The sequence below is a fragment of the Papio anubis genome, unplaced genomic scaffold, assembly GCF_008728515.1.
Source record: "Papio anubis isolate 15944 unplaced genomic scaffold, Panubis1.0 scaffold460, whole genome shotgun sequence".
NCBI classification, from domain to species: domain Eukaryota; kingdom Metazoa; phylum Chordata; class Mammalia; order Primates; family Cercopithecidae; genus Papio; species Papio anubis.
In genome coordinates this window covers 1-67,218 of record NW_022164784.1, presented here as the reverse complement: position 1 = coordinate 67,218, position 67,218 = coordinate 1, and the positions used below count along the sequence as shown (strand labels likewise).

Below are 67,218 nucleotides of genomic sequence, written 5' to 3'. Positions count from 1 at the left end.
AGAAAAGAAATAAGACAGAACAGAGGAGTAGGAAGAGTGCCTTTTTATGTGTCTGCCCACCAGCCAAATGGAAACTACTTGCAGAGAATGCTTATACTTTGTTGGTGGGAATGCAGATTAGTACCTCTATGGAAAACAGCATGGAGATTTCTCAAAGAACTAAAAATAGAGCTGCCATTTGATCTAACAATCCTACTACTCAGTATCTACCCAAAGGAAAATACATCATTGTATCAAAAAGAGAGCTATACTTGTGTGTTTACTGCAGCACTATTCACAATAGCAAAGACACAGAGTCAGCCTAAGTGTCTATCAATGGATTAATGGAGAAAGAAAATGTGAGATGTAGGTATATATATATATGAATACTACTCAGCTGTGAAAAAGAATGAAAACATGGATGGGACTGGAGGCCTTATTTTAAGTGAAATAATCAGAAACAGAAAGCCAAATAACCACATGTTCTCATTTTAAGTGGGAGCTAAATAGTGAGGGCACATGGACAAAGAGTGTGGAATAATAGACATTGGAGACTCTGAAAGGTGGGAGGGTGGGAGAGGGGAGATGGATGAGTAATTACTTAATGGGTACAATGTACATTATTTTGGGTGATGGTTATCGTGAAAGCCCAGACTTCATCACTATGTAATATATCCATGTAACAAAACTGCACTTGTACCACTTAAATTTATACAAAACAGAGGCCTGGCACAGTGGCTCATACCTGTAATCCCAGCACTTTGGGAGGCTGAGACAGGCAGATCACCTGAGATTGCGAGTGCGAGAACCAGCAGGACCAACATGGAGAAACCCCATCTCTACTAAAAATACAAAATTAGCCGAGTATGGTGGCCCATGTCTGTAATCCCAGCTACTCAGGAGGCTGAGGCAGGAGAATCGCTTCAACCAGGGAGGCGGAGGTTGAGGGGAGCTGAGATTGCACCATTGCACTCCAGCCCAGGCAACAAGAGTGAAACACCGTCTCAAAAAAGAAAAAAGATATATACACAAAAGAATAATAGGTTTACTAGAATGTCTCAAAGCCTTGTACTATTTTATGTATTGTCCCTTTTAAATCTTTCCATCTCTTCTATAAAGTCATGAGGATGACTTTACAGTCATGAGGAAAAGTTCCTAGCTTTTCAGATGAAAAGACTTGTTTAGGGTAAGCTAAAGAACTCAGTGACAGCCTGGGCCAGAGTGGGTACTCTGCCATGTCTGCTGGGGGAATGAGAGATCCCTGCGTACAAGCCACAGGGCAAGAGTCCCAAAGGACAGGCTACTTAAACAGGAGCCAGCTGCCTCATATTTCATCCTGAGGACTCCTTGAGTTTACTGGTCACAGCAGTGTACACAGAGATCATAAAACACTGACAGCCCTTGGACGTAGGTCATGCAATGAAATGAAATCGGCACTGGCCTGAACTGAAAAAGAAGTCTGACTGGAAGCTAGTAATTCGAGATTTTAGATCTTCTCCCCCAAACCAACTGTTTTTTTTCTTCCTTGATCCATCCCAATCCTCCAAAATCAGCCTTAACATTCATCATTCTTATTACCCTGTGTTTTCCCTGCCTCATTTTTCACCGTAGTCTGCTTAGCTGTGACATGTTCAGTACGCTGATATATGGTAGCCCCTCATTTTCCCCCAAAGATGTAGAAACTGACACAACTCTAAGTATTATAAAATGTTTCAGTGCTTGAGTTATGGGCTACTCTTTTTATGCAAATGCTACAAATTGCCCCTAAGAAGATACATCATTTCCTCCTATGGCTGGCATGTTTTCTCTTGGTTTTTCTCTTCTGCTTTAGGATTTTTCTTTTAGGTGTACTCAATTCCCAATTTATAAATGGACTGGGGTCTAAAATTCAGCCTCTGAGTCTGTTGTTTAAAATTCAAATGTCCTGGCCGGGCGCAGTGGCTCATGCCTGTAATCCCAGCACTTTGGGAGGCCGAGCCAGGTGGATCATGAGGTCAGGAGTTCAAGACCATCCTGGCTAACACGGTGAAACCCCATCTCTACTAAAAAAAAAAAAATATTAGCTGGGCGTGGTGGCAGGTGCCTGTAGTCCCAGCTACTCGGGAGGCTAAGGTAGGAGAATGGCGTGAATCCGGGAGGCAGAGCTTGAAGTGAGCCAAGATTGCACCACTGCACTCCAGCCTGGTGACAGAGTGAGACTCCATCTCAAAAAATAAATAAATAAATAAATAAAATAAAAATAAAAAATAAAATAAAATAAAATAAATAAATAAATAAATAAATTCAAATGTCCTTTCAAGGATACAGTGTTATTAAGGGTCTCTGTTCTGGAGTTAACCCTCGAAAATCTACTTAATCCAAACAGAGTTCACGTAGAATAGCCCTACACAAGAGGACTGCATATAGTTCCCACACAATACTTCTATGTCGTCATGTTATATATCATGTTTTAATCGGAAAACATTTTCTTTTCTTTTTTTTTTTGAGACAGAGTCTTGCTCTGTCACCCAGGCTGGAGTGCAGTAGCGTGATCTCGGCTCACTGCAAGCTCCGCCTCCCGGATTCATGCCATTCTCCTGCCTCAGCCTCCAAAGTAGCTGGGACTACAGGCGCCCGCCACCACACCCAGAAAATTTTTTGTATTTTTAGTAGAGATGGGGTTTCACCGTGTTAACCAGGATGGTCTCGATCTCCTGACCTTGTGATCCGCCTGCCTCAGCCTCCTAAAGTGCTGGGATTACAGGCGTGAGCCACCGCGCCTGGCCGGAAAGTATTTTCAGATAGAAACTCACTGCTGTATCAGACGAAAATGCTGCGGACTTTTGAATCAGACAGATGTGAGTTGGAACTTCAGCTCTGTCATATTTAGCTGCGTGACTGGGCAAGAAAAGTGACTTCAACTGTGTGATCCTTCATTTTCTGACTTACAAAACAAAACAAGATTTACCTTGTGACACTTGGGAAGATTAAGTGAGGCCATGCCTGGAACACTATTCCCACCCAATCATCCTGGAAAACTCCTTTTCATCTTTTGAGGCCCACAATGAAGCTGTGACAGCTTACTTCTGTAGGGTAAACACACCTGAGAACAGCAACTTAAGCATACCCTTAGAATGACCCTGTATGGCAGACTCATCTTAACGTGTGCTCTGAGCTAGATAATCTAGGAGTGGCCAACCCAGAGATTCCTTCCTTGTCTCTAAGGAGCATCTGAGCCCATATATGGGATCAAAGTCCGGAGTTTTGGGTTAAATGAAGGTTGCCAGTTAGAGTTCTGTGTTAGTCCATTCTCACATTGCTATAAAGAAATCACATCTGTAATCCCTGCACTTTGGGAGGCTGAGGCGGGCAGATCCCTTGAGGTCAGGAGTTTGACACCAGCCTGGCCAACACAGTGGAACTCCGACTCTATTAAAAATACAAAAATTAGCCAGGCGTGGTGACGTGTGCCTGTAGTCCCAGCTACTTGGGAGGCTGAGGGAGGAGAACTGCTTGAACTTGGGAGGTGGAGGTTGCAGTGAGCCAAGACCATGCCACTGCATTCCAGCCTAGGCAACAGAGTGAGGGTGTGTCTCCAAAAACAAAAACAAAAAACCCTCAGAGCTGGTAATTTAGAAAGAAAAGAGGTCTGATTGGCTCATGGTTCTGCAGGCTGTACGGGAAGCATGGTGGCATCTGCTTCTGAACATGCCTCTACTGGAATTTTCCATTACTCACCAGTTAGGTCTCACTAGAGACTTTCCTGAGAGCAGGAACCATGGCTTACTCAGTTCTGGCACTCTAGAAACCCCTAGAGAGACCCATTGGTAGACCCTCTGCCTGCCGTTTCCTGATCATTAACAACTGATTCTGACAAGAGCTTCATTCCCTAATGGACCATCAAAGGTGCAAGAACTAGAGCAAAGTTTCACAGAATCTCTCTCGTGCTCCTTTCTCTAAACCAGCACACTACACAGTCTGGTCTCCTAAGAGTTTGTGCTACTGGTAAGTGATAAAAAGATGCTCCCTTGGGCCTTTCCCTTCTCTTCTTAATTTAAGACTCAGCCAGGGAAGGCTGAGTCATCAAGCGTAAGGACTAAAGAGATAAAAATGAAGGTCTCTGAAACACAAAAGAATGAGGTAAAGTCAAGTGTATTTCTATGGACCACTCAAGGGGCATGGCCGAGAATGGGGCAAAGAATAATGGCTTCAATTTTCTCAATAATGTAACTGAACCTGGGAGAGGTTAAGTGATTTACTCAAATCCCTCAGTTGGTAAGAAGCAGAACTGTCATCAGAATTTACAAGATTGCTTGGCTCCCAAAGGATATACACTTTTGCCTCTTCAGTGAAAACACCTCTCCCCTCAGAAGTTCTCTTAACCAACCTCTACTTAGCACAAAGTTCTCCATGGACACCTAGGGCAGACTAGATGCCCCAGGCTGGTAAGTCTCTCGTGAACAGGATGTCAGAGGAAGTCTGTTCCTACAAATGGGCTCTGTGCTCAGCAAGAGTGAGCTGTGATTGTTACCGAAGGTGTTTTTATATCTTGTAGTTCTAACGCAATTTGAAATCTAATTAGATATTATTTGAGTTCATGGCATGTAACTGTAAAGAATTGCTGTTTCCCTGAAAGGCAAACTAAACGCTTTGCAACAGCTCAATGAAAAGAAGTCCCTAAACAAATTTGCCTTTGCGTTAGGTGTGGGTGAGACTAAAGAGGGGGGAAAAATAGAACTAACCCAGGACTGTCCTCCAATTGTTTTGGAAGAGTCCTTGAGTTCTTGTTTCACTTTGAATGAAAGGACACTGATAACCATAGAAGATTCATTAGGGTGGTTTATGCAGGTTAATACAGCACTCAATTAGCAGACCAAAAAACCTGGCCTGTGGATGAAAAGAAAGCAAATCAAGGTTAAAATATTTTTATGATTCTTGCTTTAATTGACATTTTCAATCATCTGACCCAGCATTTCCCACAGGTGGGCTGTGCAGGTTGACTTTCCTTTGAAGTAGCAGAGTGTGAGCTGAGGGAGACCAGGAGAGGAGGGGTCTCCCTGACTACAGTAGTATCTGCACACATTCCAAGACCCAGAACGGGTGCCTGAAACTATGCAATAGTGCTGTATAATTCCGTTTTCACACTGCTGATAAAGACATACCCAAGACTGGGTAATTTATAAAGAAAAAGAGGTTTAAGGGAGAACTCACAGTTCCATGTGGCTGGGGAGGCCTCACAATCATGGTGGAAGGTGATGGCTTAGATTGGCAACAAGCAAGAGAAAGAACGAGACCCAAGTGAAACAGGAAACCCCTTATAAAACCATCAGATCTCGTGAGACTTATTCACTACCATGAGAACTGTATGGGGAAAATCGCCCCCATGATTCAATTACCTCCCACTGGGTTCCTCCCACAACACCTGGGGCTTATGGGAGCTACAAGTCAAGATGAGATTTGGGTGGTGAGACAGCCAAACCATATCAAGTCCCTAACCCCATACCACGTTTTTTCCTGTACATGCATACTTATGATTAGTTTAATTCATAATTAGGCACAGCAAAAGATGAATAACAATAACATAATAAAACTGAATAATCATAATATGTCAGCGCCACTGCTTTTGTACTTTGGGGCCATGACGAAGTAAAATTAGGGCAACTTGAACACAAACACTGTGATGCCCAGAGAGTCAATCTGATAACTAAGATGGCTACTAAGTGATTCGCAGGCCAGTAGTGTAGACAGCATGGAGATGCTGGATGAAGCAATGATTCACCTCCTAAGTGGGACTGAGCGGGATGGGGAGACCCTCTAGGTCCTCTCAGTGCCTAGACATTTCCGTGGAGCCCTCAGGGATGACCTAAGAACTCCGTGTGTCCCACCAGGCCCATCTGGGTCTCAGAGTCCTGGTCATAGTGCATCTTTGCTATTTTCATTCTTTTCCCTGCTTTCTCCCATCTTTTGTTTTTTTTTTTGAATCCGGTTCCACATTTATGAAGGACCGCCTGTTTGCTGTTTTTTATGTTCCTCCCTTGGGAGTACAACAGCCCCTCCTTACTTGCGGTTTTGCTTTTCTCCACTTCAGTTACCAGCGGTCAACCGCTGCCTGAAAATATTAAATGGAAGATTCCAGAAATAATTCATATTTTAAATTGCATGCCATTTTAAGTAGCATGTTTCATGCCACTTTACATAACTCATTTAAGTGAAATAATACAGTATTCATCCTTTTGTGTTTGGCTTAGGTCACTTAGCATAACGTCCTCAAAGTTCATCCAAGTTATAGCATATGTCAGTTTTTTGTTTCGTTTTGTTTGTTTTTGAGACAGGGTCTCACTCTGTTGCCCAGGCTGGAGTGCAGTGGCACAACCACAACTCACTGCATCCTCTGCCTCCTGGGTTCACAGGAACATCCCACTGCAGCCACCCAAGTAGCTGGGACTACAGGCACACGCCACCACGCCTAGCTAATTTTTGTGTTTTTTGTAGAGATGGGGGTCTCACTATGTTGCCCAGGCTGCTCTCAAACTCCTGGGCTCAAGCAATCCACCTGCCTCAGCCTCCCAAATCTCCCAAAAGAGATTACTGGCATGAACCACCACGCCTGGCCTTCAGAATTTTATTCCTTTTCAAGGCCTGCCAAAGTTTTTAGTTGTACTTATTTTTATGGAATTTTTACGTTTTTATTTTTGATATAAAAAGACTTGAGAGTTTAGAAGTCTCCTGTGCCCTGCCTGGTCAAGAAATGTCATTTATCAGGAAGACACAGGCCTTCCAAAGCACTACTTCTATCTGTTGTAATTTGCTCACTGATAGCTGAATCTGACTTTCTTTAGAAAGTCATCCACTTCTCCATTTGTGACCAATTACATCCAAGACCCAGATTGTAAGGTATATTCCACTTCAATTTTTCAATATAGTGCCAAAGTGTTTTCCAATTTGGTGTATCCATACACACTCCTATGGGTAACATAAGAGACCACCACTGATCAACTAAGACTTGATAGTATCACTCTTCCAATTTGGTGGCTATAACATTATTTATGATTTTAATAATGTGGTCTTCCTTTTCATTTCCCTGATTAACAGTGAGGCTGTATATCTTTTCATGTGTTTATTGGCCATTTGCCTGGCAACTAAGTAAAAGGACTGTTTACATCTTTTACAGATTTATCACTCATTAAGAATTGTTTATATATTTTGTTTACTGCTCTTCTGTCAGTAACATGTGTTGAAATATCTATCTTTTGCTTTTCTCTCTCTCTTTTTTTTTTTTTTTTTTTTGAGACGGAGTCTTGCTCTGTTGCCTAGGTGGGAGTGCAGTGGCATGATCTCGGCTCACTGCAACCTCTCCACCTCCTGGACTCAAGCAATTCTCCTGCCTTAGCCTCCCAAGTAGCTGGGACTACAGGCCTGTGCCACCACGCCTGGCTAAGTTTTGTATTTTTAGTAGAGATGGGGTTTCACATGTTGGCCAGGCTGGTCTCGAACTCCTGAGCTCAAGTGAGCCACCTGCTGTGGCCTCCCAAAGTGCTGGGATTACAGGCGTGAGCCACTGTGCCTGGCCTGCTTTTCTCTTTTTAACGCCCCTTTGATGGAGTTATTAATATCAATGTGATTGAATTTACGGATTCATTCATTTATGATATGTATTTTTGATGTCTTGTTGAATACATACTTTTCCATTCTGGAGTCTTAAAGCTAGTTTCCCTTTTCATTTAAAAAATAGTTTATTTTAGCCCTTCACTTTCTAAGTTTCTAATCCATCTGGAATTAATTTTGTGCATGGTATGAGACAGAGATCCACTTAAATTTTTTCCATGTGGATAATCAGGTGTCTCAGCACCGTTTATGGGAAACTTAATCATTTATTCAGTGATCAGGTATGTCGCCTCTTCATATACCAAAATACTTTCATAAATGTGTGTGTGCTCTTGCACGTTCTCCTCTTTCCAACTGATTAATTGGCACGACCCAGAGCAAATGCTCGCAATAGTTTACTGTAGGTTTTCACTAGTTACTATTTATGAGTTTTATCATGAATGAGCATGTAATTTTGTCAAATAACTTTGCTTCATCTGTTTAGATTATTTGGTATTTCTCCTTTAATCTATTAACATGCTGAACAACACTTGTGGATTTTTCAATGCTAAATCACTCTTGTCTTTCCTGGAATAAACTCAACTTGGCCATGATATATTATCTATTTTATACATGGCTAGATTTGGTTTGCTAAATATTTTGCTTAAGATTTTTCCATCTACATTCATGTGTGAGACTGGCTTGCAATCTTCCTATCTTGTGAGGTGACTTTGCTCCTCTTTTGCCTTCCGCCATGATTGTGAGGCCTCCCCGGCCCTGTGGAACTGTGAGTCCAACATGATTGTGAGGCCTCTCCCGGCCCTGTGGAACTATGAGTCCGCCATGATTGTGAGGCCTTACCCGGCCCTGTGGAGCTGTGAGTCAATTACACCTCTTTACTTTATAAATTACCCAGTCTTGGGTGTGTCTTTATTAGTAGCATGATAACAGACTAATACACTTTTTTTTTTGTCTGATTTTGGTGTTGATAATATCCTGCTTGTGGAATGGGTTAAAAAGTGTTCCTCTTTTCATATTCTCTAGAAAAGTTTATTTAAAATTGGAAATGTCCTTGGATTAAAAAAATGAGTAGAACTTATTTCTACTTACTGTCTAGGGGTACTGTTTTCAAAGGTTCAATGGCCAGAAGATAATCTAAACTTTATATTTTTTTCTTGAATCGGTTTTGGTAAATAACATATTTCTAGGAATTTGTCCATTTAACAAAAATTCTCAAATTTGTTGACATAATGTTCACAATATTCTATTTTTTTTCACTTCTGCTAATTGATTGAACGCTCCACCAACTGAGACTGATTGCTTTAATCTTTGCTATATATCTAAAACTCAGAAGTCACTTGCTCAAAAACATTGAGAGAATGAGTAAATGGACCTGGAATTATGCACCCCTATTCATTTCTTGGTGAATTCACTTTCTTTTTTCTTGACGACTCTCTCACCATAGTTTTGTCTATTTTACTGGTCCCTTTCAAATTTTTGACTTTATTGAACCATTTGCTGACCAACTTCAATTTTATTTTATTTGAATTTAATGTTCTGTTTTATTGTGCTTTGTTTTTAGAGACAGAGTCTCATTCTGTTACCCAGGCTATAGTACTGTGGTGCAATCATAGTTTACTGCAGTCTGGAACTCTTGGGCTCAAGTAATCCTGCCTCAGTCTCCCTAGGAGCTGGGACTCAAGTAGCTACCACCACTGCCCCACCCCCAATCCCGCATTTATTTATTTTTTTGTAGATATGGGGGTCTTGCTATATTGCTGAGGCTGGTCTCAAACTCCTGAACTCAAGGGATCCTCCCATCTCAGCCTCCTGAGTTGCTGGGATTACAGGCATGAGCCACCATGCCTGGCCGACTCTAACGTTGTTTATATTAATATATCATCTTGATTTGTAAACTTGGCTTATTAATTTTCAACTTTTCTTCTTTTCAATATAAATATTTAAGGATATACCTTTCCCTACATGTTATTTTATCCCATTAATTTTGACATATTATTTTTATTTTCATTTAGGCTCTAAGTAGTTTTCAGTTTAAATTATGATTTCTGTTTAGAACCATGAGTAATGTAAAAATATGTTTTCAATTGTAATCAAATATATTTTTTAAAATTTTGGCCGGACACGGTAGCTCACGCCTGTAATCCCAGCACTTTGGGAGGCTGAGTCGGGAGGATCATGAGGTCAGGAGATCGAGACCATCCTGGCTAACACGGTGAAACCCTGTCTCTACTAAAAATACAAAAAATTAGCCGGGTGTGGTTGTGGGTGCCTAGAGTCCCAGCTACTCGGGAGGCTGAGGCAGGACAATGGCGTGAATCCGGGGAGCAGAGCTTGCAGTGAGCCGAGATTGGGCCACTGCACTCCAGGCTGGGCAACACAGTGACACTCCATCTCAAAAAGAAAAGAGAAAAAAAAAAAAATTATTGTTACTGCCTTCTTATTTAATTTTGCTTTCTTCAGAGAACTATGGTATAATATCATTCTTTGAAATGTACTGATGTCTACTACTTGGTTTCTTTTATTTAATGCTCCATATGAGCCTAAGAAGGATGTATACTCTCAGGTCATTAGGTACAAGGTTCCTTATTTGCCCAATAAGTCAAGCGTATTAACTGTGTAGTTTAAATCTTCTATAGTCTTAGTAATTTTTGTCTTTTGATATTTCAACATTTGAAAAAAAATATGGGCTGGGTGCGGTGGCTCATACCTGTAATCCCAGCACTTTTGGAGGCCGAGGTGGGTGGATCACCTGAGGTCAAGAGTTTGAGATCAGCCTGGCCAACATGGTGAAACCCTGTCTCTACCAAAAATGCAAAAATTAGCCGGGCATGGTGGAGGCCACCTATAGTCCTAGCTACTTGGCAGGCTGAGGCAGGAGAATCGTTTGAACATGGGAGATGAAGGTTGCAGTGGGCTGAGATCATGCCACTGCACCACAGCCTGGGCAACAGAGTAAGACTCTTTCTCAAAAAAAAAAAAAAAAAAAGAAAAAAATAAAAAAACATGTTAAATATTTCACGATGAAAATGGACTTATGAATTTCTCCCTGGAGTTCTAATGAGCTCTCTCTGAGTGTGTGTGTGTGTGTGTGTATGTGTGTGTGTGTATTTGGACAGATATATACATATACAGGCATAACTTGGACATATTGTGGGTTTGGTTTCAGACTACTGCAATAAAGTGAATACCTCATGAGGCAAGTCACATTTTTTGGTTTTCCAATGCATATAAAAATTGTGTTTAAACTACACTGTAGTCTGTGAAGTGTACAACAGCATTATGTCTAAAAAAATATGTACTTTAATTAAGAAATACTGTATTTCTAAGAAATGTTAATGATCACCTGGCCTTCAGTGAGTCACAATCCTTTTGTGGGTGGAGGGTCCTATCTTGGTGCTGATGGCTGCTGACTGATCAGGGTGGTGGTTGTTGAAGGTTGGGGTGGTTGTGGTAATTTCGTAAAATAAGGTAACAATGAAGTTTCCCACAAGGATCGACTCTTCCTTTCATGAAAAGTTTCTCTGTGGCAAGTGATGCAGTTTGATAATTTTTACCTACAAGAGAACTTCTTTCAAAATTGGAGTCAATCTTCTCAAATCCTGCCGCTGCTTTGTCAACTAAGTTTATGTAGTATTTTAAATCAGATATAATAATAATGAACATTACCAAAATGTCACAGGAAGAGACACAAGTCCAAAATCCTGACATTCTCTGATAGGATTTATGGAATTTTCTTTGCTCTCAAGAGATTGATAAGAAATAGAATGGGATTCTCCAACATGAAGATGTGCCAGGTTTTCAGATTCCAGCCAATTACAAGGCTTTCCTCATGCATGTTTTTGGATCAGCAGTCACAACACGGATCATCTGAACTCCCCAAGCTTCTTTTTTCTTGTTTTTTTTTTTTTTTTTTTTCCAAATTAAGAGTTTGTGATTATATGGATAACACATAGAGCCTTCTTAGTTCTCTATCTCTACTTTTTTTACTGCCTACTTTAAATCTGTTGACTTTTTTTCCTTTTCTTTTTTTTTTTTTTTTTGAGACAGAGTTTTGATCTGTCGCCCAGACTGGAGTGCGGTGGCACAATCTGGGCTTACTGCAACCTCTGCCTCCAGGGTTCAAGCAATTTGCCTGCCTCAGCCTCCTGAGTAGCTGGGATTACAGGTGCACACCATCACACCTGGCTAATTTTTATATTTTTAGTAGAGACCAGATTTCCCCATGTTGCCCGAGCTGGTCTTGAATTCCTGACCTCAAGTGATCCACCTGTCTCGGCCTCCCAAAGTGCTGGGATTGCAGGCGTGAGCCACTGCACCTGGCCTAAATCAGTTGACTTTTCTGCTGGTGTTGAGATAAAATTCAGTGCTTATGGCATTCTAGCCAAGATTAAAAACAAAAAAGTGTTAAAGGGCTTTCAAATAAATGGCTTTACATATTAAACAGCTCCACAGTAACCAACAACCTATACATCTTTTGCAAATGTAAATTTGGGTTTGCCTGGCTACCAATTGCTTAGGGTGCTAGAGCACTTAATTAAGGGGATTGACAGCCTAAAAGAATAAAAATTAGATAAGTGATTATGAAGGTTAGGCTCTCAGGTCAAAATCTTGAGGTCAGAGCAGTAATACAAGGTATCTCTTTCCAGCATAAAAACTGTTGTGTCTGCCATACAGAGGCCGTTAAAAAAAAATAGCTGGAAAACAAAACTCTTGTTAAGATGCCTCCCCATAACCATTGACTAGCAAAGGGGATCAGCGAACAAAAGATAAATGTGTTACTAATTCAAGGCCACTGGAGATTTTGTTTTTCTTATACAATTCAGTCAGTCCCAGCTAAAATGTAAACTCATTTGAAGCTGAAGAAAGCAAACAAAAACAGGTAAAAGAGGTTTTTTAAAAAACCAAACTGCTTTACCCAAAACTTCGATCCATTCAATTGCTTTGATAGCATTCAATTGTTAGCCTTCATTAGATTAGCAATTGAAGCAAATAAAGTTTAGCCATGTAAAAAGGTGCCAGTTTTGTCGGAAACATAATTTGAATCCAACCGTTGTTTTGTAAACAGGTAAATTTGTATTACTATCTCATGGCTAAAATTCTAAAATAAAAGCAGTAAGATCTTTGTGTATGATCTTTGTGTATGTGTGTCTATGTGTTTAGGTGTGGTTACCAACATGTACAGGTATTATGTTATATAATATGATGTATTTACAAAGTAAAATCTGGAATAGTTGTTATAATAATACATGTTATTATATAACATTATCATATTATATTATATTATATATGAATAATACACATAACAATGAATATTATGTTAATATAACAATGAATAATATTCATAAAACATAACATGAATACATGTTATTATGTAACATTTATGTTTTATAATGTTATGTTATATCTACATAGTAAAATCTTAGAAATGTATAATAAAATGTATAATGAAATATATTCATAGTATATTATTCATATAACATAATGTGAATACATGTTATATAACATGTTATATGAATAATACATACTATATAACACATTATGTTATATAATATATGTTATGCTATAATCTACATAGTAAAATGTGGAACAGTTGGTCAAAAAAAAATCTAAGAAATTTTATTTTGATTGGCTTAGATGAATTATCACACATATAAAATACATAGTAATTAACCCAAATGCCTTTTAGTTCCTGTGACTTAAATAAAACTTTGATAAACAAGTTGGTTTTTAAATCACTGGTAAAGTAAAAATACAAATATCTTCAAAACTGGTAGCATACATTTTTGGCTGGGTTTTGTATTTGTTTCTGCTACATGTTTTAAAGTCATGAAACTATGAACTCAACTTGAAAACAGAATAATCTTTGTGTAACTCTTTGATAAGTAGGGCTAATTTAATATTATTGGTTTAATAAAAACAGTTGTAGCTTCTGAGTTATACGCAAAATACTCATGTATTTTACTTTCAGGTTCTTAAGCAAACACCTGGTATTCACAAAGTACAAAAATGGTTAACAGTAATATAACTTGAAATGATGATTTGCTTTGTGTAATATTTCAGTTTTCATAAGCAATGTAGGTGAATTGTTAAAAATAAGTAAATCAGGTAAATGTAAATGGAGTAAATGTTTATAAAATAAACATTCAGAATAAATGGAATGTGGAATAAATGTTTATAAAATAACTTTTCATATACTTTAAAATCATAAGGTTATGCTATGTTATAATAAATAATAAACACTCATCAAATGTCTGGGTCATTTCCATAAAAATAAGAACAAATTGCTGAATATAAATAAATAAAAGTTGTTTTTGGCTTCTTAAATATATTTGAGTCTATTAAAACATGTTTCTAAAAATTATGAAACGATTCTTATTATAAAATGCTGACATGTGACAAAGAATTCAAAATTTTGGCTTCCTAGATTTTCACTAGAAATTCAGGTTACTAAGAATAAAATCCTAATTAATGTATATATAATTCTGTATACAAAGTGTATTAATCCATTTTCATGCTACTGTTAAAAACATATCTGAGACTGGGTAATTGATAAAGAAAAAGAGGTTTAAGGGACTCACAGTTCCACGTGGCTGAGGAGGCCTCCCAATCAAGGTGGAAGGCAAAAGGCAAGTCTTACATGGCAGCAGGAAAGACAGAGTGACAGCCAAGCAATAAGGGAAATCTCTTATGAAACCATCAGATCTCGTGAGACTTATTCACTACCATGAGAAGTTTATGAGGGAAACTGCTCCCATGATTCAATTATCTCCCACCAGGTCCCTCCCACAACATGTGGGAATTACGGGAGGTACAATTCAAGACGAGATTTGGGTGGGGACACAGCCAAACCATATCACAAAGTATACCAAAATAAGATGTGTTTTTGATGAGCAAAATTACAATGCATAAAAAATATATTCCTTATTGAGAAAATAGAATAATTTTGTCCAGTTCAGAGGTTACTTAAAGGTTGCCTTGAAAAGTAAATTTAAAAAAGAAATAGAAACAAGATAGGAATCAGTAAGCAGGAGAGTAATGTGAAGAAAGTTATGGATATAAGGATGTATTTTTGGTAAGGACGGTTAAAAAGAAAGGAGAATTTTCTATGAGAAAGAATCTTATGTGGTAAATTTTTGTCTTAAAGTAAAATGACTGGTTATTTAATAAAGAGAAAGTAAACACAGCAGAAAGCTTAAGCATGTTGTGAAAGGTCTGAGTAAGTCATGATAAAGTTTGTAAAGGATGAATTTATAAAAGAAATTGTGTGTGTGATCAAGTTGCCTGTAATTAGAAGGGAATTGTTTCTAAGTCTTCCTAAAGATTGAGCTTTGCTATCAACAAAATACATTAAAACAAAACTAAAAATTTCATCCCCTATGTTAGAACAAAGTTTTCTTGAGGTACTGATCTGCTCTTAGTAAAACCCCAAGAGATTATAATTTTTAATTCTGAAATCTGTTTAACTGCCATCTTCTGAAGTGCAGTTTCTATTTCCGCAAAATTTCTTCCTGAGATATATTTAATTTCCCCAGTTTCAGGTCAGAAATGCTGTCTTCTTCACACGTATAATCCAGCACTTTGGGAGGTCAAAGCAGGTGGATCACCTGAGGTCAGGAGTTTGAGACCAGCTTCAATATGGCAAAACCCCATCTCTACTAAAAATACAAATTTTAGCCAGGCGTGGTAGCACATGCCTGTAATCCCAGCTACTCAGGAGGCTGAGACAGGAAAATTGCTTGAACCTGGGAGATGGAGGTTGCAGTGAGCTGCAATCGTGCCACTGTACTCCAGTGTGGGCAACAGAGCAAGACTCCATCTCAAAAAAAAAAAAAGAAAAAAAGAAAAAAAGAAAAAGAAATGCTGTCTTCTTCATTTAGAATGGTAATTTCACTTCTTGAGGTAGAGTTTTCCTCTGGAAGCTTTTCAGATTCATCTCTCAGAAGTTCAACTTTTGCTGTATCTTGCTGCATGTGATTTTCAGGTCTTACATCATTGCCTTCTGCTCGTCCTCTTTCTACCGTTGAAAAGGCCTGGGATAACTCTCTCCTTTAAGTTTTCCATTCCTTCCTGTAACTTCCCACCCCCACCCCCACCCCCCACCACCTGTTCTAACTCTGCTGTTATAGCTTGTCCATTAAATGTTTATCTTGGGCCAGGTGTGGTGGCTCACACCTGTAATCCCAGCACTTTGGGAGGCAGAGGTGGGCTGATCATGAGGTCAGGAGATCAAGATCATCCTGGCTAACATGGTGAAACCTCATCTCTACTAAAAATACAAAATATTAGCCAGTGTGGTGGCATGCACCTGTAGTCCCAGCTACTTGGGAGGCTGAGGCAGGAGAATCGCTTGAACCCGGGAGGCGGAGGTTGCAGTGAGCTGAGACTGCGCCACTGCACTCCAGCCTGGGGACAGAGCGAGACTCCATCTCAAAAACAAACAAACAACAAAAAAGTTTATCTTGAAGGTCTAAAAAGGCAATGTTTTCGCCAGTATACCTTGATTTTGTACCCTTGCCTTTTCTTGACATGTCTGAATTATCCCATGTAACCAAGAAACTTCCCATGCTATTACTAAGGGCCATGTATTCCCCTGCTCAAGGTGCTAGTTTTCTTGTTTACATTCCTGTATAATATGGTCTGCACTCATAACCTTGGACCCATTCCTTCTGTGTCAGATTAAACTCAAGTACCCTTTTCATCAGGTCGACTACCTGGTTATCTACTATACATTGGCTTCTCAGAAGGAGAAGCAATCAACCTGCAGAAGTTGTTTTTCACCGTTTTAGTAACTGGCCTGAGAAACAAACATTTTATATGTTATCAATATAATTTGCTGTGTTATCTTTCTTCAGTATTTGATTACTTAGGAAAATGGAGTTTTGAAAGCACTAAGCTTCCACGTAAGTTTCCGTATTGTCTTTTGATAATCGCTCTGGGTACATGAATGACTATGACTTCACAGTAACGTCTCATCAAGTGCTTTCAACCTTTTAAAATCTTTGGCAGGGTTCCCTGAATCAAAATTCTAACTTAAGTTTTATTGACCTGAAATTAACTTTTGGATTTTCCAGAAGGACCTCTGGAGAGGCTCAAAGAATGTATCTCTTATCTTGTAGAAATATTAAATGATTAGTCTTATTTTGTGAACTGCATGCTAAATGCTATCAAATAATAAGTGATGCTAGATATTTGCATTACATTTATGGGTATGTACCCAAATTATATAAAATTCTTAAAAATCTAATATGACATTAGTTAAAATTCTAGACATGATGTCGTGTGGCACAAAAATAACTAAATTTCCATGTTAATTGCTTATTATAATGAACTCCCATCAGATTTTTAGCCATGGGTATTCTAAGTTTTTATTCACAGCTATTGTTTTGAATTCTTCTTTAAAGGCATTTGCAAACAAATTTATGGAAGCGACTCCAACAAATACTCTTAGATATAGGTTAATAACTTTAAGATCAATGGACTAAATGCAAATGTTTGAGAACTCTAATGAAGAAACATGAATTTATGAAACTACTAATCAAGCTCAAGCAGAACAAAAATAAACTGCATGAGATTAAGTAACTGATAATGTTTTTGACTTTTATTTAAAACACGGTTAGTTCTTCACTTAAATGTTTTGTTTTCCAGATTGAAGGAAATTTTCTTCCCTAAGCTATCTATAGCACACAACAATTTGGTACACTATACATTTGTGAACAAGGTAGAAGCATTTCCTTTTTCTTCCAATTTTATCTCTCCAAAGTTTGGAGAGTTTTTGTGAGTATTCTTATTTTTATGGCAATATGGTTATTTGTACAAGTTCAATAACATTTGCTCTCTCCACTTGCCACAGTGGCTCATGTCTGTAAGCCAGGTGGGCAGATCACTTGAGGCCAGGAGTTTGAGACCAGCCTGGCATACATGGTGAAACCCTGTCTCTGCTAAAGATACAAAAAAAAAAAAAAAAAAAAATTAGCTGGGTGAGGTGGCACATGCCTGTAAAGCCCAGCTACTCAGGAGGCTGAGGCATGAGAATCACGTGAACCCGGGAGGTGAAGATTGCAATGAGCCAAGATTGCACCACTGCACTCTGGCCTGGGTGACAGAGTGAGACTCCATTAAAAAAAAAAAAAAAAATTACCCTCTCTTTATAGCAGGATACAATGGAAACAATTTGTTATATTATCAAGGCTTTGACTGAAATGTCATATCTGAGAATATGTATAAACTGCCTGACTTCTAGGGTTCTCAGCCTTATAGTAAATGAATAAAAATTATCAATTCCTGGCAGGTCCAGGAATCTTAGGACTGTAAGTATAACCTAAAGTCTGTCTTGGGTTATCTTATTAACCTCAAGAAGTTTTTATTTATGTTTATTATTTATTTTTTTTGAGACATGGTTTCTCTTTGTCACCCATGCTGGAGTACAGTGGCACAATCACAGCTCACTGTAACGTCAAACTTCTGGGGTGAAGCAATTCTCCCACCTCAACCTCCCCAGTAGCTAGAACTACAGGCACTTGCCACCAGCTTAACTTCAAAAGGTTTTTAGATCTGAGATTACTCTGTGGTCAAATCACTATTCTTGCAGGCAATATTTGATAAAAACTAAATTTATTTTAGAAACAAATTTGTCTTACTCTATTTTTGGAAAAGTCAATATCACCGTAGGAAGAAAAAGTTATGTTTCTTTTCTTTTTTTTCTTCCAGAAATATTTTAATAAAAATTGATCATTTCCAAGAAACATTCACTGCATGCCCATCAATAAAAGAGAACCACAACAAAATAGAAAATTTACCATATGGCTATGATTTAAAGAAAAAAATGCAGACATGAGTTATGTTGCTAAAGAAAAGCTAGAATACAACTGTTATTAGATGATAGCTGTGTGCACTGTTTTCAAGTTATTTGCCTATACAGCAATTTGCTATTTGTTATTTGCCTATAGAACTCTTCTAAATTTCTACAATCCTACTTTCTTCCATGCAGTTACCAAAAATGGCAATTTCTGTGTTTTGGAAGCCCTATAAGCTGAAACTAGATGAATTTTAAGAAATAAGTCTCATGCCTGATGTCTGGGCCACACAAAGTTCACTAAACTGCCCGATGCCATTACCAGAGACATTCAAACTGCAAACCAGGATGAGAGTTGATTGTTTCCATGCTGTAGATAGCTTTTTGCAAGATGTCAGAACAAGACTCTATGTCATAATGATATAATAATACCCACCTTTTTCACTTGGTAGGTTAATGGTCATTTTGTTTATTTAATTGGTTGTCTTTAAAGCCTAGGTTTATTGCTCAAAGTCCCTATGCAAATTGTTCTTGTCACATCACTATTAATTTTACTTTGCATTTTCTTCTTTAATTTTGTATCTGTTACTTGTTCAAGTTTTTTATAGAAGTACAAATCCTAACAGTATAATGCTAACCCAGCACTTTGAGATGGTAACATAGGCCTATGGAACAGACAAAATTGAACTTAATTACAGACTCCAAGTAGACAGCCAGGGAGCACCACGCTTAAACTTCCTCAAGCTTAAACTTAAGCTCAAATGTGGTTAAAAAGGTTTGGACATTGACTCCTAGCTGCCATTCATTCTCTCCAATATGAAACAAGACCAGAAACCTGGGAGAGGTCCATCCTGGCATTGAAAGACATGAAAACCTAACTAAAGGATGATTGATCAGTGACACTTTTGGAGAAACATCTTGATCAAAAGGGTGAAATGTGAATGTTGCCAAAATAAAAATGGAGTCATTTGTGTTAACAAAACCCTGACAAACAGAACCGGGAAGGCCATGGAGATAGGCTTTTCATCCATAAGTGTCTGGTAACGAGAATGATCACAAAAGACTCCGTGAAAACCACAATCTTGCACAAATGCCATCGTAACTTTACACACACAAAATAAAAACTTTGGCAGGCATGTCTGCCCAGCAACTGCCTGTCCAGTCTTGGACTGGTGTCAACTTTGTTACTGATCCTTTGGCCAAAGATAATTATCTCCAATTATAAAAGCCTCTTCATTTTTCCTTTAAAAACCTTTCTCTTCCTTTACCTCCCTGGGTATGCACATAGTTTGCTATGGCATGTATATTCCCATTGCAATGCACTATTCCAGAATAAATATAATTTTCTTTTAGAGAGAATCTCTTCGTTATTAAGGCTGACAATACTTTAGAAGTTTCTTTGCATGTTTGCAGAAAATTCTCTTTGTTATCTTATGCTTGAAAGATTATTCTTATAGGTATACAACCTGTTATTGTTTCTTGGCATACTTAAGATATGCCTCACTTCCAATTTTCTCTATTATCTCCTTCTGATAGTCCAATGAGACATATCCCAATTTCTTTGCTTCTTTCTCAGTTTTTCTATCTCTTTTTCATTCTGTGTTGAATTTTGGGTAATTTCTTATACCTCTTCCAGTTCACTAATTCTCTCTTCAACTGTGTTTAAGCTATTGCTTAACATATCCATTTAATTTCAATAATTATATCTTTCACTTCTAAAAATACTATTTAATCCAAAAGGGCTATTCATTTTTTTGAGAATCTACTATTCCTTCATCCTACTTTCAGTATTCATTTTTTATTCCTACATGTAAGTAAAAATACTTATGTTTTATATCTGATAAGTCCAATATTTGCAGTCTTTCAGATTTAACTCCAGTCTTCAGTTTTTGCACTTTCTCAGGGTAGCCTACTTCCTTATGCGTTTTGTGATTCCTAACTGAGAACCTTGCTTTCCTTGTAACTTCCCCTAAAAAATTTTGAAGACTTGTTTTTAAGAATATTCTTCTAGATCAGATTTATGTTAGTTTCTGCCAGGTACCTGGCAAATTTTTTACTTTTTTCTTTCCATTTTTGCTCCCACACATGTAATTTCAGCCCCCGAAATAATATAGGCATAGGCTTAAAATAAAATCTCAAAGGAAACATTTCCCCCTTATTCTACCTAAAACCAAGGATGAAACAGACAACAACCTCTACTGTCTTCTTCTACACTCTGAGTTTTATTAACTGTTTATCCACCGAGGATAATACTCTTTGTGGATCCTGATTTTATGTGAGGCCTTTATGTGAGGTCTTTCTTCCTGTGGGCTTAAGGTCCTATGTATAGTATGTCAACAGAATAATTCTATGTTTTGCCTGTTGGCCTATTGTCCCTCTGTAACCCATGATAGCATTCCCTTGTTTGCACTATAAATTATACAGCTACCTATTGAGAAAAACCAGTTTTTCTATACTCTCACATAGAAGACTTCTGATGCCAGATATTGTGGGGTTATTTTCCTACAATGACCAGTTCTCCAACACTAGCTGGGTCCCTATACTTTAATACAACAGTGACACTACCTCCTTGACAAAAGCATCAGATGCTATGGGTTAGTGGCTTAGTCCCATGAGGTGGCCCACTTGAGATGCCAGCTGCAAGTCCCGGCCTTCTGTCCTCTGACAGATTTGCTGTAAATCAAGGATTCCTATGATCCCCTCCTTGGGTTCCATAATTTACTAGAATGGCTCCTGAAACTCTGGAAAACACTTACATTTACCAGTTTATTATCAATGATGGAACCTGGGAACAGTCACAGAGAAAAGGTACATAGGGCAAAATATAGGGGTGTGGGCTGAGGGGAGTATGGAGCTTCCATGCCCTCTCTGGGCACATCACCCTCCAGCAACAATAGTGTTCACCAACCCAGTAGTTCATCAAATCTTGTTATTAAAGAGAATTTAAAGAGCTTGATTTCTATCACAGCCTCCTGCCTCTCGCCTGGAAAGGTGAGCTACAACAATATTGGAGGGAAGAGCTTCATGGACAAACCTGTTAATTAAGATATAAGTTATATTTATGAAAATTTGAAAACAACTAAGGTCAAGGGAGTGGGTAGGTAATAGTCTATTAACTATTGGATATAATGTTCATTAACACCATGTGGTTGACCCAGAAAACGCTTATGATATGAAACAAATGAAAAGCAGAAAACCACATTTAACATGCATTATGACTATAAATAAGACATAATACCCACATGGGGACATGGATCAGAAGCCAAGTAGAAAAGACTAATTTATTAGAGAAGCCAGCTTTGCAATCCTTTTTCCTTTTTAGAACTTGCAATGGATATAAACTTCATATGAAACAAACTCTTTAAGGATGCATGTATCTAAATCCTCCGTGATACAACCTGAGAGGCAAATGCCCTTGCTGTCAGACAGGCCTGTGTTGAAATCTTTGTTCTGTGTGAATAGTTCTGTGAATAGATGTGGTCAATTCTTTACTCTTTCCACTGTAGGGAGGGAATTCTGACACACTCCTTAACTCACACTCCTTACTCAAAGTAATCATACGGGATCAGCCATATGGTTACTTTGGCCAATGAGGGATGTTAGCAACCATGACTCAGAGTTGCCTCCTGTGTCTTAAGGCTTCCTCTGCCACCTCTGCTTCACCATGAGAAGACACCACACTGGCCTGCTGAAGGGACAGAGGACACACTAGAGGACAGCCAAGTTGCCCCAGTCACCAGCTGTCCCATCTGAAGCAGACCACAGATACTCTGTTAAAGTAGTAAAAAAATGAACCATCCAACCAGCCTATAAACTCATCAACTATATAAATGGTTACTGATTTAGCCCACTATCAGAAAGCTTGTTATGCAGCATTATCTATAGCAGTAGATGACTAATACACCCTGTCTTCTTCCTCTTTCTATAGCCAGGTCCATCCACAGTGTTTGGTACCTACAGAGTGGTGATGAAGGCTTTTTCTGTCATTGTCCCCCCTCTGTGAGGAAGAATGAGACATTTATGCTTGCATCTCCCCCACTCACACACCCACACCTGTCACAGCACTTGTCCTTTTTTAAATACCTACTTCTTTGCACATTTCTGTCCTCCTCCAAGCCATACATGAGTTGGAAGCAGGTTAGTTATTCACATCCACATCTACAGCACCTGGCAGAGCAGGCCCTCAATAAATGTTTTTGCTTGAGTTGAATGAATAGATGTGGGGAGCTGACATGAACCAAAAGAGCCAGCAGCAGATGGTAAGAATAATAACCACACAAGCTGGTTCTTATGCCAGGAGGCTTTAGGCTTTCCAGAAAGCCCAAATAAGGGTGGAAAAAACCCAACACCCCACAAAGATGAAAAGCATACTCGTTCTGGTCTCCTGTGCCCTTATCTCTCTCACCACATCGCACATAAATCTCCTAGCCATCCATGCCCCTGAGAGGTCCCCTCAGCCCACCTCACCCTACCTCCGGGGATGTGCCTGTGTTGACCCTACCTTTAGATCAGACACGTCTCTGTAACACTGCTCGGAGCGGGTGTGGTCCGACAGCTGCACATTCCAGAAGCAGGGGAGCTGGTACACAAGGAAGGGGTTTTGTTTGATGACGGCATTGAAAATATCCTGGGGGATGAAAGCCAAAGACACAGTCAAGACAATCGGATGGTCCAGCTGCCCATTCTGGCTGTCAAGGCACTGCATCCCCTGTGATAGGGCTTCTCTTGAACCGCCTGCTCTGAACACAGGCTGGCTCGCACTGTGGGGCATCTCTCTTGCCTGTTATCTCTAGGAACCAAGCAATAATGTTTGGATAGAGACTGGGGAATGCCCCAGGCTGACTGGAAGCTCCAGAGTCCTGCTGGTCTCATAAAGCCCTATCCAGTGAGCTCACACGTGCAGACATGTGGTGTCTTCCCTACCCTTGCTGGCATATGAAAAATGAAGTCTCCTTCCCCTCTGGCCTCCTAGGCAAGAGCCCTGTGTTATCCATCCTGAGCCTCCTGGAGAGGAAACTGCATGATGACAAGTAGCCCCACTCATTCAGGGACTGAGACAAATTACAGATCCTCCCTCTCAGCAGTGCTTCCTGGGGCCTGCGGTGGACTCAGTGATGGATGCTCCTTGGATTTCTGCAGGCCATGGTGCCCAGGATATGCATTCTCCGTTTCAAAATCCAACTCTGACTTGTCTAGGGAGGTTTTACCTTTTCTGGGCTCTTTTCCAAGCTCTTGCACCGGCCATACTTATTAACTAGCTGCTGACAGGTGGCGCCGGGAGGTGAATTATGGGCCTTCGTGGCAGAAGATGGCTGAATAAACTATCCTCACTGGACACGGGCACACAATTGCTAGCTTTGGGGGACATGCTCAAGTCACGGTGACCCGACTTGAAATATGACGCTGGTGGACGATTTCCCCCTCAGGTTTAAAACAGCTACCTGGGTATTATTTTTTTCTTAAACTCATTCATTATACTCTATCTCATGTTCGAAAAAGGAAATCAGTTTCTAGCTGCTTGGAAAATACTGAATAATAATGCTTTAAAAAATAGTAAAGTAATCATGCAGGGTTTCTTGTTTCCTCCGTATTATGAAACTTTGCAGGCAAATTCGACGAACCAGGAAATTGCACTTGGAACAAAAACATGCAGAGTGAGCTGGCTCTTTGGATGAAAAAGAAAGGGTGAAATGCAGAAAACTCAGAGAAATCATCTTCGTGCTTGAAGACAGCTATCAGTGCCACAGGAAGATGAAAATTTAAAAAAGTGATTCTGGTAGACTCAAAGTCAAAGACTGGAGCCCTCTGACTTTCCTAAGACGTCAACATGAGGAATGGGTTTTTACAAAATGAGTATTTGTTGGCTGGGTGCAGAGACTCATGCCTGTAATCCCAGCACTTTGGGAGGCTGAGGCGGGCGGATCATCTGAGGTCAGGAGTTCGAAACCAGCCTGGTCAACGTGGAGAAACCCTGTCTCTACTAAAAGTATAAAAATTAGCCTGGTGTGGTGCCGCATGCCTGTAATCCCAGCTACTTGGGAGGCTGAGGCAGGAGAATTGCTTGAACCCACGAGGTGGAGGTTGCTGTGAGCCGAGATTGCACCACTGCATCCCAGCCTGGGTGACAGAGCGAGACTCCATCTCAAAAATAAAATAAAATAATAAAAATAAATAAAAATGAATATTTGCTAACAGTTTGGTGGAGTTTCTGAGGCTGCCTACATAGCAAGGTGGTTTCCTGGCAGTTTATCCTTTCTATTTAAGTGCATTTCCCTTGAGTAAAGGGACACTAGTGCAGCATCTAAGTCAAAGGCTTAGATTAAAGGTTAGACTTGGGGCTGGGCACGGTGGCTCACGCCTGTAATCCCAGCACTTTGGGAGGCCGAGGCGGGCAGATCACGAGGTCAGGAGATCGAGACCATCCTAGCTAACACGGTGAAACCCCGTCTCTACTAAAAATACAAAAAAAAAAAAAAAAAAGAAAAAAAAAAAATAGCCGGGCGTGGTGGCAGTCGCCTGTAGTCCCAGCTACTCAGGAGGCTGAGGCAGGAGAACGGCGTGAACCTGGGATGCGGAACTTGCTGTGAGCTGAGATTGTGCCACTGCTCTCCAGCCTGGGTGACAGAGCAAGACTTCATCTCAAAAAAACAAACAAACAAACAAACAAAAAACAGTTAGATTCTGTTTGCCAGCAAGGCAAGTGAAATCTTGCTTGGGAAATACGCTGTGGCATTCTGGGGTCCCAGAGAGCAGGTCCTATGCACTCCACCTGGTGATGAAGAGGGCATCAACATCTCCTTATAAGTCTGCATCAGTAAGCTCTATGAGGGCAAGTGTTGCATCCTTCGTCTATCTCTGTCATCCTTTTTCTGAACTCGGCTCCTGGTATACACAGTACTCAGTGCGAGTCTGCTGAACCAACAAATGAATGAACAAGGGAAGGCACTAAAGAGTTGAGCTGCTGTCTTAGACTGGAAAGAATAAGGCAGCTGTATCAGAGCATACAGGGTCACACAACACATAGAAAACCATTCAGACCGATTGACTTTTAAGTTTCCTTGAGAAACAGCACCAGCGCACTCAGGAATACCTGCACCTTCGGACCTGGCCACCCACCTGGTCAGCTAAGGATGTAGACAGCATGCCCATGAGCTCCCTCTCTGCGGTCAGCCTCCACATCTGCTCCCATTTCATCTTCCGCAGCTTATCCAGAAGTAACAGGATCACCCCTGGGCAACAGCACAGGATAAAAGAGAAAATTAAAAAATAAGAAAGTAAGATGGAGACCTAGGCATGCCTACTCACAGCACAGCCACAGTCTCTCGGGGATGACTGTCTTATGCAGAGGCCTATGCCCTGCTGCAGATGAATCTTCCCTCCAAAAGTTCTTCCAGTGAGGCTCCACAGTATGGGGCACCTGTTTTGGAGATGAATATGCCTGGGTTCAAGCCCAGGACCTACCAGTTACTTGATAGAGATGTGAAGCCATCTCTCTGGGACCTCCTCGTTGTATGGAGACTGGTCATGCAGGCCTCAAAGGACTGTTGTAAGGAGTAAGTGAGGAGGGCAGGGAGAGCCTAGCATTGTCTGGAGACGGGCAGTGGTGGTGGCCGCGCAACAGTGTGAATGGACTTCATGCCACTCAACTATATGTGTAAACATGGTTAACACGGTAAACTTTTGTTATGTATATTTCACCACAATAATGAAAAAAAGATTCTAGCTCTGCACTGGATACAGAGCACATTCTTTATAGATATTAGGTTCTCCTGTGTTTTTCCCCAGAGATATGACCACCTACTAGGTTGAGCTGATAGGTGGAATTTGTACGACGTATACCATTTATCCCTACACACAAAAAGCAGCTCCTCTGTGACTTTATTCTGGGTATGGCTTTGCCAATTTGCTTGATGATTACTGACAAGCCACATGGGCCTGTCTCAGTCTTCCTGATTTCAAGGGGGTCTTTTTGGTCCACCCACGCCGGGTCTTTAAGGTGAGCTCCAGAAGCCTGTAAGCTCATAAGAAATGAATAATAAGAGGCGGTTCCTCTTTCTTGATATCTTTTCTTGGTTACTTTCTGTGGGAGGGACCTGGGTGAATGGAGGGTTGTTTAGGGAGGGAAATTCCCATTGTCGATACCCTTTTGTATTTTTTAAAACGCTAAAACAACAGCGGGGTGCAGTGGTGGCTCTCGCCTGTAAACCCAGCACTTTGGGAGGGGAGGAGGGTGGATCACCTGACATCAGATTAGCCCGGCCAACTTGGTGAAACCCTGTCTCTACTAAAAATACAAAATTAGCTGGGTGTGGTGGTGCATGCCTGTGATCCCAGCTACTTGGGAGGCTGAGGCAGGAGAATCACTTGAACCTGGGAGGCGGAGATTGCAGTGAGCTGAGATCGTGCCACTGAATTCCACCAGCCTGGGTGACAGAGCAGGACTTCATCTCAAAAAAAAAAAAAAAAAAAAAAAAAAAAGAAAAAAAAAGCTAAAACAGCTAAATGTATTATTCAGGCAAAAAATAAATACATCAGTTAAAATCTAAAAAAGAAAAATACATTTAGGCTTAGCTGAATGGCTGAGAAGCAACTATCTACCATCAGGTCAGTTAGAGCAAGCAGAAAAAGCCCAGAGCATAGAACACAAAGAGCCAAGAGAATTTCCCTGCAGGCCACTGCAGTCAATTTGGTGGGGGGAACTGTAGCACGCACAGGCCCCCAAATCAGTCCTCTTCAGGATGCTTAGCTCAGCAGAATGGTCAGTCGGGAAGACTCAAGGCAGTTGAAATATGATCTTAGTTGAAACCTAGTACCTGCATTTCCAAGACTCAAGGAAAGAAACTGATTTCCCCAAATCACATACACATGTCAACTCTAAGCCTTTTTACTTATTCCAGTGGCACATATTTGGAGAAAAGACATATTCACCATTTAGTGAAAGGTGGTTGGCCAGGTAGAGTTGAAAAAAAAGAACAGTGTCTATATGGTTATGGGAAGAATGGGCTAATACACAGAGATCTGAACTTGTAAGTCTGATGGACAAATTATATCTGCTGCATAGGTCCTTTGTGCTTTGTTAGGTTTACATGACATATCATTTCCCCTAATGCTCCCCCAGATCTCTATAAGATAGACTTTGATGTCCTTATTTTATAGGTGAGGAAACTGAGGGGGCTAAATCACATACTTGTGAATTCACAGTTCAAAAGTAGCTATGTCAGATTCAAACTCGGATCTGCCTGATTCCAAAGCCAGGGCTTCTTCCACTCAACCACATAGACTACACAGCTCCAGCAATGTCACTTTGGGACCATGGGACTCAGGTCAAGATTGTCTTTCGTTGACTCTCTGTTTCTACGAGTGTTGAATGAGAAAAATGCTACTTGCCCTGCACAGCTCAGAAAACTGTCAAGCGCTCTTGTGGTAGGCTGGTAATGTTTAACCATCAGCTCTCCGGGGGAAGAAAAGGGCCAGATTTGTAGCATTTGCCAATTGTCAAGGTGTAAACACTCCCGTCATGGCTAATTTCAAGCTAGCAATGTGATGTCACTGAACACCGGGTTGGGGAGGAAGGTACACAGTGGAAATTGTTCACCATAAATGTCTTATCTGATTGTTTTACTCAGATAAACAATGGGGAGAGGGGTAGAAAGAAAAGAAACATTTAGAAAGTTACAAACCAAGAGAATATAGTTATGTAAGTCACTGGTGACTAAGAATTTATATTCCAGTCAAAAATACGAATGAAGCTGGGCATGGTGGCTCACACCTGTGATCCCAGCACTTTGGGAGGCCAAGTCGGGTAGATCACTTGAGGTCAGGAGTTCAAGACCAGCCTGGCCAACATGGTGAAACCCTGTCTCTACTAAAAATACAACAAAATTTGCTAGGCATTGTGGTGTGTGCTTGTAATCGCAGCTACTCAGGAGGCTGAGGCAGGAGAATGGCTTGAACCCAGGAGGCAGAGGGTGCAGTGAACCGAGATTGCGCCACTGTACTCCAGCCTGGGTAACAGAGCAAGACTCCATCTCAAAAAAAGAAAAAAAAAAAAAGGGCGGGCGGGCGTGGTGGCTCACGCCTGTAATCCCAGCACTTTGAGAGGCCAAGGTACGTGGATCACTTGAAGTCAGGAGTCCAAGACCAGCCCTGCCAACATGGCGAAACCCCATCTCTACTAAAAATACAAAAAAACTAGCCGGGTGTGGTGGCACACGCCTGTAGTCCCAGCTACTCGTGAGGCCGAGGAATAAGAATAGCTTGAACCCAGGAGATGGAGGATGCCGTGAGCTGAGATTGCACCACTGTCCTCCAGTGTGGGTAACAGAGTGAGACTCTGTCTCAAGAAAAAAAAAAAAAGAAAGAGAATTTCATTAATCTTATTACAAAAATGAATTATAATTAGGTTGGATAGATGCTCCAATGTATTAAAAAAATGAGGGGGGACGGTGGGAAGCTAGAAACAAGCATGAAATACATTAATGCACATTTTGAAGCCTCTAGAGAGGTCCAGGATAAATCTATGAGTCTCTGGAGACCAAGCTGAGAACTGATGCTTTTAAATGGTGTGAGACTTGGCAAGTCCTAAGTGGCAGATGTGATTTGCCAGGTTGCTTGAAAAGTATCCTGTCTAAAAAACAGATGACTGAATGCAGAAATGCAGGATCATTCTCCCTGTTAGCCAGTCTTTTCTTTTGTGTGACTTTAATTTTTAAGATTATGAACTACTTCAAAATAACAGGAAAGCACAGAAACTAATATAATGAATACCCACCACCTAGATACAATGGATCCTATAATACATTGCCACGTTTACTATTAAAAAATTAAAGCATTACAGATAAATCTAGAGTTCATCTCATTCTATCTCCTCTCTTCCTCAAAGGCAGACAGTATTCTGAGGGATCTGTGTTTTATTTCTAGGCTTGTTTTTACATTTTTATCCTCTATGCATATAATAACAACACATGGTATTTTTAGTGTGTTTTGGATTGCGTATTTCCTCTTCTAACTTGCCTTTTCACCCACTGTTACGTCTTTAAGATTTAACCATGTTAGTATTTCCTATGTAGTTTAGTCACTGTAACCATATCATCCATTTTATACATATACCACAATTTATTTATCCATTCCTCTCCTGAAGCACGTTTTGGTTGTTTACTATGTTTTTGCCGTTATAAACAATGCTGCAATAAATATCCTAATCTGGACTGATGTCTCGAGAGCTTAGCTAGGTACAGCTTCCAAAGGTGGACCGGGATTGCTGTGTTGAAGGCGCTCCTTGTCTGGAGACATCTTCAACTACTCAGTCTTCCTTTTCTCTTACAGTCAGTCATTACTGAGTCCACAGATTCTAAATTTAAAATGCCTTTCACATTTCTTTTATTCATTCATTCAACAGTTATTTATTGAGTAGCTACTATGTGTGAATTTGTAGAAATAGACTTGTACTTATTTTGCTTCCCGACTTTCACCAATCTCATGGGGTTTTTTATTTATATTTTTTTAGACAGAGTCTTGCTCTGTTGCCCAGGCTGGAGTGCAGTGGCGCGACCTTGGCTCACTGTAACCTCCGCCTGTCGGGATCAAGTGATTCTCCTGCCTCAGCCTCCCAAGTAGCTGGGATTACAGGCACCAGCCGCCATGCCTGGCTAATTTTTTTGTACTTTTAGTAGAGATGGGGTTTCGCCATGTTGGCCAGGCTGTTCTCAAACTCCTGAACTCAGGTGATCCACCCACGTTGGCCTCTCAAATTGCTGGGATTACAGTTGTGAGCCACTGTGCCTGGCCAATCTCATGGGCTTTATTCAACATATTAGCTCAGCATATATTTAGTGGAGGTATAACATTCATTCTTTGCCAGGCCCTTTTGTAGAAACACACATAAGACACGTACATCATTAGGATTCAATGTGATGACTACATACACTGAGGACACGCAGTGCTTATGAAGAGAGCTCAAAGGAGGGAGGCCTGAGTGGCCTGGGCTAGGACTTGGTCAGGCAGTTGGGGAAGCTGTCTGAGGAAACACCATGGCCAAAGCACGGAGGTAGGAGGTGCATGATAAGAGTGGGCTACACAAGAACTAGAGTGTATCATGGCCAGACGGTTTCAATAGCAGGCTTAGGCAAATGCCAGGACAGAAGCCTGAACACATGAGCAGGCAATAAATCAGGAAGAGCCTCGCATCTATGCAACACAGGTGCATTCCAACCATGCTTATGCCATTTCCTACAGAGAAAATACTATTCTTAAAACCTACTGGGAGTTAAGGGGCTTATGGCTAGAAAGGCTGATCCAAGGGTTTCAGAGGCCCCAGGCCCTACCAAAGTGTCCCCAAGGCTGAGGAGATCATTTTGTTGGCACTTGTCACTCATGTGTGACACACTGCTTGGGAAGCCCTACCGAGGACAACTGAGAGCCAGAGAAGGATGTGGGGCAAGAGAATCACTGCAACAGGATGTTTTAGAAAAGCCAAACTAGCTGGGCGTGGTGGCTCACGCCTGTAATCCCAGCACTTTGGGAGGCTGAGGCTGGCAGATCACCCGAGGTCAGGAGTTTGAGACCAGCCTGGCCAACATGGTAAAACCCCATCTCTACTAAAAATACAAAAATGAGCCGGATGTGGTGGTGGGTGCCTGTAGTCCCAGTTACTTGGGAGGCTGAGGCAGGAGAATCACTTGAACCTGGGAGGCGGAGGTTGCACTGAGCCGAGATTGCACCACTGCACACCAGCCTGGGTGACAGAGCGAGACTCAGTCTCAAAAAAAAAAAAGAAAAATCCAGGCTAAAATGTTGCTGTCATTTATCCTGTCATTTCACAAGATCAAAGGCCTCCAGTATTTCAGGGTGGTCTTCAGAACAAGCTATAACCCCTTGGTTGAGGCCAGACGATCTGGTTCTTGGCATAATTTAATTTTCTTTCATCAAACCACTTCTTCCAGGAAAACTGGCACAATGGCACTCTGCCATAAAACCACCACAACCTGGGCCTCTGTGAACTTGATGAGCTGATTCTCAGGCTGCTTTTCTCCTTGGAATTCCGGAAAGTTTACTAAATACGCCACTCTCTGTACCCCGATTCAACCAAGAACCAGAATCCAAAACAAACACAAACATTCATGAGCAAACATGTCACAAAGCTTATGAATTTCACTCTCAGCTTCCCAAGCCACCTCTAATCTCACAACATTCTTAGAAAGGGGGGCTGGTTACACATTCCTACTGAGTTTGCCTCGATGTGGGAAGCAAGGTGCTGAGGACGGAGGTGATGCTTCCAATGTCACAGTGCTGGCAAATGCTTCCGACTGCCCTGTTTACCTTACAACGTTAGAACTGATAAAGACCCTGTGCTTCCTGTGCCAGCAGAACCCATGGATGGCTCTTCTTTGTACCTCGACATTTTTAAAGATCATGCTTCTTCCTCTTAAACAGGAATGTCACACGTGTGTTTGGCTGACATAGGCTCATGTGGGAATCAGGGCTCCCAGACACAACAGCTGGGCCACAGGCAAGCTGCCTTTGGCATGCCAAACCAGAGGGGACACTGTCTGCTTTTATTGTGTGTGTGTGTGTGTGTGTGTGTGTGTTTTTTTTTTTTTTTTTTTGAGACAGAGTCTTACTCTGTTGCCCAGGCTGGAGTGCAGTGAGTGGCACGATCTCAGCTCACTGCAACCTCCGCCTTCCAGGTTTAAGCCATTCCTGTGACTCAGCCTCCCGAGTAACTGGGACCACAGGTGCCCGCCGCCATGCCTGGCTAATGTTTTTTGTATTTTTAATAGAGATGGGGTTTCACCATGTTAGCCAGGCTGGTCTTGAACTCCTGAACTCAAGTGATCTGCCCACCTCGGCCTCCCAAAGTGCTGGGAACACAGGTGTAAGCCATCATGCCCAGCTGACTCTGTCTACTTTTAATCATAGGTCCTCATTCAGAAGGTATTTCGTCTATGATTCCTTTCAGATTTTTTTTTTTATTTGAGCACTTGCTTTGGTTCTATTCATTAGTTAACTGGGGACTTGGAAGTTTTTAAAACACAGTCCTTGTTCTCAGGGAGCAAGGCCTGATAGGGAAGGGAGATAGGTAATCACAAAAACACAAAGCACTGTGATAAATGGGAGGTGGGGAAGAACTATGGGAGCTGGGGTACAGGGAAACTGACTGTGTCCCAAGGGAAGCATTAGGGAAGGGCATCTTGAAATGATGTCTACACTGACACTTAAGGATAAAAAAGGTTATATAAGTGAGAGACAGGAAGAACAAAGGTCAAATCAGACACGCTTCTCTCTCTAGGACACTGATTTCAAAGGAATGGGTTGCTGAATATCTAGCAGGTAGCAAATCCTGTCCACTACATTTGAACTGCAGACCTCAAAAGGTAATGACCCACGTCCCCCCTCTTCTCCCCAAAAACAAAATTTTAGAAAGGCTGCATAAAGTTGTCTAGCATGGGTGAAAACATTTGTGTTTGCTCATAAATCTATAATTAACCGCAGGTTCTTTCTTTCTTTCTTTTTTTTTTTTGAGACAGAGTCTTGCATTGTCTTTCGGGCTGGAGGGCAGTGGTGTGAACTCGGTTCACTGCAACTTCTGCCTCCCGGGTTCTAGCGATTCTCCTGCCTCAGCTTCCCGAGTCACTGGGATTACAGCTGCCCACCACCACACCCAGCTAATTTTTTATATTTTTAGTAGAGACAGGGTTTCACTGTGTTGGCCAAGCTGCTCTCGAACTCCTGACCTCATGATCCACCTGCCTTGGCCTCCCCAAGTGCTGGGATTACAGGCGTGAGCCACTGTGCCCAGTCTACCACAGGTTATTCCTGTAACTGATATCCTCACATCCTCAGAGTGACGCGGCAGAATGAATTCTGGGAACACAGGCTTATTATTATTATTATTTTTTGTAGCTATCTCAGAAGGGGAAGGAGTTGCATATAAAGAAAAAACTGCAGTGGACCTGGAAAACACACTCCTGGCTCTGAGTGCTGATACCACTGCTTAGTATCAATATGATTCTTGAAAAAACTCACTGTGTTTCTAAATCTCAGATCTTTATTTGTAATATAGTGACAATCCCACATTAACTCCAAGGTGATTATGAGGAACAAAAAAGAAAATGGGGGCCAGGCGCGGTGGCTCAAGTCTATAATCCCAGCACTTTGGGAAGCGGAGGAGGGTGGATCACCTGAGGTCAGGAGTTCGAGACCAGCCTGGCCAACATGGCGAAACCCCATCTCTACTAAAAATACAAAAATTAGCCAGACGTAGTGGTGGGTGCCTGTAATCACAGTTACTTAGGAGGCTGAGGCAGGAGAATTGCTTGAACCTGGAAGGCGGAGGTTGTGGTGAGCCGAGATCGCCCCATTGTACTCCAGCCTGGGCAACAAGAGCGAGACTCCGTCTTAAAAACAACAACAGGCCGGGCGCAGTGGCTCATGCCTGTAATCCCAGCATTTTGGGAGGCCGAGGAGGGCGGATCACGAGGTCAGGAGATCGAGACCATCCTGGCTAACACGGTGAAACCCCATCTCTACTAAAAAAAATACAAAAAATTAGTTGGGCGTGGTGGCAGGTGCCTGTAGTCCCAGCTACTTGGGAGGCTGAGGCAGGAGAATAGCGTGAACCTGGGAGGCGGTGCTTGCAGTGAGCTGAGATCCCACCACTGCACTCCAGCCTGGGCGATAGAGTGAGATTCTGTCTCAAAAAAAAAAAAAAACAACAAAAAAAACCCCCAACAGAAACAAGAAAAATGGCATCTTTAAATTATCTGGTACAGCAGAAGCGTATCCATCAGTGCTGTAGTCGGAATTATTAATGGATAATTACTAATTATCCATTAATAATTATTAAGTAATTAATTACTATTAATTACCTAGTAAATCATTTCTCTCTGTAATCCACTGATTATTCTAATAATCTTCAAAATTTCCGTGAGTGTGGAATGTACTGGACAACTTGAAATATTTGTAATATTTGGAAATAATTCCAGGCCCATAGCCTTCTCAGTGTTCTGAAAATAGTTAACTTATAGTGTCACAGCCTGCATGCTTAGGAGATCTCTTGAGGTTATTCGAAGTGGCAGCTAAGAGATACATCCACAGGAAGGAAACAAATAATAAAGGAAAGAAAATCCACTGTATGGAAAATTATGTGCATAAATTGTATTAAGCAGCTAAGGAGTCTGTTTAGGATGTTAAATATAATCATCATATTGATATGAGCTTATAAGACTATCTGCCAGTTTCTTCAAAGGTTAAGAGTTTGCACCCAGGTCATAAAAGACTTGAGTAACAACATTTCCAAGAGAAAAAGAACTCTATTTATTGACCTGGCTCCTATGGGGCTGCGGAAATATCCTAATTAATGGCTGTAAAGGGCTTTCAAAATATGAAGTGGCATATAAAAGCTTAATAAATGACAGTTACAGAAACTATACATTTCCTCATTAAGGTGCCTAATTATCCCTCAGTGAACTTGCATAATTCCTACTGGATTTCATATAAATTATGTGCATGCATGCAAAATAGACTGGAAACTGGACCCTTTTAAGCTGAAAGAACACAGATTTGGCTTTGGAATGCATGCCCCAGATCAGATTTTTTACCCTGCTTTTCTGCTGTCAGGAGGAAGGTGGTGCCCAAAAACTTGACTTTGACCTTTGCCTGGCATTCGTTGCTGCCTGATCCTCCCATTCCCATCCTTGTCGTCGGGGTCTGGGAGCTTGGAGCAAGCCCCTTGCCCCTGAGCGCTCTGCACTGAGGCAACGTGCCTTAAATTTGACAAGGACCATCAAGGGAGCTGGCTGGGATGCATGTGACCCGCAGCGCTTTACCTACAGCTGTTGTGCTGGGAGCATAAAGACCAACGCTAAGTAAATAAATGAATAAATAAATTAAAAATCAAAGCATCCTCTCGTGAACGTCTGGTCAAGTGGTAGGGTTTTTCATCTGTGGATCAGAGGGCAATGTTTTCTTTTTAGCAATAGCTCAGTAATCAAGATGGCAGGGAAAGAAAAGGTGGTATCTGTGCAGAGAGGAAAGTGAGAATAATACTGTTTTATGAGCTAGACATTATTTTTTGCCAGTGCAACTGCAAAAAAAAAAAAAAACAAAAAAAAAGAGAACAAGCTATAAATGGTGACGATGATGATAATACCTACCATTTATCAAGCAACTGCTGTATACTAGAGAGAAGGAACTTAACTTAGATGACCTCTGATTTTTTTTTTTTTTTGGAGACAGAATCTCACTCTGTCACCCAGGCTGGAGTGCAGTGGCACAATCTCGGCTCACCACAACCTCTGCCTCCCGGGTTCAAGCGATTCTCATGCCTCAGCCTCCTGACTAGCTGGGATTACAGGCACGCACCACCACGCCCGGCTAATTTTTTGTATTTTTAGTAGAGATGGGGTTTCAGCATGTTGGCCAGGCTGGTCTCGAACTCCTGACCTCATGATCCGCCTGCCTTGGCCTCCCAAAGTCCTGGGATTACAGGCATGAGCCACTGTGCCCAGCCAGATGACCTCTGATTCTTATGACAAACTTGCAAAGTAGATGGAATTATCTCCATTTTACAGATGAAGAAACTAAAGCTTCCATATAGCTAATGTGTGGCGAAATTAATTTCACTCTTTGATTTGTGGTCTCAACCATACCATGTTGCCTCCTGAGATGTATGTGTGTGTGTGTGTGTGTGTGTGTCTACGTATATGCTCATAACTAAATATGGTGAGGCTTTGATGAATCAGGGGTCTAAAGCCAAAACAAAAGAGTAACTCCTGGAGGAGCAGTAAGTAAATGTTTGAACGGCTTTGAGAAGACCACAGGCCATAACCAGACTGCCTCTGTAAAAACCTGGGAGGATCCCAATCATTATAAAAGGCCAGAAAAGGGCTGGGCGCGGTGGCTCACGCCTGTAATCCCAGCACTTTGGGAGGCCAAGGCGGGCGGACCACGAGGTCAGGAGATCGAGACCAACCTGGCTAACACACGGTGAAACTCCGTCTCTACTAAAAATACAAAACAATTAGCGGGGCGTGGTGGCGGGCACCTGTAGTCCCAGCTACTTGGGAGGCTGAGGCAGGAGAATGGTGTGAACCCGAGAGGAGGAGCTTGCAGTGAGCCGAGATTGCACCACTGCACTCTAGCCTGGGCGACAGAGTGAGACTCTGTCTCAAAAAAAAAAAAAAAAAAAAAAAAAAAAAAAGCCAGGAAAACTAGGGCTTCCCTGAGGACAGTCGTGTGTGAAAAGGAAGCTGTAGGCCTAGGGTAGGGCCTGATCAAGATTAGTCATAGTGGGTAACTGGATGGAGCCAAGATATATTCAACTCAAGATATATTCAGGACACTGTGTCAGCGCTAACTTATGTCAACTTTCCCTCCTGCATGTTAGGGAGATTCCCTTCTTTCTGATCTGAAACTACCCAAGTAACTTCACAGCATGTGCAGGACTACTTCTTGCAGGCAAGAACTCTTTAAAATTTTTTCAGCAAAGGGGAATGCCTTAAGCTTGCATTATGAAAACTTACTGTTTAAGAAAAGGTTCTGCCACTATTCCCTCCCTGGCCCATTTTCATTCTTTAGCCCAGCTACAAGAATGTAGCTAGAATTGGGTTGGTCAATTCAGACCACATGCTTCCTTGGCTCGGGAGGAGAAAGTAGGACCCAAAGTTCCTGGATGACTCCTTTGAATGAGGTTCAGAGCAAGTTTCAGATTAAACCTTTTATTCCTAAACTCAGTGCTTCTCACAGCGTCTGATGTAGCATTCTGTAGGATGCTAGTAAATGTTGTGGAAGCAGGGCTAAATAAGTTAAATAAGTGTAGGATATTATTTATTAGGGTTAAATAAAGTTAAACAGGGTTTGATATATCAATGTACACAGTGAATCTCAAAGGTGGTTATGGCTTCCAACATGGTCAGAATGATTTGCCCCTTTCCCCCCAGGAATCTAATAGGATACTGCTATTAAGGATGCTATGAAGGATACCCTTCAGTTTGAGTCCTCACTGGCTTCTGTCTGCACTTCTTCGCCTCTCCACCTGTCATGCAAGAGCCACTATGTGAAAATGAAGATTAGATCCTTAGTCCTTCAGTGGTTTCTGAGGCTTTGCTGGTTTGAATCAGAGAGATCCTAAGTGGACCCAGTTCAGCTGCTCAGCAGGAAGCTCTGGGGAGCGCGAGGACTCTCATCTCAGAAATGCTGATGAAAATCATCCTCACAATCACGACCTTCCTCCCTTCTGCTTTGAAGCACTAGAGTTCTCTTCTTATTCATAATCCGACAGAAAGTAAGTTTATTAAAAACCACTTAATTTAAAATCCCCTGCTGATTTTACCTGGGACTCACTTTTGATCATATAAATGAAAAGGTTCTGTAATCCAGCTTTTGTTTTTTAAATTATTTCTTCCTGAAAGCTTTTCGAGAGAGAGAGAGAGAGAGAGAGAGAGAGAGAGAGAGAGAGAGAGAGAGAGAGAGAGAGAGTGTGAGAGTGTGTGTGTGTGTGTGTGTGTGTGTGTGTGTGTGAGAGAGAGAGAGAGAGAGAGAGAGACGACAGATAGGGAAGGAGGGAGGGGTGGGAGAGAAGGTGGAAATCCTTCCATCTCAAACCTTCCCTAACTTGGCTGGGTTTTTCTCAAGTGTGAATGGAATGGAGTGTGGTCATCCACTCACTCATTCATTCAATAAATACATATTTTAGCAACTTCTACAGGCCAGGCACAAGGTACACAGACACAAAGAACACAGTGGTCCCTGCTTGAGGGAGCTTGGAGGTGTTATGGGTGCTCAAATAGAGGTATGTTCTAGGCAGACAGGGTGTGGTTGGATCTCATGTTGTGGGAAGTGGTCCTTTTAGACAACACTTCACCTTTCCTCTTCATCTCACTGGACAGAAATCATCTGGCCAAGGTTGCGATAGAACCAAGAACACAAAGGGTTTGGTAGCTGGCAAATACTTTCAACAAAAACTTGCAGAGTACTTTTGTTTTTTACTTTTATAAACAAACTTTTTATTAGAGTGGAATGTACATTCAGAAAAGTGCATAGATCATAACTGTATAGCTTGATGAATGTTCACAAACTGAATAACTAGAACCCAGACCAAGAAATAGAATATGACTAGACCAGAATCCCCCTTACAGCCAAAAACATACCCACTATCTTGCCATCATCTCTCCTTCTTTTTTTTTGAGATGGAGTTTCGCTTTTGTTGCCTAGGCTGGAGTACAATGGTGTGATCTCTTCTCACCGCAACCTTCGCCTTCTGGGTTCAAGCAATTCTCCTGCCTCAGCCTCCCGAGTAGCTAGGATAACAGGTATGCGCCACTATGCCTGGCTAATTTTGTATTTTTAGTAGAGACGGGGTTTCTCCATGTTGGTCAGGCTGGTCTCGAACTCCCGACCTCAGGTGATCCGCCTGCCTCAGCCTCCCAAAGTGCTGGGATTATAGGTGCGAGCCACCGCGCCTGGCCTTGTCTCACCTTCTTACACAATAGCCTAGTTTTATCCATTTCTGAGCTTTATATGCTTTGAATCATACCGTACATGCCCTTTGTATGAATATTACGTTTGTGAAATCCATCCACATCCATGTGTGAAGTCCATCCAATTGGATGTCCAATCCAATCCACATCCATGATGTGAAGTCCATCACGTGGACTTCTAGCCTCCAGGACTGTGGAAGAAAAAACTTCTGCATTTAAAAAAAAAATTTTATTTTATTTTAAGTTCTGGGATACATGTGCAGAACACGCAGGTTGGTTACCCAGATATACATGTGGCATGGTGGTTTGCTACACCTATCAACCCATCATTTAGGTTTTAAGCCCTGTATGCATTAGGTATTTGTCCTAATTCTCTCCATCCCCTGCAAGATGCCGTTGTCATTGCCGTTGTCATATGCATGCCGTTGTCATTTGTTCATCTTAATGCTGTATAATAATCTATGATGTGAATATCTTACTCTACCCATTGTGTCACTGATGGACATTTGGGCTGTTATAAACATTCTGGAACATGTTTTTTGACGGCATGTGTATGCATTTCTGATGAGTACAAACCTCCAAGTGGAACTTCCAGGTCATTGAGTGTGCACGTGCTTAGGTTAAGTAGATATTGCAAAGTGCTTCTGAAGTATTCCAATTGCTCCATCGTCCCACTAAAAACTGGCATTGTCTCAATGTTTGCATTTTAGGCCTTCGGGTAGGTCTACACTTTGTATAGTGGTATAGCAATATGGATTTTAATTTGCATTTTTTCATGACTAACGAAGCTCATAGTCTTTTGATATGTTAATTGCCCATTTTGTCCTCTTTTGGGAACTGCCTATTCTTTGGCTCATTTTTCTATTGGGTTGCCTGCCCTTTTTCTTACTGGTTTGGACGAGTTCTTCATATATTTTTCTTCCCACTTTTAAAGCAAAGGAATGTGGGTCCTGAAGCTGACTGGAAATGAGTGAATTTCTGGCTTTGTGTGTCCAGCTATGCACCAACAGAGACCTCCTTCTCAAAGCTGGCTGGGCGATGCCTGCTGCCTACTTTGCTAGTCTTTTCTGGAATCTATATCAAGCTAGGAAAAAAAAAAACAACTCAAAGAAGGTTATCAAATCCATGTCCCCTCTCTATCCCCATTGGTTTGAGGAAACTGAGGCTCAGAAAGGCTAAGTGGCTGGTCAAAGCAAAACAACTAATACAAAGTTAAAAAAAAAAAGGTCAAGGATCTAAGTCCCTGAGACTCCCCCCACCTTTCCTCCTGAGCTATTTCTTACGCCTCCAACTCTCTGCTTCTCTATAATCCATCTGTTTAAGCTCATCTCGGCTTTCCTTAGTCCGTTCAGACTTACTTGCCAAACTAGACGGATAATTCGTGGTCAACCCCGCAGATGTGAGGAGGTTCCACAAATAGTTTCTTTTAACCACAGAGTGCTTTGCAAATAAAAAGTTGAGGAAAAGTGTTCTTATGGAATCAGTCAGGATCCTTCCAAAAGGTATGTTCAAGTCCTGACCCCCAATACCTGTGCATGTGACCCTTTTCTTGGAAACAGTCTTTGCAGATGTAATCAAGTCAACATGAGGTCACAGTGGATTAGAGTAGACTCCAACCCAAGGGCTAGTGTCCTTATAAGAAGAAGAGATAAGAGACAGACACGAAGGGAAGAGGCCCGACAGAGGCAGGGGTTGAAGATATGCCCCTAAGGAATGCCTGGTGCTACCAGAGCTGGAAGAGGCAAGGAAGAATCAGAAGAATCTTCCCCTAGAGGCTTTAGAAAGAGCGTGATTTGGCTAACACCTTCACGTGGACTTCTAGCCTCCAGGACTGTGGAAGAAAAAACTTCTGCATTTTAAAAAAAAATTTTATTTTATTTTAAGTTCTGGGATACATGTGCAGAACATGCAGGTTGGTTACCCAGATATACATGTGGCATGGTGGTTTGCTACACCTATCAACCCATCATTTAGGTTGTAAGCCCTGTATGCATTAGGTATTTGTCCTAATTCTCTCCATCCCCTGCAAGAGGCCCCCATGTGTGATGTTCCCCTCCCTGTGTCCATGTGTTCTCACTGTTCAACTCCCACATATGAGTGAGAACATGTGGTGCTTGGTTTTCTGTTCCTGTGTTAGTGCTGAGAATATTGGCTTCCAGCTTCATCCATGTCCCTGCAAAGGACATGAACTCATTCTTTTTTATGGCTGTATAGTATTCCATGGTATATATGTGCCACATTTTCTTTATCCAGTCTGTCACTGATGGGCATTTGGGTTGGTACCAAGTCTTTGCTATTGTAAATAGTGCTGCAGTAAACAGACGTGTGCATGTGTCTTTACAGTAGAATGGTTTATAATCCTTTGGGTACATACCCAGTAATGGGATTGCTGGGTCAACCATTGTGGAAGACACTGTGGCGATTCCTCAAGGATCTAGAACCAGAAACTTCTGCTTTTTTAAATTTTAATTTTAATTTTTTGAGACGGAGTCTTGCTCTGTTGCCCAGGCTGGAGTGCAGTGGCGCCATCTTGGCTCACTGCAAGCTCCATCTGCTGGATTCACGCCATTCTCCTGCCTCAGCCTCCCAAGTAGCTGGGATTACAGGTGCCCACCACCACACCCGGCTAATTTTTTGTATTTTTAGTAGAGATGGGGTTTCACCGTGTTAGCCAGGATGGTCTCGATCTCCTGGCCTCGTGATCCGCCTGCCTCGGCCTCCCAAAGTGCTGGGATTACAGGCGTGAGCCACCGAGCCCGGCCAACTTCTGCTTTTTTAAGCCACTGTTTGTGGTGCTTTGTTATAGCAGTTCCAGGAAAGTAATACTACTGTCATTTTCCAGATTTGGACAGATTTTCAGCTAATCACTAAATCACAGAAGGCAAGTAATTTTGCACATTGTAGACAGTAAATGATAAGAAAAACCCAAGGTAGAAATCACGCTCACTGGTCTGTCGTCGTCTCTTCTCCCGCTCAGAAATCCACCAAGATGTCGAGTCCCTTAGACGTCCTGCTCTGAGACAAGACAGCTTTCACAGGCAGTCCATCAGAATGCGGGAGATAACAGTTACTGAATGAAGATAGTCTGGCTGTGTCCAGGTCACCGCAGTTAAAGTAGTTACTAAAAACTCTCCAGCCTATTTCAGGAAGGAGGAAGTATTTTCTGCAGCTGTATAGCAGGAACAATATACAGAGTAGTGCCAAGATATTGGTCTTAAAATTGGCACTAAATAAAATAGAGCACAGTGCAATGATTGGAAGAGCTGGGGTAGATGCAGAAGCATAGAACAGCACTGCAGACCCACCTTGGGGAGGGATGGGAGGGTCCGACACCCCACGGGCTATATACCAGCTACTGAAAAACGGCTACAACTCTCAACAGAAATCAGATCTGCTGTCCAGTTTGTTGGATGGTATGGATATTTTAATTTTTTTTTTTTTTTTTAACAAATAATGAATCTGCCTGTCTCTGTCAGTCCGGCTAGATGCTTCACGGCACACGATGTCTCATCTGCGTCCCCAGAAGGGCAAGATGGCGTGGATGGCCGAGCAGCTCTGACCAGTTGAATGTGTGCTGGCACCTGCTGGAATGTGGAGCTCCTAAACAGCCGAAAGGGCAAGAAGCTTTCTGCAACTTCTAGCTTAAACAAAGTGAGCCTGCATGGAAGGGCACAACTGAGTACGCCTTCATTATTCACTCATTCACATGCTCAAAACAAAGCAAATGCTGAAAACACATTCCGGGAGGGGTGCAGAGGTCACAGGCGTCGTCTCCACTTTTCCCTTCTCATTTATGAGGTGGGAAGGATGAACACTTAGTGAGTGCCCCTTCTGTGCCAGACACATATTCTCAGTTTTTCCACTCCCAGGTCCATACTCTGCCCTTCTCTGTGCCCGGGGATCACCTGGCATCCCTGGTGGTTGGTTCCTGATCGGAAGCTTCGGCAACAGCTTGGAGGGTGGGAGGAAAGACAGTGCATTTCTCCCTCACACACTCTTGCCTGTGGGCAACGTTCCCAGCAATGGCTGTGTCCTCCATTTCAGCCTCTGCTTGGCAGCTATCTCCATGGTTCAAGCCTTCAGTAGCTTCTGGCACCATTATTGCTTCTCTTTATATCTTGTTATGAGTTGATCGTGTCCTCCCCCAAATTCATCTGTTGAAGCTCTAATCCCCAGCAACCTCAGAATGGGACTGAATTTGGAAACAGGGTCTTTAAAAACGTAATTAAGTTAAAATGAGGTCAGACGGGTGACCAGTGCCCATTCAACTAGTCAGAAATGCTTGGCCATCCACGCTGTCTCGTCCTTCTTGGGAGGCAAATGAGACATCATCTTGTGCAGTGAAGCATCTAGCCAGATTGGTGGGGAGAGGCCAGCCCATTATTCGGGAAAAAAAAAAAAAAAAAAAAAAAGAAAAGAAAGAAAATCTCCATGCCAACCAGCCAGTCAGCAGATTGGATTTCTGTTTAGAGAGTTGTAGTCATTTTTTTAGTAGCTGGTATATAGCCTGTGGGGTTTCACCCTCCCTGAAGAGGCTCTGCAGTGCTGTCCCAGGCTAATCCAATAGGACTGGTGTCCTCATGTGAAGAAGCAATTAGGATGCAGACATGCGCAGAAGGGAGATTATAGACGTAGGGAGAGGAAGCATCTAGATATACAAGCCAAGGAGAGAATGGTGTGATAAAACCAACCCTGTCAACACCTTGGTCTCAGACTTCTGGCTTCTAGAACTGTGAGAAAAAAATAAATCTATGTTGTTTAAGCCACCCAGTCTGTGGTATTTTGTTATGGCAGCCCTAGCAAACTAACACACATCTCTCAGCCCAGAACTGGTACCAGCTCTCAGCTCCAGCTAGTCCCTGGGTGCCCCAGCATCCCTTGCTGATGCCTTTGATCCTGCCCATTCACCCCCCTATGCAGTCCCTTCATTCAAATATGTTGACTCCCAAGGGCAGATGTCTTTCGTGATGGTATCCTGATTGTTATGTTATTTCAGTGAGTCCTCGGAACAGCCCCCATGAAATTGGTTATGTTGATGCTTGTTTTTACAAACAAGGAAACTGAGGCTCAGAGAGGTCATACAGCTGGTGAGTGACAGAGCTGGGGTTTCAGCTGAGGTCTTTCTAACTCTGATGACATTGCGTGCTGGCTTTGGTAGATCTGCTGTGCGATGAACGAAAGAGCCATATCCCAGAACCAGACGCCCAGGGGCTGGGCATCGCTAAGTCAATGTCTTCATTTTATAGATGAGGAAACCAAGACTTCGAAGTGAGGTCAGTGGCCTGAGGTCAGGAAGCTGATGCAGTGGTAGAATTTGGGCTTGAATACAAGTCTCTTGATGCTAGATTTGGTACTTTTTTGCTGCTTCTCTGACTGATTTGGGAATGACAGCAAGAATACAGTCATCTCCCCAGTATACACTTTGATGACCTGGGGCAGTTGAGCAAAAAAAATCAAGGGTCAGGGTCCTAGCATCTACCCACACACCATGCATGACCTTGGGCAGGTTACTTAATAACTGCTCTGTGCTTTAGGGTACTCTTCTGCAAAACGGATATTAATCATAACTCACAGGACTGTTGGGAGAATCAAGTAAGATAACGAAATACTCAGCATAGCACAGTGACTAACACACATTAGTCTTAATTAAATAAGGGGCTATTGTTATTACCTGGGGTGTATTTTTAACCAGACTAGTTTCTTCCTATTGACCCATAGGCACTGAATTCACTACTCACTGTCACTCAGAAGCAGAACAATGATAACGATGATACTGAGAGCTAACGGTGATGGCGGCAGCTTACCAGGACCCAGGCGCTAGGCATGCTTATTAACTCTATTCCTTCGAACATCACAGAAAGATTGAGTAAGCAACTAACTAGTGACAACCCAGATTCAAATCCAGTTTCACTTGTTCCAAAACCCATGTGTTTTCCAATACTGATGCCTACGGGATGATGTGGAACATTACACATTCCATTACTTACAGGGCTATGGCTGCAAACAAACAAACAAACAAACCAAACCACTACATTGTACAATCTACATCTGTGCCTTTCAGAGCTGCAGTTATTGTAGGTGCTTTGTGGCACCAAACTCTGAGCTCCCTGAGGGCAGTGGTGTGTGTTACTGACTCCATACCCACAGCTTCCTGCACAGTATGTGCCACACAGTAGGTCTACTCAATACAAGTATAAGCTCCTGCACTGGCAATGAACTGGAGTGAGCTTGCAGAGAGATGACACCATAACTTATTTCCTCTGGATCTCAACAAGCAGAGTCCTAGAGCAGAAGAGGGGCTAAAACATCCCACTTCTGTTAACATCAATAACTGTCATCCTGAAGGACTAAGAAGTTGATTTCAAAGGAAAGTTGTAATGGGAGTAGTAGTGAGTAGTGTCTGCTTATTTCCCAGCACAACCACAGTTCCACAGAAGGCTTTGTATTTGGCTACACGCTGGCTCTGTAGTGTTGTAAACACTTGGGAGGTCTGAGGCCTAGGTTAATTCTAGTCTGCTACTTGTTTTCTGTCTTACCTGGGCCATACTAGCTCATTTCGTTTCTTTTTTTTTTGAGACGGAGTTTTGTTCTTGTCACCCAGGCTGGAGCGCAGTGGTGCAATCTCGACTCACTTCAACCTCTACCTCCTGGGTTCAAGCGATTCTCCTGCCTCAGCCTCCTGAGTAGCTGGGATTACAGGTATGCGCCTCCATGCCCGGCTAATTTTTTATTTCTAGTAGAGACGGGATTTCTCCATGTTGGTCAGGCTGGTCTCGAATTCCTGATCTCAGGTGACCCGCCTGCCTCAGCCTCCCAAAGTGCTGGGATTACAGGCGTGAGCCACCACGCCTGGTTAATTTTTGTATCTTTAGTAGAGACGGGGTTTTGTCATGTTGGCCAGGCTTGACTCAAACTCCTGACCTCAGGCGATCCACCCATCTCCCAAAGCGTTGGCATTACAGGCGTGAGCCACCGCACCCAGCCCATACTAGCTCATTTCTGTAAATTTCTCTTTCCTAGTTTGCAAAGTAGTTATGATGCTATTATGTTTTTCGTTACACCAGTATGTTCTGCAAGTCTCCTATGTACCAGAACCCATCTGAAAATAGAAATCCTTGTCCTCGGGAAGCCTATGTGCTAACAGAAGAGGGATAAACAAGTAAGTAGGTTAAACATATAGTCTATTGTATGATAAGAATAAAGCAGGGAGGGGAGATAAGGAGAGCTCAGCTGGGAGACGTGGTGAAATTTTCAATGAGTGGTCAGCGAAGACTTTTCCGAGAAGATGATGTTTAAGACAGGATCTGCAGGAGGCGAGGTAGCGTGCCATGCTGATAAGAAGGAGGAACTCAGGCAGAATTAGCCCCAAGTACAAAGGCCCTTAAGCCAGCTGATAAATGGGAAAAACAGCAAGAAGTGCCTGCCTCCTAGGCTGCTGTGCAAATTAAATAAGATCATAATCCATTTGCAATGCCACATTCATAACCACTGCTCAATAAATGTTAGCTAGGACTATTAACATTATTTCCAGGGGCACATAAAGGTCCCCTACCTACTAGAAAGTGGCTCTGGCGGCCATAAGGCCATAGTAATTCTTGGGGTCTGAACGTGCTCTCACAAACGAGCCTATCTACTCTCTGCCAACCTGATCTGGGCAAATCCACAGGCTGTCCTGCTCACGAGGGAGGATTTCCTAGAAATTGGATTAGCGAGGTGTGCATTTAGTGCTGGGAAGTAAGAAGGGAGAACTAAATCCAGCTTTCTCGTGTCAATCGTTTAAACAGAATGTGCAAAATTACCCCGGCTCAAGTTTTCAGGCAAGAGAGTGATAAATGTACTTTCCTTGATCACTTTTCCAGTATTCAACAACCCCAAAGTAAGGGGGAAAGGGGTTGGAGCCAAACTGCATGGTTCTTTGCAGGTTCTACTGAGTGCAGGGTGAACTTTCTCCCTAGCAAGGAATTTTGCTTCTGTTCAGTCAGGGGGAAGGAAAGTGTGGTGAAAGCTATACCTGAGCAATTATCTGGGGTGATTCTTAAGTCATCATGGCCACAAAAGAGGCTCCCAGTTGGAAGGACTCTGCACTTTGCATTGTGTAGTGGGGAAAAGGGGCATAAAGGAGTTTGCTGTCCTCCTCCTGTTGGCTTTTAAGGGAATGGGACCATCCTAAGCTCTGCGTCCTTTATTTTTGTCTTTGTTTCTTTATTTCTTTCTAGGGAGAAAGACTGTCCTGCATTCAACAGATCCTTAAAAGGACAATGCAGTTGTACCCCTCATTCCCCTTACTTTGGAGCTGGTGAATATTGGATCCCTTGAAAACCGATTATGGATCTCTTCAAAATTCCAGAATTCTGAGCTCTAATTCAGCGAAGTATAATTCTCTACTTTTCTGCCACTTGCATTTGCTTTTTCTTCCTCATTTCTTCATTTGCTTTCTACTCTCTCTTCTCCTCCTTCTCTTCCCAGCCTTCTCTTCTGAAGTCTTCCTGGATCCTCCTGGCAGAGATGGCCACCTGCCTTTGTACCTCCACTCCACCCTGACGCAGTTTGGTGAAAACGCTGATCTCCTTGCCCAGCAGTTGTTTGTTTACAGGAACCCCCCACTAGACGCTGAACTCTCTAGGACACAGCTGGTGTCATCTCTCTAGCCCAGGGCCTACCAGAGGCATAGCAGACGAACTCAGAGAATGTCTAGGAATGAGCTGGCGAATGGATGAATGAGTTCAGAAGACAGACAGTGGTCCCGCTCACTGATGGTTAACAGAGACTCAACTAACATCTGCAAAATGACTAACTGTAAAAAGTGCTGTGACACTCATCAATTGACTGATTAAAAACAAGGATCCCAGGGACTCTGGAGGAGGTAGTTTGTCCTGGATGAATGGGTGGGGTAGGGGCCCACCTAGCCCCTGTCTTCAGCAGAAACCAAATAGACCATGTGGTCAAAACTCATCTTCTGTTAAATGATTACCCATCTCCACTCATGGCAAGAGATGTCAAAAACTTTGCCATCAGGCAGTTTTCTCTAGCCAACTCCTCAGCCCATTTGATATTTTTAGGCCACTGCAAAGGTACTGGAAAGAGCCTGGTCTCGGAGTCAGACCTGGATCTGAACCTGGTCTCGAACACTTTCTGGCTGTGTGACGCTGGGACAGTGAACTAACTAACCTCTCTGTGTTTCTGTTCTTATCTTTGTAATGACAGCAACAGTACAGTCCTTTTCCCCAAAGGTAGGTTTCTATTAGGGAATAGTCAACTCTGGGCAGGATGATATCTGTGGATGTTGTCCTATAACAGAAGCTTTTTAATTTTAATCATACGAAGATTTTGAATGCACCTGTTGGTGATAATTCCCAAAGAAAGAGGAAATGGGGGAGCAAGTCAAAGTGGTAAGTAATGCTGCAGCAGCCCTCCTTCCCGGGCCCCACATTCCAGCGTCCTCTGGACTATCCTACCCTGAGTGCTGGAGGGAGCCATAAGGGCTAGTGACATGAAGCTGGTATATCTCTGAGAAACACACGATGATTAATAAAGGCTACCAAGGTTCTATTTTGTCCCAGTCATCTAAGCCACAGTTGGAACACTGAATTAGGAATCACATGAACATTTGGTGAGAGAACCAGAAATGAGGGATGGGTGGAGAAACGCCTCTTAGAATGCATGTCAAGCAAAGTAAAGCACATTAATGAACAGCTGATTGAAATGCATGGAGGTGATCCTGTAAAGTTACTACTGAACAAAGAATGATGCATGTAAATTCATTGTGCAATACTTCTTATTGCTACTGTTCAGAAGCTCATGGATATTCTCAGTCAGGTGCCGTCTTTGCTAGTGTGTTACAGAAGAAAATGCGAATTCTGTGTCATCATATCATAGCCCAGGAAGCTCTAGCCTAGCTCCCCAGTCTCAACTCAGGTTCCTCCTTCCAGCCTCCCACCTGTCAGTTCCAGAACAGGCCAAGCTGGAGTCCCCATCAGGGCTGCTACATTCTCGTTCTCTGGCCAATTGTGTGGCTGGCTTCGGGACACGCTTCAGATCTCGGCTAAACTGTCACCTCCTAAGAGAGGTCTGTCTCTGCTGTCATTCATTACACAATCCTAGTTAATTACTTTCGGGAGTAAACAACATGACTCTGTGGAATTTCTTTCTTCCCTCTTCCTTTTTCCTAGGTGGGGAGTGAAGATTTCAACAGACCACATACTTAAAGCACTACAGGGCAGGAGCCTTCTGCTTTCAGTACAGAATGGTCCATGTTCCAATCTTGACTTTGCTGCCGACTAACAGTGACATTTTGAATAAATGGTATAACGTTCCTTATAAACGATGTAGTGGGCATTAAGTGAGAGCAAGTACGAGAAGCACTTAGCACAGGGCCTGGTGCAGAGTCAATGCTGAATGAAAAGTCGGTGATTTCAGTACAACACTGGGCCCTTACTATGTGTAAATTCCTTCCTTGCTCTCTGTGAAGATCGATAGTCCCCGTTTACTAATCTGTGGTTACGTTAACTGATTAAATGAAGTCCATTAAAAATCAGAGTCAGGAATCTTCGGAAAGACTAACAATTGCAATGGGAATGCACTGCCATTTCCCTTAACACATACATTTCCTCAATCTTATCCAATCACTAGTACAGAGTCAATCCAAAGAACTTGGAAACCAGAAATACACTGTGAAACTAGGCTGAATATGTGTTTGGTAGAAACAGGTATGGGATTCATTATAAGGGAATCTGATGATACATTCTTATCAGATCTCCAGACATAAAGCAAGTGAGTAGTGACTGCAATCTTCTCAAGTCCAATCCTAAGGCTTCCTCCCTGACCACAGCTCTTCCCGCTCTGTGTACGGAGACTTGCCTGGCCACACCCGTTCCACAGCCTGGCGTACGCCCTCCACCTGCAAGTCTTCCCTTTCCTGTTCTGTTCAACAGTCTGTGCAGTCCCATCCCTTGAGACCCGGCCCGTGAAGCTGTTCCTTAAACAATGATCCTTGCCAGATTTGCATCTTGAGACCCTGCAGGATTTCCTGCTTACTACCACACCAAGACGGAGTTCAAAGAAGCCTGTGTGATGAAACATCCATGTTTTGACTTGAACGCACACACCCCCACTGTTTGTCTGCCTTTCCCTCTTTTGGGTTGCAGGGGTATCTGGCACACTTTAAATCTCATTCAGTCTTCAAGACGATCCTACGCAGTACGTTTTCCCATGACCTGCATCTGCAGGTGTGAACACTGGCACAGAGAAGCTGGCATGCCCAGGGCTGTGTGATGGTGTGTGGAGGAGCAGAATCTGGAGCCTCATCCTGATGATGACTCCACAAGTAAAATGTTTGACAAGTATATCAATTATTAAGAGGGCTGAATGCGAAAATGCATTTATTTATTTTTTGAGAAGGAGTTTCACCCTCATCACCCAGGCTGGAGTGCAATGGCAGGATCTTGGCCCCCTGCAACCTCCACCTCCCAGGTTTAGGTGATTCTCCTACCTCAGCCTCCTAAGAAGCTGGGATTATAGGCACCTGCTACCAGGCCCAGCTAATTTTTATATTTTTAGCAGAGATGGGGTTTCACCATGTTGGCCAGGATGGTTTTGGTTTTGAACTCCTGACCTCAGGTGATCCACTCACCTCAGCCTCCCAAAGTGCTGGGATTACAGGTGTGAGCCACCAAGCCCAGCTGAAAATGCATATAATATATACTGTACGCTATGCCTTTACCATATGCCAGGGACCACTCTATTATTACTTTTTTAAAGACCAGATCTTACTATGTTGAGCAGGCTGGAGTGCAGTGGCCATTCACAGGCATGATCATCGCACACTACAGTTTTGAACTCCTGGGCTCAAGCAATTTTCCTGACTCAGCCTCCCAAGTAGTGGGAACTATAGGTGTGCACCACTGTGCCCAGTAGGACAACTCTGGCTGCTGGGGAATAAAGGATTGAATAAGAGTGAGAAGACTCTGCTCTTATAAAGTATCCAATGAATGTATTAGTCTCATTCCCTTTCCTTCTATTTCTTGTGCATATCTTTCCAGTTGAGAGTAGAACTAGCCTCATGTAATTCTATCTTTCTTTTTGTGCCTATATAGGAAATTATATTTGTATATAATTAAGGTGGGTGAAGGTAATCAATATTTACTAGGCCTCAATACTAGTTCTAGATCACTGGGGTTTATGTTACCTTTACAGTGGCTTTATTCAATCTCAGCCTGTTAAGAACATGTTATTATTCCTATTGACCAGACATAGAAAGCTAACTGGCACAGGCAAGATCCTAACCCAAGTCTGCTAGTCTCCACAGACCACGCTCTTTCTGCTATGCTGTGGACCTTGATCAGCAAATTGTTTCTGAAAGGGCCAGTAAATATGTATCTTTGGCTTTGGAAGCGAAAAGGACTCTGTTACAACTACTTAATTTCTGTTTTTGTAGCCTCAAAGCAGCTGTCAATCTAAATAACAAGCAGAGAGACACTCTATAAAAGAAAATATATTTGGGAATTAAATATTGTAATGGGAATACGCATGTCATAGTAAAGTATGCATGCATTCAGGGTGGTAAAGAAGATAAACTTTTTTTTTTTTTTTTTCTTTTGAGACAGAGTCTTTCTCTGTCACCCAGACTGGAGGGCAGTGGCACGATCTCAGCTCATTGCAACCTCTGCCTCCTGGGTTCAAGAGATTCTCCTGCCTCAGCCTCCTAAGTAGCTGGTATTACAGGTGTTCACCACCACGCCCAGCTAATTTTTTTTTTTTGTATTTTTTTCTTTTTTTTTTGAGACGGAGTCTCGCTCTGTCGCCCAGGCTGGAGTGCAGTGGCCGGATCTCAGCTCACTGCAAGCTCTGCCTTCCGGGTTCACACCATTCTCCTGCCTCAGCCTCCCGAGTAGGTGGGACTACAGGCACCCGCCACCTCGCCCGGCTAGTTTTTTTGTACTTTTTAGTAGAGACGGGGTTTCACCATGTTCGCCAGGATGGTCTCAATCTCCTGACCTCGTGATCCGCCTGTCTCGGCCTCCCAATGTGCTGGGATTACAGGCTTGAGCCACCGCGCCTGGCCTTTTTTGTATTTTTAACAGAGATTTTTGCCATGTTGGCCAGGATGATTTCGATCTCCTGACCAGGTGATCCATCTGCCTCGGCCTCCCAAAGTGCTGGGATTACAGGTGTGAGCCAGCGTGCCCAGCCAAAGATAAACATTTTTAAAGGAAAAAATAAGGAGGAGTACATAACTATTTTGAGTAATTATCTTTGGCTACAAAGATCAATAATAAGGATGACGCTGGTCCAAGGCTGGAGACACAGATGTCCTTGCACAAATGTTTTTGTGTAAGGTTGTGAGGTCTTTGTGCAAGGCGGTGGTTTTTGTAGAGTCTGTTTCGTTATCAGGCATGTAAGTGTGAGAATCGTGCCTTCGTGGCCTTCCCCTATTTATCAGGGTTTTCTCATATTAGTGATTCCATCTTGATCCTGACAACTTTCATACAGCCACGGACAAAATAAAAATGAATGCTGTGGCTGTGAGCCCATACAACTTTATTAGCGGACACTGCAATTAGAATTTCATATGATTTTCATGTGCCACAAAATAGACCTGTCTTCAAGTTTTCTCAACTATCTGAAAATGTAAAAACCCAGCTTGGGACATACAAAAATGGGCAAGGGGGTCAACTCCTGCTGTCAATAATTAAACATTCAATGAACAGATACTAAATAGACGTTGAAAAGGGTTAAAAAAGAAAACCATTGTTTCCTCCCTATATTCGCCCGGCCACTCTAACTTAATCCTGGGTTTGTTGACAAGGGCTGTGTTTTCTATTTCTTTTGTTCCCTCCCTTGAGCCTTGCTAGAGGTGAGCCTGTTTGCATTGAGCTGGGTACAAAGTCTGTGCTTCATAAACGTTGGCTCAATAAGCAAAGCAGAACGATGCCTACTGAGATGGGCTATTTCTCTTGGATAATTGTCTTCATGGAGATTCCCTTCACTTGGAGCAGTCCCCAGGGCTCTGCCGACCAATTCAGGGACCCTCTGTGCCATTCGGATTCAAATACGTCTGACCTGCTGTGGTGAAATGTCAAATATGCAGTAAAGGAGATGGCGGCAGGCAAGGGCTCAAGGGAACAAGGAGGGGCTATTGAAGCATAATGGTGGATGACAGGGAACAGCTTACAGTGAGACAGAAGGAGGAGGAGGCTGGTCTCTTTCTCTATGTGATGTCACTGGCAGCCCCAGGGGAAAGTGTAGGATAACAGGTCAGGATCCAGGCAACAATAGGGATTTAAATAAGCCACTGGTGGTACATCACTGCCTGTCCCCTTTTCCCTGCTGTCTAAGGGCTTTCTCCATCAGGGCACTTCTGCATCCAAATGGCTTGTGTCTGTAGGTCTTCCTTGACAGCAGTCTGAGGCTAGGATCCTTTGTTCCACTGAAGCATCCCCAGAGCCCAACATGGGGTCTGACATTATACACAGTTAATAATAATAATAATACTAAAAAGTCCACTTGGGGAGGCCAAGTTGGGTGGATCACAAGGTCAAGAGATCGAGACCATCCTGGCTAATACAATGAAACCCCATCTCTACTAAAACTACAAAAAATTAGCCGGGTGTGGTAGCACACATCTGTAGTCCCAGCTACTCTGGAGGCTGAGGTAGGAGAATCGCTTGAACCTGGGAGGCAGAGGTTGCAGTAAGCTGAGATCACACCACTGCACTCTAGCCTGGGCGACAGAGTCCCGCACAAAAAAAAAAAAAAAAAAAAAAAAAAAAGAAATCTTGGTTGAATGTCCTGTCCACAAATTCAAGCAGCTATGGAGTCTAGGAGTTCAGTCATGGTTAGAAAAATAGGGTATAGGTAATGAAGAGGGAAAGCAGGTTCAGAGTGGCTGCATTGCAAATGGTGCCTTTATAATGCAGGCTTTGGAAGGAAACGAGGACATGCCTGTCCAGTATAAAGGGGTCACCTGCTTGGTTTTAGAAACTACTGAAGGAGGAGTCTCACTCTAGAGGTTCTAATTTAAGTGGTTTGAGATAAGCCCTGGATGCCAGGATTATTTCAAATCTCCCAGGTGATTCCAACACGCAGCCATGATTGCCAGTACTATTGTAAATTTAGTAGACAGCACGATGTTGTTATGATGGTCCATAGCCCTCTAACCTTATAGACTGCAGAGGGAGCTAGAAAAATCCCCAGAGCTAAGTAACTGCTTGATATGGTTTGGCTGTGTCCCCAGCCAAATCTCATCTTGAATTGTAATCCCCATAACCCCTACATGCCTAAGGAGAGATATGGTGAGAGGTGACTGAATCATGGGAGCGGGGGACAGTTTCCTCTATGCTGTTCTTGTGACAGTGAGTGAGTTCTCACGAGATCTGATGGTTTTATAAGGGGCTCTTCCACCTTTGATGCTCACTCTTCTCTCTCCTGCCGCCATGTGAAGAAGGTCCTTGCTTCCCCTTCACCTCCCACCATGACTGTAAGTTTCCTGAGGCCTCCCCAGCCCTGTGGAACTGAGAGTCAATTAAACCTCTTTCCTTTACAAATTACCCAGTCTCCGGTATTTTTTTTTTTAATAGCAGTGTGAGAATGGATTCATATACTGCTCTACCAACCACTTTCAAACACTGAAGGCCCAAGAAGAGATTGGAAGGCAGGCTTAAGCACTGGGCTCTGACATTTACTGGTTCTGCTAACTTGCGAAATCAACGAACCTTGCTGAGCCTCCATCGGCTTCCTCTGTAGAATGGGAATTACATGAGCTGGTGCACATGAAAGCACGAATCAAATCTAAGCAATTAGTACTGTGAACCTGAGAGGCCCGAAAGAAATCAAGTGCCTCTTCCCATCACAAATATGTCTTCAAGGAAATCATGTGCTGAATGATGGCCAGATTATTTTCCTTATGTCAGGAAGAGTTAGGATTCAGGGGAGTTAGGATCATATCCTTCCTTCTTTCCCTTCTACTGCACACGGAACCATACAGGTGCCTGGGTGCTTGGGTCGTAACTCCTGTTAGCTCTTGCAATGCTAAAGACCTGAGTGAGTGACAGAGAAAACCCCTGACCTTGTATGGGTTAGCAGAGTGGGGCAGACACATTTTCAGGAATGGCCACCCCTGTGTAGCTACTAAGCCAGGTCAATTCACTTAACCAGGTGTTGGAATGTTGGAGCCAGGCAGAGTTAGCCACAGCAAGGAAACGTCTTTGTTTCACTTGGCCACTGGTCAACGATCCATGGCTTCAGACGCCTGGACCTTTTAGTCAGAGATCATCTCCCTAAATTGAAAAAGCTCAAGTTGGGTTCCTATGAAGTAGCTCCTTGGCAAAATACTGATTCTTTGCAAATACACAGACTGTATGCCCAACACACAAAACAAACAAGCAAGACACATGCATACATAAACACGCACACATCTGTTTAATTTAAAATTTTATCTCGATTGTAAACTGACACATTTGGCAAATTTAAATTTTGATCTATCAGAATTTAAAATATCCATAACATTTAATATAGCAGTACCGCAATAGCTTAGGAGCTATTGTGTATGAATACTTGACTAAGCAAACAAACATGGGTAATGAGAAGACTTATGTATGGTATTGTTTATAATTGAGGGGAAAACCTAGGGATAGCTAAAATACCAACTCATAGAAAATGGAATAAATGAATTACAGTACCTCCAGCAAATGGCAAACTATGCAGTTCTTAATAAGAAAGAAGAAAACATACCATTGTATTAATGTAGAAGATACCCAATATTTTATTTTTTAGTAAACAAGTCTAGTCTATTCAAAAAGAATATGCATATATAGAGAGAAGCAGATAATTACATATGTGGAAGGCAAACTGTCAACAGTACTTACTTTCAGGGAATGTGAAAAATATATATTATTGGCTGGGCGCGGTGGTTCATACCTGTAATCCCAGCACTTTGGGAGGCCGAGGCGGGTGGATCACCTGAGGTCAGGAGTTCGAGACTAGCCTGGCCAATATGGCGAAACCCCATCTCTACTAAAAGTACAAAAATTAGCCAGGTATGGTGGCATGCGCCTGTAGTCCCAGCTACTTGGGAGGCTGAGGCAAAAGAATTGCTTGAACTTGGGAGGTGGAGGTTGCAGTGAGTCTAGATCGTGCCACTGCACTCTATCCTGGGTGATGAGAGTGAGACTCCATCTCAAAACACATTATGTATATATATTATTATTGTATTTCAGCAGTATGCTGGTAAATGTTCAACAACTGACTCTGCAGAAAGAAAGAAGACCCCTGATGGTAGTGTTTTCCAATTTCCAGGCTATAATAGTCCCACCAGGGAAGATATCAAACTACCAATGCGATGCTACTGAACGGTTATGAAGAGATGTGCAGCAGGACCCCACTGCACGGCATTTCCACCATACAGACACAGCAGATGCAAACAACCTTAGAAGCACAGAGAGTAAAGTGATTCGGAAGTAACAGGTTTTAAGAGTTTTGAGTATTTGTTACCTTTGTCTTTCAAATGACGTATTTCATTGTAAGTTTACATCATTCGATTTTTATTTATTTATTTATTTTTGAGACAGAGTCTTGCTGTGTCGCCCAGGCTGGAGTGCAGTGATGTGATCTCAGCTCACTGCAACCTCTGCCTTCCTGGTTCAAGCGATTCTCCTGCCTCAGCCTCCTGAGTAGCTGGGACTACAGGCATGTGACCCCATGCTGGGGTAATTTTTGCATTTTTAGTAGAGATGGGGTTTTCCACGTTGGCCAGGCTGGTCTCGATCTCTTGGCCTCAAGTGATCTGCCCGCCTTGGCCTCCCAAAGTGCTGGGATTACAGGCGTGAGCCACCGTGCCTGGCCTTGATTTTTAATAGTGGCTATGTTTAACAATTGGATCCCATATTTTCTAAAAATTTAACTATAGGCTTTCACTAGCAGATGTGACCTAGGAACCCAGCACATCACTGCATTTCCAGACTATTTGTCCTTTATAACAAATGTCAATATGAGTTGTCAAAATTCTATTAATAATAGTCTATTAACAGACAATTAAAAATAGTATTAAAAAATCCCATTCTTCAGTGGTAATCTAGAATCAGAAACTATTGATTCACTAACAACTGGCAATGTCTACAGTGGAGTTTTAAAGCAACTGAACCACTCTTTCTGAAAGAGTGGGTGTAATTGCTTTCTTTACTTCTAGACTTTATAAGATCTCCAATATGCACATATGAATCTCCAAAGGGTAGACACAGAATGCAGGCGCGATCTCGGCTCACTGCAAGCTCCTCCTCCCAGGTTCAAGCGATTCTCCTGCCTCAGGCTGGGACTACAGGCGTGTGCCACCTTGCCCAGCTAATTTTTTTTTTTTTTTTGTATTTTTAGTAGAGACGGGGTTTCACCATGTTAGCCAGGATGGTCTTTATCTCCTGACGTTATGATCTGCCTGCCTTGGCCTCCCAAAGTGCTGGGATTATAGGTGTGAGCCACCGCGCCTGGCCTCTGTTCACAATTTCTAAACACACATTCGCATCCCTTGCAATGACTTCTGGAATTAGTCTAGAAAACGCTAGTCCAGGGGTCATGATGCTAGTGCAGGGCTCATGATGAATTCTGGATCTCAATCATGGAAGAGGCTCAAGCCATACTAACTTTTTTTGCAGATATGCAAACACTTCTCTATTAGACTATAAACTTTTTGAAGGAAGGTTCTTGGTATTATCCGTTGGAAAAAAAAAAAAAACACACACAGTTTTCAACCCTATCCTTGCCAGTATTATAGGTATTCCGTAGCATGTAATGAATGAATAAATTATATTTAAATGTAGTTTCTCTGGATGCAATTATTACAGACAGAAATCACCCAATCACAGTATTCTTTCAGAACATGAAGAGATCTTAGTTCCTGACAGCAGAGACAATTAAGATGCAGAGAAATGAAGGGACTTACCCAGGGTCCCAGAATGCTGGATGTCAGAGGCGGAAGTAAGTTGAGCCTAGGTTGCGTATTCTATTTATCCCACTAAGCTATTTGTTTAACAGTCCTTTGGCAAACTGTCCAATGTTTTCTCCTTTTGAATCTCTGCCACAAAATTTTCCATGGTATCTGACTTAACTGCCCATCACCTTCCATGGTTTGCTCCAACCTCAGAGGTCAGTCCTTAAGCATTCCGATTTTGTTGTCCTGCAGAGAAGGATTCCTAGAGAAATTCTTCCTCCCTCCCTAAACAGCCAGGTCTCTCTCTGCCTGTCTCTGCCCTAATTTGGGGGCTGGATGAAACACGATACATTTTATTTTTAAATTGTTTTAAAAAGCACATTCTCTGGCTAGTCTTACGCCCTTCAACTTGGGGAGGATGCACCTTGTACTTGAGTTGCCTTTGGGATCCCATGCAAATAAACCTATCTGCAAACATGCCATCTTCTTTCTACAGATCTGCCTTCCCTCACCTCATTCTCCCATCCTCTGCTATGTTTAGCCCTCCTTCCCCTTTTCTTTGCTGTTGTTTTTAAGATATTCATCCATCAGCTTAGGAACTGAAGACAGCTGAATCTCAATGAGCCTGTCAAAATCCTAGGTGTATTTTTGTTGTTGTTGTTTTCTAAGTCCTGCTCACAGCGGAATGCTGGGTGAATGACAGCTTTTTGCATCTAGGAGATGATGCCTGGGCAGAGTGGCTAGAAACGGAGCCATCTCCGTGCAAGACTGTGAAAGACGCGCCCGTAATTCCACCTGAACAGTTATGGGCAAGAGCTTTGTGCTAGGATCTGCCTGGTTATCCATCCGAAGCTGCGGTGGCTCAGTAGCTTCTGGAATTAAGTTGGGAACAGCTCTAGTAAGAAGGGAAGGAGATAAATGGGAGATGGTGGAAAGATCTTCTCTAATCTTTTGTGGCCATGTAGGCTTTGTAAAAGCAGACTGGGAAAGAAAAGCAAACAAAGAGAACGGGGGAACCTGACTGGCCCTTGTAAGAGGAAAAGTCTAGTTTGTAAGATAATTCAAGGAATTAACAAAGCCCACGCACGCTATGGTGCCTGGTGTGATGCCTGGTGGAATGAGTGAATGAATGAATGTGTAGTGAAGAGGCCGTGTTTGATGTCTGCGGTTGAATCTGAATTACCTGAAAAGAGTTATTCAGTTGGGCTGTGGTTAGGAGGATAAATACGAATCACAACCAACTTCCTAAAGCACTTTGGTTTACCAGGCACACAAGGCTGCACGACCACAAGGGAGCCTCTGAGTGGGTTCCGAGGTCCCCAGCTCGCAGATGAGAAGCCCAAGCCTCCCTGAGCTTGGGGAAGCTTTCTAAAAAAGGCACAGAATTTAAAAGCAACAAAGCCAGGTCTTGAAGGTAGAGCTTCCAACACAAACATCTCGTATGCTTTTTCTGGGGATTTTCAAAGTAAAACACAGCGAGGAAGCTGATAGTCGAACTAAATAGTCACTTTTTTTTCCTAATGTGATACAAAAAGCTAACCTTTTCAGATAGTAAAGAGATACAGGAAACGCTGCTAGGTAGCTGGATTACACCTGGGGAAAGTAAAATACTCGTTCTTTCTGACCGAAGGGCTTAGGAGACCTTAGCAAACCCCAGTCAGTCACATAACCTCCTTTTTCCAGTGGGTAAATCTCATTTCCTGATAGAGCAAGTAGCAGAAAAATGCAAGAGGAGAAAGATTAAGATTTACTAAGTACTTATTTTGTACCCTCAATCAGGCTAGGCTCATTAAACAAGTTCCAACATTAATTGCTAATCCTCACATACTAGGTTTGTTATGTCTTTTGTTTTTTGTTTTTTGTTTTTTTTTTTGAGACAGAGTCTTAGTCTGTCGCCCAGTTAGAATGCAGTGGCGTGATCTTGGCTCACTGCAACCTCTGCCTCCTGGGTTCAAGCAATTTTCTACCTCAGCCTCCCGAGTAGCTGGGATTATAGGCACCCACCACCATGCCCAGCTAACTTTTTGTATTTTTAGTAGAGATGGGGTTTCACCATCTTGGTCAGGCTGGTCTTGAACTCCTGACCTCGTGATCCACCCACCTCGTGACCTCCCAAAGTGCTGGGATTACAGGCGTGAGTCACCGCGCCTAGTCTTGTCCTATCTTAAAAACGGAGAGAACTGAGGTTCAAGGAGTGAAGCGACTTGGCCAAGTGCATACGAAGATGAAATGTACTGCAGCTGTAACCCAGATCTGCCTGGGTTCTTAACATCCAGCTGAAGGCATACGACAGGAGGCTCTTGCTGGAGATATCCTTTTTGGAGGCTTCAGATGTGTTGGGATTTAGGGTGGCAGGTTCTCTCCAGTGGTGTCCTCAGTTTCCATGAGAATGTACATGTCTGGATGACTCATTCACTGTATGGCACAATCCTTGGTTTTAAAGCGACACATCCCCATCGTGAAAGCCAATGCATTTTGATGTTGCCTAAGTGCTTTCATCATAATCACTCAGTGTCACTGGCTTATTTAAATGAACACATCACTTCAACAGGGCTTTCCCCTTTCTGCTCTGCCCTTTCAGTACCAGCGAGAAGGGAAGTAACTCACTGCCTTGGCATATCAAGGGGGAACTGGAGGTGGTTTATGTGCTCCTGTGTCTCCTGATGCTACATTCTATAGCAAATAGGGACGGGCAGGAGGAGACATGCCATTTTGGTCGTAATAAATTCCCCAGTGTGCTACATTCTTCTTTTCCCTGCAAACCGGGATTGATGACCAGTGGCTTTTGTTTTACACAGGTAACCATGATCTTGATGCAGCATCCCTGAGGCACTGCAGTATATTTCTATGTGACATTTTCTATTATATATTTTGGAAGAGAGAAACGAAATGTATACACCAGGGTTTTCCTGAGACTTCCTTTCTCCCACCCAGAAACATGGGTGTCTCCACCTCCATGAAAGTTTGGAGGGAACGTGTCTGAAAATCCAGGCACAAAAGATCAACATGGGGTGACCGGTCACTTGCCAGAGGAAAGCACGTGGAGCCCCCGTCCCTGGCCTGCTGTGGGTTCATGGAGGGTTCAGTCTCCAAGGCTCTGAGGAAACAGCGTCTGGGAGAGCTTGCTGGGACAGGAAACGGAGTGCCATGTTTAATCAGAGCAGGCCCTTGGATATTTCTGCCCCAGAAACATCCTAGAGGCTTCCTGTAGGGCAGAATCCCAGTCTCCTGCACAGAACCAGTCAATCAGACTCTTGAAGGGCAGAGCCTGGGAATCTCCATTGTTGGAAAGTGTTTAATCTTGAAGCCATTAAAGTTCAAGCAAGACAGGTTGGTAGTTAACACCACAGCCTCCTTAATTTTTCAGCGTTGCAGCCTTCAATGCTCCAACCTTCAGTTTCCTCTGGCATAGAATACAGATAAGCACGGCACCTGCCTCATGGGGTAAGTGTGAGGATCAAAGGTGACTGACACCCATAAAGCACCTAACATGGTGACTGGCTAATACTCAGCTGATCTATAGAGGCACTGGCTTACCCATTATTGAAAAAGTGAAATACCTCCTGACCTGCTAAGAGAACCACTGCTCTGATGCCCTCAGCTGCCTTTCCCCAACCTGGCCCCTCTCAGGAACTCCTCAGACTTCCCCACCATCCAGCAACTAAAGGGTTAATGCCCAACACAGCATGGGAAGACTCCAGGGTGGGGCTCTGGGGCCTGTGAAGGGCTGGTGGTTGGCATTCTTCAACTGCAACCTCTGTTACCTGGTAAGCATTACAGGAAAAAAAAATTACATAGCACAAAGCATATCTAATACTCAGACAGATGTTAGCTAAGGAGTATCTCCGTCTCTCAGGATGGCCTTCAATAGAGGTCTCCCTGGCTGCCTGCCACCTCTGGACATTGATGCTGGACTTTCTTTCCTTGTTCTCCTCCAGCTTTGACCCCCATTCTGACCCCATCTATGAACTCTCACCTCTGCAAGCTTGACTCATATCCCTTCTCCTTTGTTCTCTGGGGCCCTGTGTTTGCATTAGACTCTTCTGGAGTCTGACCATCAGCTCTCAGAGTTTTGATCTCTTTTTGGCTGATCCCACTACAGACTGGCCTCAGCCTCCAGGGCAGGCTTCACCTATCACTTTTAGGTGGTACTGTCCCCAGAGCCAGATACCTGTCCCAACCCACCTCATCTGCTGGTCTCAGATGCCAAGTTCCAGCGCTTCTTGGTCTCACCCACCCTACTGTTCCCTGAGTTCCACATTCTAGTCTGATAAAGATCAGGAGTCTGCATCCTTTGAGAATGGGATACCACAGCAGTGGCAATGAGGATGGAGGAGAGAGGCAGAAGGATCCAGAAGCATTTCAAAGATAGACACTGATGGGAATTGAGCCTCAGAAGGAAGAGGCTGCTCTAGTTTCACTGCTTATATACTCCATGAGGTCATGGACTGTGTCTGCCACAGCTAGCATAGGGCTTCGTACACAGTAAGCATTGAAGAGATAGCTGGTGAACAAGAAGGGCTGATGGATGAATGAAGGACACCAATAACAGAGAAAGAAACTAAAAAGGAGACGCAAGTTTGTGGCTAGTAACAAGGTAGAATAATGGATTTTATTTTAGACATATGGTTAGAGATCTGTAGTCCTCAAAAGAGCTGATTACCAACTATTTCTACATTTTCTCCTGCCAGGCACATGTGGTCCTCAAAAGTGCTGATTAGCAAATATTTCTGCCTTTTCTCCTGCCAGGCACATGGTAGACTGCCCTTGCCCACACTCTATGAAGGGAGGCATGGCCACACAACATGCTTAGCCAATGAAATATGAAATTGTATCACTTCTAAACAAAAAACGTTAAAGAGATAATACGACTTCTGCTACTTTCCCACCACATACATGGAAGTGTGCATGGAGATGAATCCTGAATACCTACAGTGAACCCAGATCCCTGAAGACCTCAAGTGGACGTGGAATGTGATCGGCAAAAATACATATCCGTTGTGTTAAGAAACTGAAAAGTTGGGGTTGTTACTGAAGGATGATCTCTGGTCCGTATTAACAGAGCCAGGGAACCTACAGGTCATACTGATAAAGATATCCAATAGGATTTGGATTAGAGGTCAGGAGAGGGGCTTTCTGGTGAGAGATGCCACAGACTGCCATGGCCCAACAGCTACTCCACCTGTGGCTACAGCACCAAGAAGGAACTGGAATGCCAACTGCCCACATACCATCCACTGCTGAATTCAAGCAATCAGGTGGCCTCCTGAGCTTTTGCAGTCTCCTCTCCTGAGAAAGGAGCACTGGGCCCTCACATCACCTTTTGCAACTCTGCCCATACCACCCTGAGAATTTACCTGTGTTGTAGCCCCTTCCAAGGGCTGGCCATGGGCGGTGATTTTTCCACAGGTTTCCAAGGTACCAGTCACTCTGGTTCTCCACCAAGCCCAGGACTTGCTGACCTGTAAAGTACAGAGAATAACAAACATCTTAAAAGGAGAAGCCAAGCCATCTGGATCAGTGACTAATGAACACACAGTGTAATGACTAATCATCACAACAATAGTATTCACTTACCGAGAGGTTTTATGAAGTGCCAGCCTCTCACCTCAGAGCTTAACTTGCAATAACATATTTAATTCTCACCATTAGGCAGCTATTTTTATTATTTCCATTTTATAGAGAAGAAATGGAGGCCCAGAACAGTTAATTGATTTGCCCCAGGTCACCTAGTGAATCTGATAAAGCTAGAATCCCAAACCATGCATTCATTCACGCATGTATTTCTTTCCTAACTCATGGAGCACATATTTATTCACCACAATCTTAACCCTAATACCACTCGCCTCCCTAACCGAAAATAAACTACTCAAAGGAACCTGCCCTTGTAGTTATTCTCAAGCATTCCCATTCTGGTATTTCCCGCTGTACATTCATTTACTGGTTTTCTGGGCAAGGACTGAGATCGGTTTCTCACATCAGGGAGGAGGGATTACCTTTGTTTGCTCAGACAAGAGCCCAAAGAGAAGATCCACTCTTTGTCCACCTTCTTACAGGGATTTTGTTCTCACCCTCACTGCTTCCTCTCAAATATATTTATCTTGTGTCAACAAGCATCATGTCAATATCATATCAATACAAGAGTGTTGTCTAGATAACAGCTGCTCCTCTGTCCCCAGAGCTGGCGTTGATGTTGGCCTCAGTCTCTGCTGCATCTTAGCAACTTAGGCAGTTAGCCTTGTAGTCAATCTCTTAGGGCATACATGTCTCTGGGCCTCCACATCAGATCCACAGACAACTCCATCACACAGAAGGTCTTCTCTTGCAATTATAACCAATACCACGTCACAGCCTAGGAAAAAGGCTCACAAAGGACCAGCGATGTGCACAGCTAAAGATGGAGCTAGGATACACATCTACATTTGTTTGAAACAAAGATTCCTCCCACTGTCTCGATACATTATTGCTTATCTTTACAAAAACAAGTATTTGAGGTAGGAATTATCAATCCACTTTTTGTAGAAAGGGAAATTGAGGTTTAGAGAGTTTAAATAACTTGCAGAAGTCACGCAGCTAACAATGACTCTCTTCCAAGCTAACCAATACCTTTTGAATTTACGCTGTTATATTGTTGGCCAATCTGAGAAATAAAGACCTTTCTGACCAAATGAAAGCCCAGCTGCACTTAAGAAAACACAGTGGTGGTTTCGGAACACCACGCTGGGTGATATAGAATCTCCTTCGTAGGATGACAGCTCCCTGAAACGATGGTGTGTGGGTTTGGGGTAGTTTATTTGATCAATTTTATTAAGCTCCTATCTAAATCACCACCCCGGGCACAAATACATAAATTAGAGGCATGGGGAAAACACTACCACCCACTTTGTCATTGTATATGATTACATCTAAAACTTGTAGAATTCCTCAGGAAAACATATCACCAATTCAGGGAGTATATGAATCAATCAATTCCACGTGCAACAAGCTTAGGACATTTGTGCAGAACAATTAGATCCGAAAGGCGTGGTGCCCTTAGTTGGGAAAGCCGTGTGTCCTGTCCTGATGCTATGCCCCAGCTAGAGACCTCATTTAATAACCTCACAATGAGGATGGGACACAAAGGGGAAGTGTCATTGTTGGGGGAGAGGGGTGATACATAATTACTAAGGCCCCAGGTGGGTATCCCAAGGGTTTTTTTTTTTGAGACAGAGTCTCGCTCTGTTGCCAGGTTGGAGTGCAGTGGCACAATCTGGGCTCACTGCAACCTCCGCCTCCTGGCTTCAAGTAATTCCCCTGCCTCAGCCTCCCAAGTAGCTGGAACTACAGGCACGCACCACCACACTCGGCTGATTTTTTGTATTTCAGTAGAGACCGGGTTTCGCCACGTTGGCCACGATGGTCTCGATCTCCCGACCTTGTGATCCGCCCACCTCGGCCTCCCAGAGTGCTGGGATTACAGGCATGAGCCACCGTGCCCAACCTGGGAATGATCTTTTATTGAATTTAGGGTGTCCATCTTAAATTTCAGGTAGGTCATCTTCTAGATATCTGAAAGTCCAAATTTTATAATTGTGGCATCCCATACATTTTATTTTGCCTTCCGTTTACTTCTTCAGACAAATACTCTATGAGCTACCCTTTATTCCTGCCAAACAAAATAAATACTTTGTTGCTTGTGGTCTAATTTCTTTTTCTTTTTGAGACGGGAGTCTCAGCTTCTGTTGCCCAGGCTGGAGTGCAGTGGCGTGATTTCGCTGTCGCCCAGGTGGCTGGGTGCAGGGCGGATTTCGCTCACTGCAAGCTCTGCCTCCGGGTTCACACCCATTCTCCTGCCTCAGCCTCCCAAGTAGTTGGGACTACAGGTGCCCGGCCACCACGCCTCTGGCTAATTTTTTGTATTTTAGTAGACACGGGCCTCACCCCTGTTAACCAGGATGGTCTTGATCTCCTGACTCATGATCTGCCCACCTCGCCTCCCAAAGTGCTGGGGTTACAGGCGTGAGCCACCGCTGCCTCGGCCTCTTTGTGGTCTAATTTCTACCTTGCTCATATAGGTCTCCCTTGGCAGGTATCACTGCCCTGCCCCCTGCCAATCCCCACCCACAATCCTTTCAAGGCCTGTCTCCAGCATGAAGTCGAATATGAATAAGCCCAACTCTGAACTTTCACTACTTTATCTTCATTCCCACATTGTATTGGTAGCATATCACTATTTAGTACTTCCTACTGTTTTATTTTGTTTTGTTTTTGAGATGGAGTCTCACTCTGTGGCCCAGGCTGGAGTGCAAATGGTGCCATCTCAGCTCACTGCAACCTCCGCCTCCCCTGGATTCTAGCGATTCTCTTGCCTCAGCCTCCTGAGTAGCTGGGATTACAGGCGCCCGCCACCCTGTCTGGCTAATTTTTGTATTTTTAGCAGAGACAGGGTTTCACCATGCTGGCCTGGCTGATCTCCAACTCCTGACCTGAGGTGATCCGTCCACCTCAGCCTCCCAAAGTGCCGGGATTGCATGAGCCACCATGCCTGGCCCCTACTGGTATTTTTGCCATCAGCTGACTTACACCCTATAAAGGATGAAGTTGGTAATATTCAGGCACATGCGCACCTTATTTGTAAATATCCACTTCCTGCATTACTCCAAGGGCAAGATACTACAAGGTGTAGTACTGAACACACAGTAGGTGCTTAATAAATGCCTGCTAAATAACTGACATCTGGTGGGTAAATCTTTCCTGATCGGGTGTGTGTTAGTGTCCCCACAAATCATTTCTCCCTCTCTGCAGTCACCAACATTAACAGACCTTTCACCCAGCTCTGGGAACTCAGGTACCCACCTCCCCTGTATGTAAAACTGCAAAGATGGGGAGGCAGCACCCACTTGGGTTGCTCTACACAAGCCTTAAACTCAAGGTCTTAATCTCCAGAGAAGGAATGATTTTCATGGTTAACCTAAAGTCACGTTATCCCAAAGAATAATATTCAAATTGCTCTTCTCTCAATTTGCACCTGGGCTGCATTGGTTTTGACAGTACCACATAACCCTTTCACGCATGCCAATCCTCTTAAAAAAAATCCTTCATTAGCAACATGATAGTTAGAACTTTAATATCCATTGATGAGGAAAAAAACAGAATAATCAAAAGCTACTGAGACTTCCCTTTGCTTTTTAAAAGAAATTCATTAGCTGCCATATCAATGATCAAAACACTAGTAAGGGTAAGCGATTTTGCTTAGCCTGTCAACGGTGTTGAGTTTTGCTTTCAGGCTGTGCTTTCCCTGCTTCTGTGTGAAGAGGGAACCGTGAACGTCAATATAGTTAGAGATAAAGAGCGTGGACTGGGCGGGGCGTGGTGGCTCACGCCTGTAATCCCAGCACTTTGGGAGGCCGAGACGGGTGGATCACGAGGTCAGGAGATCGAGACCATCCTGGCTAACACAGTGAAACCCCGTCTCTACTAAAAAATACAAA

General features: G+C 42.8%; 1 protein-coding gene across 1 annotated transcript; it reads right to left on the bottom strand.

Annotated features, from left to right (window-relative positions):
• Positions 1-21,395: 21,395 nt before the first annotated feature.
• LOC116273199 (LARGE xylosyl- and glucuronyltransferase 1-like) lies at positions 21,396-63,237 on the bottom strand (the record flags this gene model as incomplete). The annotated part of the gene is made up of 3 exons (XM_031662174.1): positions 21,396-22,982; positions 25,472-25,584; positions 63,106-63,237. Coding segments are annotated over 3 exons (404 nt in total), but the record flags the coding sequence as incomplete, so codon positions are not given.
• Positions 63,238-67,218: the final 3,981 nt, after the last annotated feature.